This window comes from Prenolepis imparis, unplaced genomic scaffold (genome assembly GCF_030444845.1).
Source record: "Prenolepis imparis isolate NDT839.2.m4 unplaced genomic scaffold, iyPreImpa1.0 SCAF_66, whole genome shotgun sequence".
Classification (NCBI taxonomy): Eukaryota; Metazoa; Arthropoda; class Insecta; order Hymenoptera; family Formicidae; genus Prenolepis; species Prenolepis imparis.
The window spans coordinates 104066-176154 of NW_028141224.1; the positions used below are offsets into that span (position 1 = coordinate 104066).

Consider the following 72089-nt stretch of genomic DNA (forward strand, 5'->3'; position numbering starts at 1 on the left):
ACTCTCTAAGATAGCGATACTTTTTAAGATAGCGGCGTAATTTTACCAATTGGCGTATAGCGATAGCGGCATAATTTCACTGATCGGCGTTCACTTAGATCCGATGACAGAAGCCGCACCGCAAGCCGGTTAGCCGGCGGAAACGGCGGTGAAGCTTTTGAAAATAAGCATATATAAGCATGTGGCATGTACACGCCATGAGTCGCAGAAGATTCGCCCGCACGATATATTATAGATTCTAGCACTCGTTAAATTCAGAATCGAACTACAGCATCACATAAAATCGGCGTTGTGTTTCGTAAGGCCAAACGTCAGCAGACTACGGAGCTTTACTGAATTTTTAAAATGTTTACAAAAAGAAAAAGGAGCGTAGAAAATGAACCAAATATCAGTGATAATGACAGTGACATAGACGTAAACGAAGTGACAAATAATTGTAGTGAAAAACAAGAAATTAACGAAATCAATAAAAAAAATACAACCTTAAAAGTTAAAAGTTATTTTAACATCAAGATTATAAAAGATGCAAAAGTTGGAGTCTGCAAGTTGTGTAAAACTCAAAAGAAGACAATAAAAATGACGAACTCTAATACAACTGGTCTTAAGAGTCATCTGCAAAGGAATCATGCAAAGATTTATGAAACCATATTCGGAAATTCAAACTCTCCAAGAGTATCTTCGAAACAATTATCTATTCATGATACGTTTAAGCAGGTATGTTTTTGTAGTGTTACATTACAAAAGATAGAGAATAATTAATTGAGTATATACAGAGTCGTAATTTAGAGGTGAAAAAAATTATGATACAATGAAAACCTGACGAATTTACGCATTAATTTTGGATAATAATGTTCTCACAAATATATATAAAATACATATTTATCCAATCAACAATACACACACACACACATATACAATATAATCTTTTTTAAATAATTAATTTTATCTTTCATTTAAATTTAAAAAAACTGAATAATGAATATATGCTTTATATAAATATGAAATACGATTATTAATTATTTTATTTTTACTAACTGATGACCGATAATTTAATTCATTTTTTATTTTTTTTATTACAGTCCATGCCAATTATAACAAATCAGATCTATTTAGATCGCAAGATTGTGAAATGGATAGCAATGAAGTATCTGCCTTTTAACTTTTTCGATGATCAAGAAACGCAAGAATTTTTTACACTTCTCAATCCTAAAATTAATATGCCAAAGCGTACCACGATGCGTGCAAAAGTTGTACAAGTCTTTACAGATATACAAAAATCTGTAATTGACACCTTGATGCAAAACAAATCTAAAATATCATTCACATTAGATGGTTAGACATCTGTTGCAGGAAAATCATATTATGGGATAACTGCACATTTTATCAATGATGATTGGAAATTGGTTTCCGTTGCTTTAGATTTCGTCGCTTCGAATGGTCGCCACACAGGAAAAGATATCGTAGAAATATTTTTTGCATGTTTAGAAGATAAAGGCATTTTAGAAAAAATTCAGGGCATAACGTTAGATAATGCTGCGTCAAATTCTACATTCATTGAACAATTCGGAAAACTTATGATAAACAATTCACTAGTTTTTGATGTTGAAAACCAACATTTTCGCTGCTTTGCGCACATTTTAAATTTAGCTGTGCAGGATTCTTTAAAGAAATTAGTCAGTGAAGAGACGCGCGAAAATGAAATAGATAATGACGACGATTATGAATCTGTTAAAACACCAGTTCTTAAATTAAGAAGCATTTTTATAAAATTAAAAAGATCGGAACAACTTCGCAATAAATTAAAAAGTAGTTGTTACATAACAGACACGAAGTACTTATTGCCGATAATTGACGTAGCAACGCGTTGGAATTCAACATACGACATGATCGAATGTGGATTATCAATGTGTTCAGCTCTGAATGCACTTTGTAGCACTAGTAATGATATGAACATTGAACGTTTTCTGTTAACAGACGATGAATGGTACTTATTAAAACAGATTAGCGTATTTTTAAAAAATTTTAAATTAGTTTCCACTCTTCTTGGAGGAGACAAGTATGCTACTTTGCCGCTAGTCATAGTAGCATTTAATATGCTACTAGATAAAATAGACAATATGATGCAATTATTAAATCATAAAGAAGACAGATGTGGAACCGATGAAAATTTGCTTTTGGCATTTCAAGCAGCAAGGGATAAATTAATTAAATATTATAATAAGACAAATTGGATTTATTGCATTGTATTACTCTTAGATCCTAGACATAAATTAGAAACATTTAATTTAACTAATTGGGGAAAAGAGTTGCTAAGTCAATCGTTGGAAAAATTCAAAAAAATATATAAAGAAAATTACTTTAAAATATCTTCCGAACAAAGTTATTCTCCAGATTTAACCAATGCAACATTTAATTCTGATCCAGATACAATTGATATACATTCACTGTATGAGAACAATTCAGCTTCAAATGACAATGATTGGAATAAAGAAATTAATGAATATTTGAATTGTAAAAGAGCAGATAAAAATGAAGATATTTTAGAATGGTGGTCAAAGCACACCCATGTGTATCCATGTCTATCTGAAATGGCAAAAGACTTTTTGAGTATTTGCGCAACATCCGTTCCATCAGAGAGATTATTCTCTGTAACAGGGCTAATTATAACTAAACAAAGAAATAGATTATGCGAGGAATCGGCGAGATATCTACTTTGTTTAAATTCATGGGCTACATGTTTAATTTCTAAAATCTTATTTGGCGAATAGCGAATACTTCTTCGTGCGTTAAACCAAAGCTGTTTTACTGATCTATTTTATCTTTTTGCTGCGTTTTAAATACTTATAATTAGTGCAATAAAGTGATTTATTAATATGAAAGAGTGACTTATTTATTATTCTAAGAAAAAAATTGTTTATATATTTATTAAGATATGACCAAAAATCTTCAGAAATGACATACCACAAGCAAACGAGAAAAAAAAGTTAAATTTTGTCGGGGACAGTGTTATATATTAAATTGATATATATATATAATAGGAATAAATATCGATTTGAATCAACATTTTCTATAAGCTGGGAAATATTTTACGAAAATATAGACAAATTTCAATAATTTTCAAGACTCGAGATTTTCGAGAATCTCGAATGTAAACTCTTGTCTTGTCTTGAAATCTCAACAGAAAAATCTCGTCTCGATCTTGTCTCGAATTCGAGACGAGACAAGAGGAGATTCTCGAAATCTCGAATTTTGACGGCATCCCTATTGAGCTCCCTATGGGCGAGGCTCCATGCCCTCCCTAGGACGCCGTCAGGGCCCGGCGCTTTGCCGGGCTTAATCTTTCTGACGACGTCCCTCAGCTCTCCTCTCGAGACATGCATCTCCTCCTCGTCCCACTCCACTTCCCGCTCTGGAATTGGGTCGTTAAGACCGTCTTCCATTACGGGGAATAGAATGTTTATAATCTGTTGGACGAGGAGGGGATCCGCTGACTCCGTCACTGGGGACGCCCCCTGCTTGAGTTTCCCAAGCACCATCTTGTAGGGGCGTCCCCACGGATCTTTGTCCAAAGAGAAAAGTAACTCCCCCCAGGACCTCGCCCTTGCCGCCCGTATCTCACGGCGGAGCTCATCACTGAGGGACCTGTACTCCCTCCATGCGTCTTCGCTTCCTTCTCGTCTGCGGAGTCGGCCGACACGCCTTTTACTGCGTATCAGCTTCCTCCGCAGATCCGCTAGATCTTCCGACCACCAATAGGCCTTTTTTAGTGGCCGGGGGTTGGACCTGGGCATGGAGGCGTCACATGCCGCCTCCATAGTGCCGAGGATCCAGCCTAGGTTGCCTTCCAGACTTCGATCCCCTGTGTCCTCTCTCTAGTCATGAGGGCACAGTGGATCGAAGTCATAAACGTCTCCCCATCAAGTTTCTTCAGGACCCACCGCTTCTCCTTCCTTTTCCTTTCTTGGCGGCGAGCCACGGTCCGCCCCGCGGTGGTAGCGACGGAGAACTCTATCTGTTGGTGGTCAGATAGAGTCTCTCTCTCCGCCGTCACCCTCCAACGGCTGATTAGCCGTTGAGCGGGGGGGTTTGCCCACGTCAAGTCGACGATGGAGCCCCCCCGCATTCTGACGCACGTGTTTTGTGCACCAGAATTTATGATGTTCAGACCGTGGTCCGCCGCCCAATCCAACACAAGGTCCCCTCTCCGGTCCCGCCGCGGGGACCACCAAACGCCTTACTTAGCGTTGAAGTCACCCGCGATTATTGTGGGGCGTGGAGAGAGGCCCCTTACTTGTCTACCTACCTCCTCCAGCCTGTTGGCATAACTTTGCCTGTTCAGGCTCGGAGGCAGGTAGACACTTACAATCGCGGTGGGCTCCCAGAGGACCGCCACGAATCCCCTCCCTTTGGCGTACGGCTCTATGGGAGGGGAGTTCGCGGCGCCCCTCCAGACGATGGACGCCGTGCCGTCTTGGCTGACCGCCCATCTGGGGCCCTCTCGGACGTTATATGGTTCCGAGAGGATCCCCAGACCGCAGTCCTCCTCGGCCATCGTCTGATCGACGAGGAGATTCTGCGCCGCCCCGGAGTGGTTCAGGTTTGCCTGTATGACTCTACAGGTCATCCCGGCCACTCTCGGGGCCCTTTTTCCTCTCCACCTCCATGTCGGAGGCGGAGTCTTTATCACCGATATCCTCTCGCAGCCTCCTGCGCTTATTACCGCCCGCTGCGGGAGGATAATCTTTTTTCTCCGCCTTTCTCCTTTCTTGCGTGGGGAGAGGAGTGGGGGCTCTGCCCGCCGCGGATGAGGACCTTCCAGCCTCTTCCCTTTCCGCCGCGGGAGGGGCGGGCTGGCTCTTGCTCATTCGGTTTAGAGCCAGCCCCCTCGTGCCCTTCTGTACGGTAGGGCACGCCTTTCCTCCCGAGCGGTGATTTGCAGGGAGGTTTCTTGCTTTGCACACTGCGCAGTGTGCAACCTCCCTGCAGCTCTTAGCTTCATGGCCCTCCTTTCCGCACCTGTAGCAGAGCCCGCTCCTATCGACGCTGTTGGGGCACCGTTGCCTCACATGGCCCCCCTCCAAACACTTGTAGCATTGGAGGGGACTGTTTTCCAGCAGCTGCGCCCCAACCAGCGCCCATCCTATTTGCATCCTGCCTGCGGCCACTATTTTGTTGGGCGCTAATAGGGGGCATCTCACCCACGCCGTACTCATTCCATTGGGGAACATATGGATGTCCCCTACCTTTATCTCTTCGGCCTCACACCCCCCGTTCTCCGCTATCGCAGCGGTTATTTCTCGGGGGGTGGTTGAGACCTCCAGGCCTCGGTGGCGAAGGGAGGAGGAGCCAAGGGGGGCTACGGGGATGGCGTAGCCTCCCCCAGGCTTTTCCAAAGCACAATGGGAGAGGAGAGAGGAGGGGCCGAGGGTGGCTCCGGGGATGGCGTTGCCTCCCCCGGGCTCGCCCAAGGCCAGACAAAGGAGGCGCCCAAACCTCAACGTAAGCGTAGGGTAAGGGGCGCCTCCAATAAGGCGAAGAAGGAGGGAGCGGACACGCCCGTAGCTCAAAGTAGTGAGCTCGTGGAAGTAGTCATGGAGGAGGCTTAAGCATCGCCAGTTATGGCGAAAAAAATAGGCCTCCTTCAGGCGAACCTGAACCACTGCGCCAGGGCACAAGACTTATTCTTGCACACTCTGGGGCAGTGGAGATGCGGAGTTGGGATCGCGGCTGAGCCGTATCGTGTCCCAGCGGATAATCCGTGCTGGACCACGAACGACAACGGCTCGGTCGCGATCACTTGTAGAATGGAGACAGGCTCTCCCCCATGCACGAAGATTGGAGGTGGGCGCGGGTATACAGCCGTAGAGTGGGGCCCACTGTGGGTAATCGGGTGTTACATCCCCCCCAGTGTGGACTCTGCCACGTTCGGGGATATCCTCGACGAGATCTCACTCGTCGTCCAAAGGAGACTCCCCGAACCTATTGTGGTCGCCGGGGACTTTAATGCCAAATCGGCGCATTGGGGCTCCCGGCGAACAGACCGCAAAGGCAGGGTCCTGGAAGATTGGGCAGCGGTACTCGGCCTCTGTATCATTAATCAGGGGACGAGCAGCACCCTAGTCAGGCCGCAGGGGGAGTCCATCGTGGATTTAACATGGGCATCTCCCCATGCGGCGGACAGGATTGAGGACTGGCGGGTGATGGAAGAGGAGAGGGTGCTGAACCGCGCCCAAAGGGGGGACCCGCCCAAAAGGTGGGCCCTAGCTAAGTTGGACCCTGACAGGTTGATGGCAGCCATACTCTCAGCCACCTGGCCCGGTGCAGAAGGACCGCAAGGGATAGAGGACCAGGTGGCATGGCTCGGGGAAACCATGAGGGATGCTTGTGACATCTCCATGCCCCGAGTCAAGCCGAGGTCGCAAAGAGCGGCGTACTGGTGGACGGAGGAGATTGCGGACTTGAGACGCACCTCCGTCCAGGCCAGACGCCGCTTTAAGAGAAGGAGAAGGAGAGGTGTCGGCGACGATGACGAGGGCGTGGCAGAGGCGCTCGAGCGTTACAGATCAGCTCGTAACACCCTGAGCGCCGCCATCAGAGCGTCAAAGGCGAGGTCCTGGGACGAACAGCTCCAGGGCCTCAATGCGGACCCTTGGGGCGTCCATACATGGCAGTTATGAAAAAACTGCGAAGATGGACGCCCCCCGTGACGGAGGCACTGGACACTGAAGTATTAGAAAACATTCTATCGACCCTCTTCCCACAATGCGACAGGGTTCCCGAACTACATATAAGGGAACCCGTCGCGTGGGAGGAGGAATACGAAGTGTCCAGTGCCGAACTGGCCGGGATTGCCAAGAGACTCAGAGCCCGGGGCAACAAAGCCCCGGGGCCTGATGGCATTCTCGGAAGGGTCTGGCTATATGCCATGACGCACCTGTCAGGGCCAATAAAGAGGCTGTATACCGACTGCCTCAAGGCAGGAGAGTTCCCCCCAGTCTGGGGTAAGGCTAAGTTAGTCCTTATCCCTAAAGGGGGCAGAACAGATGGAGCACCTTCCGCGTATAGGCCCATCTGCCTGCTCGATGAGGTCGGCAAGATCTTCGAGCGAGTAATAGCCGACCGACTCGTCAGGCAGATGAGGGAAGTGGGGCCGGACCTCCACGAGGACCAGTTCGGATTCCGCGAAAATAAATCCACGACGGACGCGATTCTACGCGTCCGCTCGTTCGCGGAATCCGAAGCTGAAGAGGGCAGGGTGGTGGTTGGTGTATCGTTGGATATAACCAACGCATTTAACACCCTGCCCTGGGGAAAGGTGAGGGGCGCCCTTGAGGATCATGGCGCGCCCCTCCATACCTCGTGGAGGTCGTAAAGGCCTACTTCAGAGAACGAAGCCTAGAGTACCGGGACAAAACCGGTGCTCAACGCGGAAGGAAGGTGTCATGTGGTATCCCACAGGGGTCAGTTTTGGGCCCATTGCTGTGGGACATCACGTATGACAAAGTGCTCCGTTCTGCCCTCCTCCCGGCTGCCGTGTCGTCTGCTATGCAGACGACACAATAGTCCTGGCCGGGGGGAACGACGGGGGGGACGCGAGGAGGAAGGCGAATTTAGCGGTGGCCTGCGTGGTGCGCTCAATAAAGGGACTGGGCTTGAAGGTGGCTCCCCATAAAACGGAGGCCATCTATTTCCATGATGGCTCCCGGGGGAAGCCACCAGGGGCCCACGTTATCGTGGACGGCATCCCCGTTCGGCTGGGGCCAAATATTAAATATTTGGGCCTATGGCTGGACGGAACTTGGCGCTTTGACGAACATTTCGGTCGTCTGCCCGAAAAAGCCAACGGAATAGCGGCGGCACTCAGCCGCCTACTGCCCAATCTTGGCGGGCCAGACGACCGGGTAAGAAGGCTGTATGCGGCCGTGGTGAACTCGGTGACCCTGTATGGGTCACCGGTGTGGGCGGACGAAGCGGTGGCCACGCGACGTATTAGGGACGTCCTCCGTCAAATATAACGGAGAGTGGCCATCCGCGGTTATCGCACGGTGTCGCATGTAGCGGCCTCGGCCCTGGCGGGACTGCCTCCCATGGAGCTCCAAGCGTACGCCTATAAAAGGGCGTACGAAAGAATCAAGGAGCTCCGTGGGACGGGCTTCAGAATAACTGAGAGGGTCCGGGGCATCATCAGAGCGCAAGCCCGACGAATGATTGAGGAATGGGGGGATTGTCTGGAAAACACCCCCCATCCAATTCGGGAAGGAGAGTCGTCGGGGCCGTGAGGCCTGTGTTAGAAGAGTGGGTGGACAGGTCTCACGGCTGGATGTCGTTTCACTTTACGCAGGTGTTCGCCGGACATGGATGTTTCGGCGAATACCTGTGTAAGATAGGTAAGGAGCGCACCACGCAGTGCCATCACTGCGACGAGGACAGGGACACGGCGCAGCACACGCTGGAATTTTGTGCTAAGCGTGGGCAGATGAGCGCCGTGTCCTTGTTCAAACAATAGGGGAGGATTTGTCACTCCCGGCCATCGTTACAAAGATGGTCGGGAGCGAAGACGCGTGGAGAGCGGTCTCCTCCTTCTGTTTCAATGTTATGGGGCAGAAGGAGGAGGCTGAAAGAGAGCGGGAGAGGGAGGAGGCTCCCCCTCACCCTTGAATCCCGGGAGGAGAGGGATGACCCCTCCTGGCTGCCTGGGCGAGGAAACCGCCGTGGTGGGGGCCGGGGGGGAGAGAGCCCGCGTGGATGAGGAGGGAGATGGCGTCGGGGGGCAGAGAGGGAGAGTGAGAAGACCCCGTCGCCAACAACGACAGATCAGGTGACATTGAAGGGGAACTCAGGTTCCCCAGAAATGTCACCGGGAAAGGGCCGCCTCTTAGAGAGGCGGCCAAACATACCGGGATGCAGGGCGAGGGGGGCACCTCCGCAGAGCGGAGGAGAAGGAGGCCAGTAGGGCGGAGTGGTTGGGCGGAGGGCACGGTGCTCCCCTCGCTCGGCGATAGGGTGGAGGGCCTGCAAGGGCGTTGTTGTCTTAGGAGGAGGGCGGGGGCGGGGGTCGCCCGGCTGGCGGCCGCACGGCGTAGCCCTGCGGCCGGGCGGCACCCGCCCCCGCCCTTGCCGAGTTCCTCCCCCAGGGGAGGGTCTCGGCGGTGCCCCCGGGCCGATGGTCGAATCCCGCAAAGGGAGGGAACTACGGCCCGGGGGCACAGTGGGATCAAAGGGGCTCAGACACACCGAGCCCCATTGCACGTGATCCCCCTGGGAAGGGACGCGGTAGGGGCGGCCCTCTCACAGGTGCCTTAGAGCGCCGGTGGGAGGGCACCACTGCCTGCGGCGAGGGGTCCCCCCCTTCTGGGGGGATCTCTCGGGAGAAGAGCTCCCGGAGCGTCGGCCGAATCTCCCGTCCCTTTAGGGAGGGAGAGGGAGCCCCGTTCCGGGAGCAGGGGGTGGCGGCTCGAGCGGGATCTCTCGAGCCGTGACCCCGCCCCCCAAACTCTTTGGGAGGGCGTGACGTGGAGGCGGTGCCCCTCTGCGTCACAACCGGGAAGGACCGCAAGATTGCGGGGGAGAGTATCCTCCTCTCGGGGACCACCTGCTGTGGTTTTAGTGCGGTAGGTCTTGGACCCCACCGTCGATCCATACGTGGATCGGCAATGGGGGACAAGGAGTCCCACATAACCCTCAACCCCTACTCGGGGGGGGGGGTGAGTGGTACCATGAGGTTTCCACAGCGCCAAAAAAAAAGGCCTCGGAGGCGGAGCTCGGCCATTTTAGTTGCCCGGTCGACCCTTGCAACCGCAGGTCCGGGTGGAGAGGATGGTGACAGCCGGAGCCAGCAAAGAGCCAGCCAAGCAGCCGCCAAGCCCGTCTAAAGAAGAGAAGACGGCTGAAGGGGTCCCGAAAGGCCAGATCCGGGACCAGGAAAAGAGGTCAGCCGCTGCCGACTTCTTCTGAGGTAACTAAGTGACAGGAGATAATAAGTTACCGACAGCCGACGGTCGGTAACTAACCGACCCGAGGGAAAAGACTTTACACGTCGAGCCTGACAACTTACCGACGGACGATAAGACCGACTGTAAAGTGAACACTAAAAAACTTACCGACTTACCGACCGAGCACAGTCGGTAAGTTTACCGACACGGACTTACCATCAATGGTACTTACCATTGCGAAGTTAACCATATTATATTTAGTTCTTATTTAATCATTAATTATTATTAATTGCGGTACAATTAAGCGTTTATTGAACTGTTAGCGGTTAGATATAATAAGCGCAAACGATATGTACTTAGAGTTAAGACGCCTATGCGTGATTGTAGGAGGCGCAGGCGCAAGGAGCTCGCCATCATGCGGAGTGGGGGCTCACGGCTATAAAGGGAGAGCCGAGAGAGGGATCGAGGCTCTTTCTTCTGAAACCACCGACGCGTTCACGTCGCGGAGACAAGCGTGCAATTAACACGCAAAGCTTTTTCTTTTGTTTTGTGCGTAGAGAGTCAATTTATTTTTGTTTTGGAAGGGAGCGAGTATATATTTTATATTTTATTAAAATAAATATTTTATATTTATAATATAAAATCGAGTGCTCGTTTATTTATCCATAAACCGAAATCCTGTGCGTGGTGACGTCTTCGGTGAATCCTGGACAGGTCCTGACGCATAGACTGGAAGCTGCCACATCCTGGTGGTTTCTGAAACAATAATTAATACGATTAATTATTAACAACGTGTGTGACGCGAGTGTTGCGTCATTGCATACGACGAACAAAGGTGACAGTTGGATGACGTCATCTTGTGCCTTTGTCTCTGACAAAGGAAGCTACGCAGTAGCAGCGAGCAGTGAAGCAGTAAAGGTGCTCATCTGCAGAAGGGGTTCTCATCCTGGGGATCCAAAGGTCTTGTCTGGAGACAAGGTAAACTAAGTAGCAGTGGTGATCATCTGGAGCAGGGGTTCTCATCCTGGGGATCCAGAGGTCTTGTCTGTGAACCAGGTAGACTACGCAGCAGCGGTACTCATCTGGTGAAGGGGTTCTCATTCCGGGGATCCAGAGATCTTGTCCGTAGTGTAGAGAAACGGACTGGCGACCGTGTTAAAGGTAGGAAAACTACCTAAACAACATAACTCCCGAACTCTCAAGACCCATCGTCCGGTCACAGTATTATTGTGCTCGTCTGCACGGGGAATTTGATACCGTAACCGCGAATCCTGTTTTGGAAACGAAGTCCGGCGTCCCGTGTCTGTGGGAATATCGCGCGATAAAGTAACATAACCCAGTAGAAAAATATAACTGCGACAGCGTTGTAATTCTTTCTAATCGAGCAACGTGCATGAAGTATTTATTTTCGAATTGCCGACCGTGACAGGACATTGCTACCCAAGTGTCGTGAGTGCTTTACGAATACGTGTTCACGCGGTGAAGTCGAGTAGCGAGCGTGACGAAATAACCGTGTTCGATCGTGCGTAGCGATACGGCAATAGTTAACGGTAGAGCCTGATACGTGGACATAGCATAATGACCGACAAAGACGAGAGAGAGTGTGAGGAGAGAGCGAGCGAGATCGCTACGAAAATCCCGGGACCGGTGAAGCATTCGCCGATTCGTGGGGAAAATATCGCGAAACTCGTAACCGGAAGTCAAAACGAGAGTGCGACGGACGCGAGCGAGGACGCGAATGTTGAGATTACGTCGCGATATACGGAAGTACGCGAAAAAGTAACGACGCGTTCGAAGTCAACGTTGAGCGCGGAAGAGATGTTGGGTGTAAAGTGCGCGGAAGTAGATATGCTGCGTGCACAGTTAGACAAAGTGACAGGTAGGTTAGGAAGGATGATGACAGAGTCGTCCAAGACAATTCCAAAGTCACGAGTCGATAAGGAAGGAAGGGACTTGACCGGCGGGCACGCCGGTAAAGTAGATAACTACCAAACCGATCCAACAGTCGGTAAGGTAGGAACTGACCGTATCATGCGAGTCAGGCAGGGCATGGTCGGTAACGAATCGACGGATGATAAGTTATCGACAGTGTTGAGGTCAATTAGTAACCGACTAGACGCGATTGAAGCTCGAGGTAAAGGAAACGCGACCGAAGCGAGACGCGCCGAGACTAACAGGGTCCGTGACACAACGTCGAGCGATGAAGAAGTTTCCAGGGGTCCGTTCGTAACTATAGGTGAAAATACGATCGTACGAGCTAAGTTACCGAGGGGGGGGTTGGTTAAAGAACCCATTCGAGAAACTGAAGTTCACCGGGAGAAATGACGCGCAGAATCCTATTAAATTCCTACGGAAATTCGAGAATATCGTAAAGTACGAGGGGGTAGACGAGCGTGACCAGCTCTACTACTTTGGTAGGTGCATGTGTGGCGCGGCAGCCAGCTGGCATGAGATACGCGATCCCGACGATATAGATGACGCGAAAGAAGCGTTCAAAGACTATTTTTGGGGCGAGGAGCAACAGGCGCGATTCCGCGAAGAGGTATACAACGGGAAGTATAAATACGATTCCGCGATCTCGATGTCGGAATACGCGTTAAATGTATCCAAGCAAGCCAAATATTTGTCACCGCCAATGGCGGATCACGAAGTCATTAGATGCGTAAAAAGGCATTTTGGCGAAACCGTGGCTAGGGAAATTAGACCGACTACGGTAAAAACAGTCGAAGAGTTTATAAAACTACTAGACGAACTAGATTACGAGCGTAAAAGGATACAAGCGCAGAAACCGCGTACCGAAACGCCGAAAACTAAATCCGAATATCCGAATAGGGATAGGGTAAATAACAAACGATTCGCAAACACGAGTGAGCGAAATCAAACAAGCGCGAACCTAATACGGGTTATCAAACTAACAACGCGAAACGCGAAAATACGGAACATACGCCAGATACCGCGAAAACCTCAGAACCAATAGAAAGTGTCGGTAAAATGGGCAATAAAGGGGTCAACAAATACGACAAGAGTGCCGATAAGAAAGCATTCAAACAAGTGTCGGTAAAAAACGATCTTGCTCAGCGAAAACAAGTAGCGACTATCGATACGAGGGAAGAGACGAGCGAAGCGGAGGACGACGTAGAACCCGATAAGAAAATCGCGATTATGAGGACGAAGGAAATAATTCGCGAAGTAGACGATCTATCTAAGGAAGATCAGGAGAAATCCGACGCGAGGGCAATGCCGTACGCGACGGTGAGGTTAGGAGACATGTCGGTAAAGACGTTGATCGACACAGGGGCACAAATCTCAGCCATAACAAAGACCCTGTACGACACGTTGACGGCAAAGAAGATCCCGATGAGGATCATACCAATAAGAAAATTTTCTCTGGTAGGAGCGTTCTCAGACCGGGGACAGCCGATAGCCAATCGGGTACAACTAACTTTCAAGCTGATGGATAGGGATTTTACATACGAAGTATACGTAGTAAGAAACTTATCGTACGACATGATCTTAGGTCATGATTTTTTAACGGAAAACACCGCTACATTGCACTGCGATATAAAGCGGTTCACCGTAGAGTTTCCCTCGGAAAAGGAAGATATTGTCCAGTTGAACGCGATCGACGTAGATACCGCGGAGAGGCAATTAAAAATAATAATCAACAACAACGGCGAGCTGTTCGAAAACGTGATAGGGTGCGTGACGCATTACCGACACGAGATAAAGATGAACACCGATAAACCGTACAAAGCTAAGATATATCCTGTACCAGAGGTACATAGAGATCGGGTGCGCGAACATTTAGCGGAACTCGAAGACCAGGGTATAATAGAAAAGGCCACGACTCAATACGTCAATCCAGTAGTGATAGTGGTAAAGAAATCTGGTGATATTAGGCTCTGCGTAGATGCGCGCGAACTAAATAAAAGAATGACGAATGACCACGAGCAACCTCCGACGATCGACGAAGTTTTCCGCCGTATAGGCAATAAAAGCTACTTTTCGACGTTGGACGTGGCCAAAGCGTTCTGGCAGATTCCTTTAACGAACGAAAGCAAGCGTTACACCGGATTCATGTTCGATAACAAATCTTACGTATTTAAACGTCTACCGTTCGGCCTAAAAACGGCGGGTGCCGCGTTTACACGGGCAATGCGAGCGGCGATAGGAGACGAATGCGACGCGTTCACAATCGCGTATCTAGACGACATTCTGATCGCGTCGAACACGATAGAGGAACATCTGTTCCACGTCAACTACGTACTCGAGAAGTTACGTAAAGTAGGATTTCGGTTGAACCGGGAGAAATGCGAATTTCTCAAGACCGAAATAACATTTTTAGGTCACACGTTCGATAACGTAACAGCCGAGATGAATGAAAGCACCAAAACCGCGATTAGGAATTTCGAGAAACCGAAGAACAAGAAAGCCATCCAAGCTTTTCTAGGTCTTGTAAATTGGGATCGCCGTTTTGTAAAAAATCTATCTAGATTGACTAAGCCTCTAGAGAATATGCTGAAAAAAGCAATAAAATTCCAATGGACGGACGAGGCGCAGCAAGCGTTCGAGTCGATAAAACAGGCGTTCGAAGACGCGAATAGATTATTCGTAATCCGTCCGGGATTAAAATTCGGTATGTACATTGACGCATCCAAATACGGGTTAGGCGCGATGTTGTACCAATACAGCGACAATGAACCGGAAAATAAATTCACAATAGCCTATGCGAGCCGTAGCCTCAAAGGGGCTGAATTAAACTACACGGTGACGGAGATAGAATGTCTCGCATTGGTGTGGGCCTTGAGAAAAAGGCACACTACGTTGCTAGGCCGACATGTTAGAGTTCATTCCGACCATCGCGCGCTTAAATTTATAAACGCATGCGTGGACGATAGTTCGCGAATCGCGAGATGGATCACGTTCCTAAACGAATTCAATCTCGAAATAATACACGTACCGGGAAAAGAAAACAAAATCGCGGACACACTATCGCGTAATAATATCAAAAACGGTTACGTAAAGAAAGAGGAGAAAACTAAGCGTATCGCAGCGATAAGCAAACCGAACGACGACACCGAAACGTCAAATTGGTGCGAAATCATTGCGGAAGCGCAACGGGCGGACGAGGAACTGTTAGAACAAACTCGCGAACGTCCATACAATTTTCTAGAACGCGAAGGTTTAATTCGATTAAATAAAACAGGCGGAGATCGAGTAATTGTACCAGAATCCATTAAGTGGAAGATAGTAGATAGGGTACACAATTACCTACTGCATTTTGGTACCGACAAAGTTACCGACTTCGTGGAACGATACATGTCGATATTAAATTTAGAGCGCGTGGTACGAGACGTAGTAGCGTCCTGTGAAGCGTGTCAAGCCACGAAGTACCATACCTGACCGACGAGGGGTACCGAGTACTATACATTACCTGAAAAACCTGGCCAAGTAATTTCTTTGGATTTATTTGGACCACTGCCGCAAACTCCACGCGGAAACAAATACATACTGGTCTTAATGGATCAGTTTTCTAAATTAACGCGACTCTTTCCGTTAAAGAATCAAAAGTTAGACTCCATAATGGATTGCTTGCAATTAGAGTACTTTCCAACAGTCGGTATACCGGACGAAATACTTACCGACAACGCGGGTCAATTTATAACGAATAGATGGCGAGAGTTCGGGACGGAAATAGGGTTTTCCATCCGAAAAACGTCGCCATATAACTCTCAATCGAACCCTGTCGAGAGAGTTATGCGAGAATTAGGCCGAATTATTAGGCTATATTCGCACGAGAGACAAACAGGATGGGACAAGATCGTCAAACGCGCGGAAATCACAATCAACGCAACGACACACCGAAGTACGGGTTACCGACCGGTGGATCTACATCCTAACTACGAAGATGCACTGCATATCGATCCTAGATTCGAATCACAGCGCAACGTCGATGACGAAGAGGAGGACATCGACCAAGCCGAGGAGGAAGAAGATCTAGAAGGAAAAATTAACAAGGCAGCCGATACACTCAAAAAAAGGGCTGACCAAAGAAAAACGCAGACCGACAAGCACGGAGAGGCTAAGCCATTTAATCCGGGCGATAAGGTTTGGCTTAAACTACATCGAAGGAGCGATGCCAGTCGACTGTTGACAAAGAAGATACATCTAGTCTTCGAAGGACCATACACCGTACGACAGGAAGTACGTCCAAATGCTTACGTGTTGGAGGACGAGGAGGGGAACAGTCTAGGAACGTTCAACTCCAGACAACTGAAACCGCACCGCGAGGCAAAACTAAAGCCCGAGATGCAGACAAATATGTTGACAACTGATAAACCAATCGGTAAAATTCAACACAAACAAATCGACAGATTTATCAACGATCTCAAGGATCAAGACGAAGCGACAAGGGAGGGGGAACTTACCTGGAGCGAGCCGGATGGAAACTCAACGCCAATAGATGTGGAAATCACAGACGACGAAGCAGGAACGTCAACGGTCAGCCAGGAAGTCAGCCAGAAATCCCTGAAAAGAAAAAGAAGAGAAAAGATTAGCAAAAAGGGGATGCGCCATATATCAAGAATAACCAAGTTGATATACGGAAACAAACAAATTCCGTTCACGATGGGCCTAGTAGAAGGTCAAATAATGAAGATCTTGATGGACACACGTGGAGAATTTAATGTAATCACTAAAAAAGCAGTCCAAAGGATTGAAAGTGATGGACACATCTTGGAGAGGATAAAAACTCCAAAAAACATCCCAGCTTATCTGAAAAGAGAGAAGAAAATTAAAATCCGAGCAGTTCCAATAAAAATGGAAGCCTACGGAAGAGAATTAAACATAGAAGCAATGATCCTCGAAGGAGACGAACCATGTCTTATGATCGGGAGGATTACGCGAAGAGAACTAGCCAAAAATCTCAACAAAAGCAAATGTGCATCAATAGAGACACAATACGCTTTAACGAGATGGAACGAACACATATCTTTGGAGTCCAGGGGAGCAGACAACCACGGTGACCAGGAGGATGACCAGGAATCCGGAAGCAGCCAAGCTGACCAGAAGGATGATCATAAACCCGGAGGAAGCCAATGTCAACCCCAAAACGAAGGACGACCCAAAATGAAGCAAAGTGTGCGCGAAAGTAGTTTTCGTGTGCGCGAAAGCAGAGAAATTCCGAATCCATCGGAAATCCGAATTCCCGACAGTGCAAAAAGTGCATGCGTTGCGGAAAATTCCCAGATTAGGGGAAAACCGAATCAAATAAAAGATTTCGGCAAAGACTTAAAAGACACTCATAGAGACTTTAAATCTAGTCGTAAGAAACCGAAACAACCCGAAATTAATCGGAATTTAGCCTTAAGTCACGTAGATTTAAGATACAATATTAAAAAGTCACTAGATTCTAGTGATAATATATTAATAAAACAAAAGTCGACTAATGAAGTCGAAATAGTCGATGAATTAATAGATTCATCGTCAGAATCAATAATTTTAACACCTATTGATAACGAGATAGAAAGCGGTGCAATGGCGATGCTAAGTATCCAAAAGTTGAATAAATTAGTTGAGAATAAAGATAGAAGCAAAATTTTCAATAATTTAGCTGAAATTAAAGAAGTTACTAGAGAAAAATAACTAGAATCTAGTGAAAATTCACAAATAAATAATTATATAACACAAATATACGATTCCGAAAGGAAATATACTAACAATCCGCTAACAATTAAGAAAATAGCGGATAACAGTGTTAATAATAATAATTTAGCGTTTAAGAATATAAACAATAGTTCAAACTTTAATAATAAGTTAGAATTAAGTAAGAAATCGCGAGAAACAGCGAAAAATACGATTTTCCAAAAAGTCACTAGCCTAGAGGAAAATATAAATCGTATTAGCAATGAAGGTAAGACTTCAGAACACACCCAGGATAGATGGCAGAAGGACAGCGACCGCAGCCACATGGAATCATGCCCTGAGGTCAAGATCCAATATGGCCGTTTACGTGTGACAGCCGACAACACGTGCGACAAGGTATTAAAAGAATCCAGTAAAATCGCGATAAATCAAGGAACAATGCAACAATCCGACGCCGTAAAAACCTTCTACGAAGAAGAGGACGTGGCGTACCAGAAGGCATTACAGATTATTCGGCTCAAAGGAGTAAAAAGGCGAAGGGAAACCCGCACGAAGATGTTGCAAAAATTCGCCGAGGCAGAGGAGGAGCTCAACTCTTTTTCGACCGAAGAAATCGACGAGTTGATAAAGGTCGAAGATGAAAAAACAAAGAGGATTAACGCGATGATAATTTCGGCCATCAAAGCGCAAGGTCTGTCGCAAACATATTTTGACAGATCAATTCTAAAAGACAGTGATGGGTCTGATTTGTTTGAAATTCAAACAATAATGGAAGTGAAATATCTAAAAGACCAAGCCGAAAAAGCGAAGCCGTTTTCGGCAGATTTTTTGATCGAAAATGGCGTAATGCGAAAAAATATCAAGATCGTGACGGAAGAGGACAACGACATCATAGAAGTCACTCAACCCGAACAGAAAGCGATTGAGAGTGACGCTAAAAAACAAAAACCAAGGTCCAAGCCAAGAATAGTAAGCGATATCACGCTGAAGGAGGCTTCCAAAAGAAGAATGCCATTGGAGGAAATCAAAGAAAATATCGCCGGGAAGAAACTCAAGGTACCGACACCCGACAAACCATCATCAAGCAAAGAGCCTAGTCGTGATTTGCAAATTGAAAAGTCACGACGAAGCCCTTTGAGGGGGGCTATGCAACCGCAGGTCCGGGTGGAGAGGATGGTGACAGCCGGAGCCAGCAAGGAGCCAGCCAAGCAGCCGCCAAGCCCGTCTAAAGAAGAGAAGACGGCTGAAGGGGTCCCGAAAGGCCAGATCCGGGACCAGGAAAAGAGGTCAGCCGCTGCCGACTTCTTCTGAGGTAACTAAGTGACAGGAGATAATCAGTTACCAACAGCCGACGGTCGGTAACTAACCGACCCGAGGGAAAAGACTTTACACGTCGAGCCTGACAACTTACCGACGGACGATAAGTGACCGACTGTAAAGTGACCACTAAAAAACTTACCGACTTACCGACCGAGCACAGTCGGTAAGTTTACCGACACGGACTTACCATCAATGGTACTTACCATTGCGAAGTTAACCATATTATATTTAGTTCTTATTTAATCATTAATTATTATTAATTGCGGTACAATTAAGCGTTTATTGAACTGTTAGCGGTTAGATATAATAAGCGCAAACGATATGTACTTAGAGTTAAGACGCCTATGCGTGATTGTAGGAGGCGCAGGCGCAAGGAGCTCGCCATCATGCGGAGTGGGGGCTCACGGCTATAAAGGGAGAGCCGAGAGAGGGATCGAGGCTCTTTCTCCTGAAACCACCGACGCGTTCACGTCGCGGAGACAAGCGTGCAATTAACACGCAAAGCTTTTTCTTTTGTTTTAAGCGTAGAGAGTCAATTTATTTTTGTTTTGGAAGGGAGCGAGTATATATTTTATATTTTATTAAAATAAATATTTTATATTTATAATATAAAATCGAGTGCTCGTTTATTTATCCATAAACCGAAATCCTGTGCGTGGTGACGTCTTCGGTGAATCCTGGACAGGTCCTGACGCATAGACTGGAAGCTGCCACATCCTGGTGGTTTCTGAAACAATAATTAATACGATTAATTATTAACAACGTGTGTGACGCGAGTGTTGCGTCATTGCATACGACGAACAAAGGTGACAGTTGGATGACGTCTTCTTGTGCCTTTGTCTCTGACAAAGGAAGCTACGCAGTAGCAGCGAGCAGTGAAGCAGTAAAGGTGCTCATCTGCAGAAGGGGTTCTCATCCTGGGGATCCAAAGGTCTTGTCTGGAGACAAGGTAAACTAAGTAGCAGTGGTGATCATCTGGAGCAGGGGTTCTCATCCTGGGGATCCAGAGGTCTTGTCTGTGAACCAGGTAGACTACGCAGCAGCGGTACTCATCTGGTGAAGGGGTTCTCATTCCGGGGATCCAGAGATCTTGTCCGTAGTGTAGAGAAACGGACTGGCGACCGTGTTAAAGGTAGGAAAACTACCTAAACAACATAACTCCCGAACTCTCAAGACCCATCGTCCGGTCACACCCTCACCTCCTTTTGGCCTGCAAACACCTTTCTTAGGTTGACGGCCAGAATGTCCGCCAACCTAGTACTTTCTTTACCGGGAACCTCAAAAATGAGGGCTCCGGTAACTGCCCTCTTGCACTTAACCCCCGTGATGCCCATGGCATTGAGGTTCAGCTTCAGCCTTGCCTCCCTCATTGCCTCTTCGTAGCGGCCAGGAGGGCATGTGACCGTGACTACGGCCGTTTTTGGCTCCTTCCTGGCCTTTTGCTCCGAAGTGGGTATCACAGGGATTTTTCTCTTTCCTCCCTTAGCCGCGGCTTTGGCTGAGGCGGCGGCCTTTTGGGCCGCCTTTTTCTCGGCCATCGCCGCCTTCCTGCTCACGACAGTGGCCCAGGATGACTCTTGTTGAGTCCCCGGGCTTGTGGTGGTCTTCTGATCCTTCTTCCGCTGTTGTTGCTGTGCGGTATTCGTTACCGCGGCCGTCTTCCTTGTCGGTTGTTTCTGCTGTTGTTGCTGTTTGTTAACAGCAGCAGCAGTAACCGGCTCCCTTTTCCTCGCCTCTTCCTTCTTTCTCTGGGCCTGTGTGGCCACCCCTGGCTTGCCAGGATTGGCTGGCGGGTTGAGGATGGTCACGCCTTGGCCCTTCTCCTTTCCTTTCCCTTTCCCCTTGGCTGGGGTTGAAGCTGAAGGGGTTGCCTTGGTGCTGGGTTGCGGCAACGCCCTGCTCCCCTTCAGCTTCTTCTCCTTCCACTCGCCGGGCTAGTCTGGGGGACCCCAAGTCGCTTGTCTATTGCGCGCTCGATCAGCCCCTCCAGCCTAGCTCACATCCTTTCTTCCCTTCCTCTCTCCTCCTTGTGGTCCCGCGCCTGGCTGATTATTCCCGGCAGTTGGGCGCTATTAGCAGCGGGGTGGGGTGCGGATGACTCCTCCATCTCGACATCCTCCGCCACTGTTTCCTCCCTCTCGAGGGGGGCTGGGGGTTCCTCCATTAAATATGGACTAAATAACGCAATAAATAATAATAATGGAATATAGTGAAAGGCCAACTAACGAGCAAATAAACAGATATAATATAATATAATATATTCAATTAATCATGCTCTTAAAATTAATAACATGTAAATTCTTACTTAACATGTAGACGTTTCGACTTAGTCTTCCTCAGTACAAATTTTAACTTAAACAAACGCTTAAATAATATAATAATTAAAGTATATCAAACGACCATGACGAGCGAAATATCCATCAATATTTTAACATCGGTGTATTTTCTAAGAGGCACAGCAAGAATAACATTTCCCATTTTATCATTATGGAACGCTTTTGTTAGTAATGAGATTTTAAACTCATTCTTCGTTTGAAAGCGAGAAAGGATTTGTCCAAATAAAGGATTTGTCCGGGTACGGACCCGGAATACTTCCGGGCGGCTTGGGGAGGCACGCGGCGGCGAATCCGGAAGCTTCCGGATATCCGGATATCTCCGGGCATATCTCCTCGCCGTCCCGATACCCCTGGGATAGGGCACCAGTGAGGGAGACCACGTCTTCCCCACCGCTCGCCTCGCCAGAAGGGATCATCCCCCAATTGTGGGACGCCGCTTTACGCCGATGCCAGGCCGCGGGTGCCGGGAGACTATCCGACACCCCAGGCCCAGACACCGTCATACCCGGCACCCACGTCCCACCCGCATCACCACCGAAGTGATAATGCTTGGCCAGGTGCTGGTGTATCAGCACCGTGCAGTGCACCTGGCCAATCGTCACTGACCCTGCCCCAGAAACGTCCGGGCGGCCCAGCGACGGTGGTGGTCCCCCCGGGACACTGGGACGAGAGCAAGTCCTCCAACCAGCACCCGAAAACACTCCCCTCCTCGCCCCTCCCGACTCGAGCCCGAAACGTCCGGGTGGCCCGGGAGTGGCCGTCCCCGGGACGCTGGGATGAGAGCAAGCCCTCCACTAGCACCCGGAGACTCTATCTCCCGCCCCCCTAGCCTCTGGAAGAACACCCAGAGTCCAGGGAGCTGTTGTACCCAAGTTAGACTTAGGTACGGGTCACTCTGGCACCCTTCTCTCTACGAGATGGGTGAGCCCCCCCACTACGACAAGGTGGTGACCTACGGGGGGGGTGCCGAGGGGCTCTTCGCTCCCACTTCATGTGCCGTCCCTGGGATCAGCTGTTGAATGGAATATATAAGCTATACGCTTTGTAACACTCGCGGCAAGCTACCATTCCACGTGACTGTATGTGATCGCGAGCGGCTTGCGAATGCGAGGGCGTGATATATTACAGCAATGAGCGGATGAAATGAATAAAACAAAAAATAAAGTTTTTTGTCAAGAGCATGCTTCTTTTGCAAATGGAAGAAGAGCCTATGAGTTATGCTGACGAGGATACATAAGAAGGTAGTACTTGTCAAAGTCTAACCTCTATTCACTCGCCGTAGTTTCTCATTTCGCAGATTTTTGAACCGAATGCAGTTTACACTTTAGAGTGCTGATTGCGGACGCGATGAAGCGAGCGATGCTTAAAGGTGGAAGTTATTTGGCTTATATCAGCAAACATAAGCGGAACCTCAGGTGAGCTCGTTTCTAGGTTAGCTGCTAATGCGAGGTTTTTTTTTGTTGATGCGGTGCACCGAGTTGTTAGAGTTGTCCCGCCGGAGCGTCGGAGTCGTTTACTGGTAACAGCACGATTTTAACGATCGGGCGCTTCAACGTAGTGGCAGCGGTGCGCACCAGGACTACGCGGACGAGACCGTCGTCTCCCGGGTAAATCTGTGTGATTCGAGCTAGCGGCTAGCGGGCGGGTGGTGTATTTTCGTTTCGCACGAGACATAGACGACCAACTCACACTTCGTCGGTCGCGGTCCTACACTTTGACCGGGGGAGGAGGGAGTTGATGACTTCACTGGACCACCGCTCCCAGAAGTGGTCGCGCATACGTTGGAGAACCTGCCAACGTGTCAAGCGGCTTGGTGCTGAATCTAGTAGGCTCGGCTCTGGGAGGGCATTTAGCGCTGACCCGACGAGGAAGTGACCAGGCGTGAGCGCGGCTAGGTCGTCCGGATCATCTGATAGTGCCACGATGGGTCTCGAGTTGAGACACGCTTCGATTTGCGAGAGAAGAGTGCTCATCTCTTCATACGTGAGTGTGGCCTTGCCTATTACTCTACGGAGATGGTGCTTTACAGATTTCACGGTGGATTCCCACAGGCCACCGAAATGAGGAGCTGACGGGGGGTTAAAGTGCCACTGTATTTGGTCGTTGGTCAGTTGACTGGCGATCTGGAGCTGGGTGGATCCGCTAGCGGCGAAGAGAGCTCTGAGCTGATTGTCGGCTCCGACGAAATTAGTGCCGCAGTCGCTGTAGAGGTGGCGGCAAAGTCCTCGACGAGCTGTAAAACGTCTAAAGGCCGCCAGAAACGCATCGGCTGAATAATCCGATACTACCTCGAGGTGCGCAGCCTTCGTGCTGAGGCACACGAAGACAGCGATGAAGCCCTTGTATGAACGATGACCTCTACCCTTGGTCGTTCTCAGCAGTATTGGCCCAGCGTAGTCCACCCCGGTATGTAGAAAGGGCCTCGATGGGAGCACTCGTGGCGCAGGTGACGCAGCGATGTATCGCGGTCTTCACTAAAGACCGACCACGAGGGATTCAATACAACTGACGGAGAGAGCCAAGAGTGAGTTGAACGCCGCCGTGTAAGGTTCGCTGATGGGCCGCCTCGATGATTAGCCGGGTGAGATGTGACGCGCTGGGCAGTATCGCCGGATGCTTCTCATCAAAGTATAGCAGAAAATGTTTGAATCGCCCCCCGACTCTGAGAATGCCATGCGAATCTAGAAAGGGGTGCAGCCGGGTTATTGCAGGCCGAAAATCTCGTCAATTCGAGGGGTTCATTCACTTCTTGACGCTGAGCGACTGCGACGGAGCGCAACTGATGTCGCTCTTCCGGTAATTCGCCGTCGGTAGGTCGTTCAGGGGAGACCGGCCACGCGATATCGCTCTCCTGCAACCAGGGCGGCCCCTGACACCAGAGGGCATGCGTGACTAGGTCGCCTGGCGATATGCCTCGCGAGGCACAATCAGCCGGATTCGATGATCCTGGGAGATGATGCCACTGAGCTTCAGGTATCGTTGTCTGTATTTCAGAAACTCGATTCGCGACGTAGGTTTTCCAGTGCGTAGGATGGCCTCGGATCCAATCTAGGGCGATCGTTGAGTCCGACCACAGGTGTACAGGGGCGTGGTCGATTTCGAGGATCTTCCGAACGTGGGCTGCCAAACGTACGAGTAGAGTCGACGCGCACAGTTCTAGCCGAGGTAAGGTAACCTGTTTTAACGGCGCGACCTTGGTTTTTGACATGATTAGTCTAACTATTTGTTGGTTGCAGATGGTCGTCCGCACGTAGACAACGGCGGCGTACGCTCGCTCGGACGCATCTGCGAAGCCGTGGAGTTCGACGGAGGCATCCGCAGGTCCCAAAGGCACGTAGCGCGGAACGCAGATTTCCTCCAGGTGCGTAAGATTCTCCTGGAAGCATGGCCATAATTGGGCACTGTTGTCATCTAGCGGGGCGTCCCAGTCGATACCCTGCAGCCATGTCGATTGAAACATAATCTTCGCCCGAACAATCGCCGGAGCCAACCAGCCGAGCGGGTCGAACAGGCGAGATTTCAACGATAGAACTGATCTTTTGGTGATGATAGACATGTTTAGAGCCTTGGTAGCAAATGAGAACCCGTCGAAGTTCGGATGCCAGCGGAGACCCAGCATGGTGTGGGTATCCTGAGGTTTCCAGGAAGGCAATTCCCTCTGCAACCGGTGGTCCGGCGTAAAATCAGAAAGGAGGCTAGGGTCGTTAGACGACCACTTTCTGAGTGGAAACCCGCCCGCCATGCACAGACTCGACAGCTGATCGCGAATGTCCCTTGCTTCGGACAGGGAAGCGGCTCCCGTGAGGACGTCATCCATATAGACATCTCTTCGTAGTATTGCGGAGGCTTCTGGAAAGCGAGCGACTTCGTCATCGGCTAGCTGACGTAGAGTGCGCATGGCAAGGTACGGGGCGCAAGTTAATCCATAAGTTACCGTGTTTAGAACATACTCTTGCATCTCAGCTTGGCCCTCGTTTCTCCACAGGATCTGTTGCAGAGGCCGGCCAGCAGGATCGACGAGGATCTGCCGGAACATCTTTTCGATGTCGGCAGTTAGCACGTACCGATGAATTCGCCAGCGCAGCACCACGTCCGCCAATGATGGGAGAAGGTTCGGGCCAGCTCGAAGGTGACGATTAAGACTCTCACCGGACGTAACCGTTGACGATTCGTTGAAGACAACGCGAAGTCTGGTTGTGGAACTAATCGCGCGCATCACACCGTGGTGAGGAAGAAAGCATGATGGTTCGGTTCCCCGACGTGGCGAAGTAGCAGGGGACATGTGTCCCAATGATGCGTATTCGCTCATAAAGGCCACATACAGCTCACGCAACGGGTCATCACGAGCGAATCGCCGCTCCATCTGACCGAGCAATCGAGCCGCAGAGCGCCTTGTTTCCATCAGATCCGGTAGCGGCGGTATAACCGGAAGCCTCACCACGTATCGCCCATTTTCTTGGCGGTAATGGGTGCGGACGAAGTGCTCTTCAGTTTCCTGCTCCTCCTTGGAGTGGGGAATTTCCGGAACGATCCCTTCCTCCTGAAGCCAGAACCGCTGGACCATACCTGGCAAATCGTCATCCTTGCTACAGTGGTAAGTCCGAAGATGCTGACATGGGTTGGAGCTCCCGACGGCTCCCGACGGCTCCCGACAGGATCCATCCTAACGTTGTCCTTTGTGCCACAGGTTCCTGAAGAGCACCTCGACGGAGTCCTTGCTGGAGGATTTCGGCATACACTTCTGCTCCAAGCAGAAGTTCAATTGGATCTGACGCCAGGAATTCATGGTCTGCCAACACTAGGTCGTGAGTATGCCGTCAAGCCTGAGTGTCTGTTTGATTGCCGCCGTTGTATAATGTGAGGCGAGGAAGAATTACGCCCGCCATCTTATCGAGGTTCCGCCCTTGCGTGGAGCGATTTCGAGATTGACTTGGCCTCGAGCGACGTCGGTTAATTTCCCACCGACTCCGTAAACGGAGACCGATGCAGGTAAGCGAGAGAGTTTTAGCCGTTGCGCGAGAGACTCGGCTACAATGGATATTTCTGAGCCCTGATCGATCAGTGCGCGAGCGAACTGCCAGGAAGTATCGATCGATTACGCGAACTCGCGCGGTAGCGAGGAGCACAGGAGGCGTGGGTCGGGACACTCGGAAAGCGGAGTGCGACGTCTTCACTACATCATTCGCGGAGCACGCGTCGTGGAGTGTAGTGTGGTGTCGAGCGCCACACGAGAAGCAAGTCCTTTTGGAGGAACACTCATTTAATTTATGTCGACCGAGACAGTTCAAGCAGAGGTTATTGGAGTCGACGTGTCACTTTCTCTCGACGGCAGACTTCCCCTTGTAATCAGGACAAAACATGATATAATGATCTTGATGGCACAAGGAACAGCGGCTTCGTTTACTGTCAGATTTACGATCGTGTTGCATATGTCCTTGATGACTCGTGTTCGTACTCGCCTTCGCGGTACCGGACTCGACCTTCGACGGTTGTAACGTCTCGAGTGTTTGTAATCTTTGATCTAAGAATTGTCGCAGCGCGACGTACTTGGCCGGCTCGCTCGTTTTGCTAATCGCCGTCTCCCACTCGCGACGCGATCGCGAATCAAGAAGTTCGATAATAAGATGGACGAATAGATCTTCTCCTTGTGTCACCTGTCGCTCTATGCTCTCGAGGGAGCCGACGGTGCTCATAACGGTATGCAAAAGTTTGCGAAGATCGCTAGCTGACTCACCCTTTAGTTTTTGTAAGGACTTAAACCTGGACAGATATGAGCGCACTAGCAGTCGTTTGTTCTCATAATGTTCCGTCAGGATCTGCCAAGCTCGGTCGAAGTTTTCACTCGTGGTTGGAAGGCTTCGAATTAGCAGGTCCGCTTCTCCCTTCAGGCACGTCTTCAAATAATGAAGTTTTTCCACAGGTTTAGCGGAAGGGTCCCGGCCGATGAGAGATTGGAAGAGATCCCTGAAGGCAGGCCAATCCTCATATTTACCCGTAAAGTGGGGTAGCTGGATACGCGGGAGCGTGGTGCGCGGTGTTGCTGCGGCTTGGTGCTGTGGAGGTACTGCAGTAGCTGCACGCTCCTTGGCTTGAAGGTCGTGCTGCAGATCCAACAACATGCCTTTATTCAGCAGGAAAGTCTCCTCGGCGAGGGCCGGTATGTCTTGCTTCATATAGACGTCATTCTTGACCTGATCCAGATGCTCCAGGAGATCGTCGTGGGCGTCAAATTTGGTCCAGTTCTTCTTAAGGGACTGAAGCCGCGCTTCAACAGCTCCAAAAGTAATCTTCGCGGAGCCTAGTTTCATCAAGTTGTCGTGCGCGCGTGAGATTTTCCCATACAGGGCGGTGGCAGAGGCCACGATCGTTTTCAAGTCAGTATCCATTTGTCTTCTCAATTTTAGGAGGATGCTCTCAGAAGCACTGGGGAAGCTCCCCTACGTAGAGGACCGGTTTGGTTCACAAGAAAAAAACGAATCCGGCTCGAAGGACCAACTTTATGTTTGCGAGAGAAGACTGTAAGGATAAGGATTGGACGAAACCCGGCACAGAATGAAGATTTCCTTTTGCGACAACACAATTCTTTAATGAACATAAAAGATATACACTTTTGAAAGTTAGTTTAAACTTGAATCCCGCTAGCAACGGATTTCAATCTTTATATATCGACGAGGCATTCTTTTGATTCTCCTTCTGAAAGGATCGAGAGAGACTGTTTTTAACAACTCGGATTATCTATATCTTAAACTCTCCGGGTCTCCGTTTATTACAAAAAAAGGTTGATCCTTACAAAGGGCATCGATTATTTTTAAAGGATTATCGCAAAATCATCGTGTAACGGCAGCCTGTTATTGGGCGCCATGTAGAGAGGGACGCGTTGCGTGCTTTGCGTGCTTTGCGCGAATCGGTCTATCGCGCATGGTGCCTCTCCGCGAGCCAATTATGAGAGCGAGCGGGAATCTCTTTAGATATATTTTTCGATGTTCGCGAACATTCAATTATATTTAATCATATCAATTCTTTCTTAATTGTACTCTATTATTATATTTTTCGCCAATAGATTTAGATTTAGATATGCCTTTATTGATTCCCCAAAGGGGTTACAATTCATTGCCTCTCTTAGCGTACATTTATCTCTTATCCTACCTTATTCTACTTACTTATTCTATTTACACTCTACTTATATTACTTATCCTACTCTTTTCTTAGCCTGCCTATACACACACGCTATAACCCTTCTCTATCTTAGCCTAGTTTGGACCTCCGCTTCCGGTTTTCCTCGTGCCATTCCGTTTCTCTCCTTTTCTCAGCTCTTCCCCTCCTCTCACTCTCTCTCTCTCTCTCTCTCTCTCCCTCTCCTCTATCCCTCCCCCCTTCCTTTCAACACTTCTTTCATCCATTCTTCCCCTTTCCCTTCCTCTCCTAATATTCTTTCTACTGCCTCTTGCCAACTTTCTTCCTTCCCTTCATCTCCTCTCCCACATCCTTTCCATACATGTTCCCATGTCTCTCTCTCTCTACCGCATATTCTGCATTCCTTTTTCTCCTCACTTTCCCAATACCTGCTTTCTCTTATTTCATTGCCTAACCTGAATCTTGTCACCCTTCCCCATCTCATCTCCGACCATCCCTTTTTCAGGTACTCTGGTTCCCTCACTCCTTATTCTCTTATACCATTTATTAAATTTCGATTCTTCTAATTTTTCCCTCCTTTCCTCCCTCTGGCCCTCCTTCTCTTTCCTTTCTACTATTTCATACCCTATCATTCCTTCCCCTCCTTCCCTTTTCCACGCTAATTCTTCTAAACCTTTTCTTTTGAAAAATTCCTCCCTTTCCTTTTCCCAGTCTGATATCCTTCTACCCTTCTCTATCCTTTTCTTAATTTCTTCCAAACACTCCTTCGCCAACTTACCTCCTTTTCCTTCCTCTAATTTCTTCTCGAAGTTCCATGCCCTTCTCGCTGCTCTACCTCTAAGTTTATTCCTCTTTAGTTCTTCCCTTACCATATATCCGGGTGTACTCCTATCTACTCCTAGTATCCATTTTAAAAATCTTTCTTCTACTCTTTCTATTTTTTCCCTTTCCTTCCATCCCCAAATCTCGGCTCCGTAACTTAACACCGTCCAGACCAGCGCATCAAACAACCATATCCTTTTTCTTACGTCTTTCCCAAATTTCCTTTTCCCTATGCTCCACACTTGTCCCATAATTCTCATTGCCTTTCTTACTCTGTCTTTTATGTGTCCCTCTTGTCTGCCATTCGATTGAAAAACATATCCTAAGTATTTTATCTCTTTAACCTCTTCTATCTCCTTCCCTTTCCACATCCACCATATTCTTTTTCTTCTACCCCCTCCCTTTCTAAATACCATTATCTTTGTTTTCATCACATTCACCTCCAGCCTCTTTTTATCAATGTATCTTTCCATTCTTGCTAACATTGCCTTCATCCCATCTTTCTCTTCCGCCAATAGTACCATATCGTCCGCATATGCCATCGAATATATCTTCCCTTCTTCCAGTTTAACCCCTCCCCATCTCCCCCTAGCCATATCCTCTTCCAAGTCTGCAATCACAATATTAAATAACAACGGACTTAACGGACATCCCTGTCTTACTCCTCTCCCCGTCCAAAATTCTCCACCTACCTCTTCTCCTATCCTTATTCTACTCTTTGTCTCCCTTAATATCTCCTCTATTCTCTCTATCAACCCCTCTCTAAACCCTCTCTCCCTTAGAGTTCTTATTAGCACCTCCCTGTCTACCGAATCAAAGGCTGCTTTTAAGTCTATAAACACGCTTATCATCTTCTTTTTCCCCTGTAAATCTGCCTTTGCGCTAAATAATTCAATACATATGCATTGTCCATTATCCCCTTTCCCTTTCTAAAACCTGTCTGATTTTCCGGTATTATCCCCTTTTCTTCTACTTCTTCCCTTAACCTTTCCGTCAGAATCGATGTGTATATCTTATACAGCGTCGACATGAGTGTAACTCCCTGTAGTCCGTAACCTTATCTCCTTCCCCTTTTTTCACTATCGGCGCTATTATCCCTTCCTTCCATCCCTCTGGCCACCCCTCTCCCCTCCATACTCTATTACAAATCTCCCAGGCCCATTTTCTTATTTCTTCTCCTCCATATCTCCAGACCTCATTTGGTATTCCGTCTAAGCCTACTGCCTTATTTAACTTTAATTTATTTATAACTTTGTTAACTTCCTCCCATTTTATGTCTCTTTCCTGTCCTCTTCTATTTCCTCTCTCTTTTCCTTTCAGAACTCTCTCCTCTACCCCTCCTAACAGTTCCATAAAATGTTCCTTCCATTCCCTCATCTGTATCCCTTCTTCTATTCCTCTCGTTTTCCTCCTCTCCCTGTTTACTATCTCCCATACCTTGCTTTCTGTTCTCGCTTCTCCTGCCTCCCTTATTAATCTTTCTCCCTCCTCCTTCTTTTTCCTTTCACACATCTCCCTATACTTTCTCTATTCTTCTCTATAACTTCCCCACCCTTCTACCCCTTTCCTCTCTCTTCTCAACTTCTGTCTCACTTTTTTCTTCTCCTCCTCACATTCCTTATCCCACCATCCCTCTCTCTTTCTCTTTCTTCTATCATCTCCTTTCCCACACTCTTCTAAAGCTTTCTTTATTCTTTCATTCATTTTCTCTATTTCTTCTCCCACCCCCCTTTCGTTCTCTCCTATGTCTATCCCTCCTATTTCCCTCCTTAATTTCTCTCTCCCTTTCTCATCCCATATCCCCCTTTTGCCCCCTTGCCTTTTACTCTTTCCCTTTTCCCATTTACCTTCTTCCCTTATCCAACAAATTACTGGGTGATGATCCGAGTCAATATCCTCTCCTATTTCTAGTCTTTCTATTCTTTCCCGTAGTCCTTCATTACCTAATATATAATCTATCACCGTATTTCCTCTACTTCCCGTATACGTTATAACCGATAAATTTAATTATAATTATCGTTATTTTCGCGGAGATTCCTTCGACACGATCTCTCGGAGCATTCGGGCCATCGAGCGTGCGGGTTTAATAATCAAAACTCTATCTAACTGGAATGGGCGCCAGGTACGGGAAACCGTACCGCTACTCACCGGAACTCCGCGGCGCGGTCGCCGCGTCCGTCTCGAATCCGGCACGCTCGATCCAATACCCGCCAAGAGATCGCGACGATCAAGGGCGCGGCAGCTCGGCCGACGGCAAGGGTTCGCTTTGCGACAGCGAAAGAAGGGGAATAACAGGGCAAAGTTGCTGGGTTTTCATGAGTATATTTACGCAAGTAAAAGAAAGTAAATAATAAGAAAGAGTATTAAAAACATGAGTACTAATAAAAACCAGAACAATACAAATTCAATATATGATATAATGACAAACAGACATTCGGTCGACATAGGAGACCGTTGAATATAATTTGACATAAGTACTATTATTCGAGTCACCTCGGGATATTCACATACGGATATCGTCGTAGTAGAAACACGCGTAAGCCGCTTGCACCGCCCGAAATTCGATACTATAAAACTTAAGGTCGCACGCCGGGATATCAACGTCCACGCGCCGCGCACGTGATCCGCTCAGTCGTTGCTACCCGCGTGAGTATCGAATCCGGGACTTCTCGCTCGCGCTAATTACAACCGAACGGAGGGTCAGGTCCATTTCGCATACCGCCCTTCGTTCATTATACGCTAAACAAGTTCCAAAGTACCCGCGCAAAATACGAATTTACGAGCTCACCGATCTTACGAATTATATACGACAGCTAACGGGAAACATGTAATCGCGATACACAATATGAACCGTACAAATTTTCCAACCTCAGAGCTCGGACTGTGGGCTAGCCGAAAAGAGAGAGATTTTCGCGGAACAAGGGGGTTCGAACGAGTCGTCACTCCGGTGGCCGTCACAAAAGGTACCCCGAGATTCTATGACGTGGCGTCAGCCGCCATTTCGGCAACCATTTCGGCAACTACTTCGAATAGGCTCTATTTCCTCGGTGCGACTCGCTCGAACAATCTACCTTCTGTATGGGTCGGGGATGGCGACGACGTCTCACCAGCTTTTGTCCCTTGCGACGTCACTCTCGCTTTTATCTCGTTTGGACGTTTCCTTCGTTTCGACAGGACCTCTGCTCACTCACGAGTCTCGCCCGACAGTGACGAGCGGAAGTCTCGCCGGAGACACGCTGGCGCCGTATCGCCGAACTAGGCCGCTCGGGGCGCTCCCGTAATCAGGGCCGTGAGGCGGCCCGGAGGATCCCCGCGGTCGTTGCGGCGGCCCTTCGCTTCCGCGCTCTTTTCTTTTCCGGGGTCGTTCCTCCATTCCCGTAGGATACGGGCGGGAAAATCTTGCGGCAGCTTACGGGGGGCCCGATTCCGGTCGCCTTGGACACCGGATGTCGTCCGCCGCGAGTCCTTAATCGATCGTGGATCGCATCCGGGTCCGGGCGCCGGGCATGCCATCGGGTTCCTTGCCGTAACTCCGTGACGGGGCTCCTGCGCACTTCTCGCGCGGAGTGGCCTTCCCCTTTTCCTCAGCTCTCGATCCCTAGGGAAGAGGAGATGGATATCAATTTTACGTGGCAACTACTGTCCCGAAAAGTATTTAAGGTCATGATAGTTTAATAGCGATCTCACCTAGCGTGTTCCGTAAGGCGTGGCCTCCCCTCGTCCTGTTTCTTCCCCTTATGCCGCTTTTCCTCCGGATGAGATGTCGTCGCTTCTCCCTCGACCTTCGCTAATTTCGCTAATAGCTGCTGCAGCAATCGCCAGAAATCTTAACAGCTACGGCAGCACGCAATCGAAACGCACAGCGGCGGAATCGCGTCCGATTCCGCGCTCGAATCGCTCTCTCTCTTTCTTATTTTAGAGAGAGCAGAGGTCCCAAAATCACCCCCGGGCGGGTCTGGCGACCCTTGTGACGGACAAGTTACCCGAACGAAACTGTCACGTCACAACGTGTATTCTCCATCTTCATCTCCCTTTACATTCCCGTTTAAAATGCTCCATCCCGTTTCTTCTAGCACCTCCACTAACCTCCTCCCTTCCCTATTGCTTTTCTTGTCTTTAGAATTCCTAGTCTTCATCGTTCCTTCTTCCTCCCCCATATTTACCTTTCCCCCCAATTCTCCAGTCCTCGCATTAAAATCTCCTATTATTATTCTCTTACCTTCCTCCTCTCTTTTTTCCAACCATTTCTTTAATCCCTCTATCTTTTTCTCTAAATCTTCATTAACATATACCCCCACTATTCTCCATTCCTCCTTTCCCACTTTCCACTTTGCCGTCATCATCTCCTCTTCTCTTATTTCGATTTCTCCCACTTCTATTTCCCCCTTCCTTTTTATCCCCATTATCATCCCCCCATTGCTCTCCCTTTTTTGTTCTTCCTACTCGCGTATTGTATTCCCCACTTAAAACCCTTCGGTAACCAACTTTTAACTTTCTTCCATCCTTTCTCCTCCACCCATGTTTCCATAAGGACTATAATATCCCATTCTCTTTTCCTTTCTTTCCCCCTCCCTCACCTCTCCTTCTTCTCCTCTGTTTCTCCCTCCCTCCTTTCCTCTCCCTATTGTTATCTCCTTCTCCACTTCCTTCTCCTTTAATCCCCCTGTTTATCCCTTCTCATCCCTAAATTCTTCACTTCTCCTTCCTCATTCTTCAAAACTTCCTCTCCCTCGCTCCATTTCCACCATTTACCGTCTATTTGTAGTCCCCCCAAGCCTATCCGTACTCTCCTGCCCTCCCCTTCCTCTCTCCTAGCCATCTCTCTTAACTTCCATCTAATCTTTCTTTCCTCCCATGTTAAATCCTCTTCTATCCTTTCCTCTCTCCCTCTCAGCTTTTTCTTATTCTCCATCACTTGTCTTTTCTGCTCAATGCTCCTCAATGTCACTACCGCCATTCCCCTCTCTCCCTCCCTTGTTATCCCTACCTTCCTAATATTCTCTATTTTTATGTCTACTCCTAATTTTTCTATTACCTTTTCTACCCCCCTTCTTACCCCCCCCTTTCCATTTCCACTCTCCTAATTACTATATTTTTCTTTCTATCCTCTCTTTCCTTCCATTCTATCTTCCTCTCTATTATCCTTATTCTTGATTCTGCCCCACCTTCTCTCCCCTTTCCCATTTCGTTCTTCCCCCCCTTCTATTTCCCTCTCTTCACCCTCCTTCATCAACTTTTCTAATTTTCTTTCCAAGTTTTTGATTGTTTCTCTCATCTCCCTTCTCTCTTCCTCCCATTTTTTCTCCCTCTCTCTAAACTCTTCCCTTATCTTTTTCATTTCCCCTAACATTCCTTCCCCCTGTCTTGTTATATTATCTTTTATTCCTTTTATATCCTCCCTTATCTCTTCTCCTAAAATTTTTATCCCTGTCGCTATGTCTTTTCTCACTTCCTCTCTCAATTTCCTCTCCCATTCCTCCCCCTTTCCCTCCTCCCTCTGCGGCGATCACCATACTATTTTGCTAGATCTGAAAACACTCTCCTCCCCGTTCCCACTCTCAGCTCTATCCCTCTTTTTCTTCAGATATTCTGTTATATCTCCTGCACTACCTTTCCTTTCCTTTGGCTGCTTTATCCCTCCTATATCCATCCTACCTATCTCTCTACTACTTATTTCCCTTCTCTGACTTTTTATTCTATGACTTTATTTTCCCTTCTATCTATTTTCTTTGCTCCGTGCCTGTCACTGTTGGCGCTGCTGTCGCTCCGCCTCGCGCTACCATTCTATGCTCCGTGCTCTCTCTCTCTCAGCTGTCCCAACCTCTTATTATCTTTTTCACCCCTTCACCTACCCTCTCCCACTCCACCATCACTCTCTCATACACTCTCTCACCTCCACTCTCACCCACACACACCTCTCTTCTTCCACTCCTCTAGATCGCTCCTCTTTCACCTTTAATCGCCTCTTCCACATACACACGTGTCACGCTTAACAAACCGGAAACGGAAGTCCTATTTTTCGCCAATATTTAATTCTATTTTTTTTGTTTGTAATAAACTTCATCATTTAGTTTTGCTTAACTAAATCGCGTACTGCTTTTCTTTAGTACTGTCAAATTAAACGTCTGTGTCGTCATTTCTGTGTCCCTCATAATTTCGCTAGAGTAATTTCGGCAACCACACCCTGCCCCTTTGCCATTAGGCGAGCTAGTCAGCCCGTAGCGGGATTCCCGGCCAAAATTTTGCGTTTGTTTCGCGATTTGTGGTTTGACGCGTGAAAGACCGCGTCTGACGCCCAAAACTAGTCTCTCGCGAATATCACGGCTGGCGTTCTGCTGCGGTACGCGCGGAACGACCACGATCTTAGTTCCCGCCGCGTGAAACATTAAAAACCCCTGTGTTTTGATGACGGCCAAGATCCGTTCTTCCGACTCTTAGTCGAGTCGGAAGAAAAAGTCGTCGCAATATATATGTATATATATATATTTAGATATATTATTTATTATTTATTCATTCATACTTACGTTGCAATGTAGTAGTAACATCATCTTTTGATACTGTGTGTTGAAGCTATGGATTATCCACAGCCACTATTGCAGGCTGTGATTTCACTGTAAAAAAAGTATATATATATATATGTATATATTTATATATTTAGATATATTATTTATTATTTATTCATTCATACTTACGTTGCAATGTAGTAGTAACATCATCTTTTGGTACTGTGTGTTGATGCTGTAGATTGTCCACAGCCACTATTACAGGCTGTGATTGCTGTTGCTTATTATTATTAACCTTGTCAGCCATCACTGCAGGCTGTGATGGTTGTCTGGCCAAAGCAGCAGCCAGTTGCCGCTGCAAGTCCTGCATTTCCGCCTTTAACATCACATTTTCCAATGCAACATTAAGTTGCTCATCACTACTATCAGTCTAAAAAAAAAACATTAGTATCCCGATCTCTCTCTCTCTCTCTCTCTCTCTCTCTCTCTCTCTCTCTTTCTCTCTCTTAGGGCCACTTCGACCAACTCCGATTAACTTTAATCGACGATTAAATTACCCTATAAAAACTTACCTTAAAAAAAAAGGTAAAAAAAGGCGCCTAGTATGGGCACGCCAGTAATGAAAAATTACCCATTGCAAACCCATGTGTAGAATCGTATGAAAAATCAGTCATTGCAAACCCATGTAGAATTGTAATATAAAAAATTACCTATTGCAAACCCATGTAGAATCATATGAAAAATTATCCATTGCAAACCCATGTAGATCGTACTACAAAAGTAATAATATAAAAAAAAATTGCGCGCCAAGTGAAAGTAGAAACTTTTGTACTAGTGGAAAATTTAAGTTGCAAACCTATAGAGTCGTATAATGAACCAGTGAAAAATTTAAGTTGCAAACCCATGTAGAAAAGTATAAAAATTAAAAAATTATTAAAATTAATACAAATAAAAAAAAATTAAAAAAGTTTAATTTAAAAAACTAGGCATTGCTAAATTTCAAAATTAATTTTAGCATATTGTTTAATTTAGCAGTGCCTAGTTTTTTTAATTAAAATTTTTTAATTTTTTTTTATTTGTATTAATTTTAATAATTTTTTAATTTTTATACTATTCTACATGGGTTTGCAACTTAAATTTTTCACTGGTTCATTATACGACTCTATAGGTTTGCAACTTAAATTTTCCACTAGTACAAAAGTTTCTACTTTCACTTGGCGCGCAATTTTTTTTATATTATTACTTTTGTAGTACGATCTACATGAGTTTGCAATGGATAATTTTTCATATGACTCTACATGGGTTTGCAATAGGTAATTTTTTATATTACAATTCTACATGGGTTTGCAATGACTGATTTTTCATACGATTCTACACATGGGTTTGCAATGGGTAATTTTTCACTACTGGCGTGCCCATACTAGGCGCCTTTTTTTACCTTTTTTTAAAGGTAAGTTTTTATAGGGATATCATTCATTTTTGTATATGATTTAGATTTACTAGGGTTGCTAAAAAAATGCCATTTTTTTCAGAAACTATTTATTAAACAGGTTTGAAATGTTTTTAAACATACATGGATATTTCTTCTTTTTAAATATATATTATTTTTTAATATAATCTCAATCAACTTCTATAACCTTATACCAGCACGATACAAGTATATGTATGCCTTTACTGTATCAACTCTTGTTTTTTCTACGTAATCATGTCATCACAGCTTTAATCATCCCCTCATCATCTTCCCAATCTTGTTTCGCAGAGATCTTTAAATTATATGTTTAGCGATTGCTTCCAATATTTAACTTTTTAAACCACTTAATTAAATGCACTTCGCGAAATACGGTTTGGAAGATGAAGAGGGCGTGATTCAAATGTGAAAACATGGTTACGTGGAAAGGACAAAAGTTGGTACAGTAAAGGCAAGTAAATACATATAATGTATTGTACTGGCATAAAGCAATAGAAGTTGATTGAGATTACCATGTATATTGTGTATAAATTGTTGAATAAATATTCTGAAAAAATAATGTAGGGCATTACTTTTTGAGCAACTCTAGTACTATTTCAAAAAATTACAGTAGGGATACTGCCGGTTCTAACCCATGGGGCTCCGAGGGGGGCGGGGGGGGGGTTCTCCGGGGCGAGGGGGTATGACGTACCCGCGGGGCGGGGGGGATCTTGTAGGCGAGGGGGATGACGTCACGCGGGGCGGGGGCGCTTATCGCTGTGCGGGAGACGCTTATCGCGTATTGTTTTTCATAAACAAAACAGCGTATTGTATTACTTTGAATTATCTAACATGTTTTATTATAAACAAAACACCGCAAAGTGAGCGCCGACATTCGGCCACCCTCGCGATACCTCCCCCGCCCCTCCCCCATAAGGCGACGCGCTTTGGCGGTACTTCCGCCCTCCCCCTCCCCTGCCCATATATGACGTTTCTTCCTCATTGTTTAGGAAGAATTCTTTTGCGATAATTTTGCCGACATTCGCCCGCCCTCGCGGTACCTCCCCCTCCCCTTCCCCTCCTCCATCTGAAGGGATCTTGGGAGGTCGCGCTTATCGCAATGAACACGTCGGGACGTGTTTTTTTTTCGCGGTAAAAGACCGTGTTGCATTACGCGCCGATATTCGGCAGCCTTTGCGGAACCTTTCCCCTCCCCCTAAGCGGAATTCTTTCTCATTGTTTAGGGAGCGCCGATGTCCGGCCGCTTAAATTTTTATAAACAAAAATGAGCGCCGATGTCCGGCCGCTCTGTGTCAAAAGCGATAACGTGATGAAGGGAGATCACCTTTCTGATATGTAATTAAACAATCCGTTAATCATGAAGAGGGGAAGAAATGATTAGACGAAATATAATAAGGACTGCTGCCACTTCAAACCATAGTACGTAATTTGCAAGCGCACAGATACGTCGGTCGAAAAAAGAATAGCGGGTGCAAGTGCTCTATAGAACGTGATTTTAAAAAGTGTGGAAAAATGGAAAACATCGAGCAGACTGAACGCGACCTGTTGGAGCGTCCCATCAAATCGCCACCTTGGGCGAGTATTTTGAATGGGCGCTGCGCTGCGAGGAATTTATCAAACTGCTCGAAGAAAACAGTCGTGTCAAGCGTCCGCGACTCTCCATTGGATATAGACAATCTTTGGTTGCTAGAATCGCGCGACTCGAGGGTGCAAAAACTCGATTGCAGAGACAGTTTATATCCAGTGGTGGTAATTACAGTGGCGACAATAACGCAGGAAGACTCGTTTGGCGAGAGATCGATACCGCGTTTGAAAATCGTATACTGACCGGTGCGGTAATTAACGCAGACTATATCGAACCGCGACAATTTTTGGAAGATGCTAGTAGTGTAGTACTCGAGCAAGTGCAAGACGTTATAAAAATACACAACTGTGTAAAAGTAAATACTGTGTTCAACGGTGAGTTTGTGACAGGTGATAAGCGCGCTAACAAAAGTATTAACACGAGAAATTATGAACTTTTTCGCACGTCCGATTTACGCGAGTGGTATGAACGGCACGTCATCGAAACCACATTGACGTCTCACGAAGAGTTTCAGGAACGTGATAGCGGATGGGCATTGTCACGAATCCTCAATCTTACGGTCAACGTCAACAAGTGCAATCCTATGCGCGTGGGATGCCATATTAAATTACCGCGAGAAATTATGACGAAGAGAGCGGTAATTAATGTGCTATCAATGGACAATGCGTGTTTCGCGTGGTCAGTGGTGGCCGCTCTGTACCCCGCTGAAAAATATACTGAGAGAACATCTTCATATCCGCACTATACGACGGTGTTAAATTTACAAAACATTGAGTTTCCGATAACGTTGAATCAAATAAAAAAGTTTGAACATATAAACAATATCTCAATCAACGTGTACGGTATCGAGAGGAAAAAGGAATTATCAATTCTTCCGATACGACTCGCCGATCAGAAAAAAGAAAAACATGTGAATTTGCTGTACGTGGAGAAGGAGGACGACAACGTTGGACATTTCGTGTATATCAAAAATCTGTCTCGCCTCGTAAGCTCGCAACTGAGCAAACATGACCACAAGAAATATATCTGCAATCGGTATGTATATTTATTGCAAATTATATAATTGTAAATAAAATTGTAAATAAAATTGTAAATAAAATTGTAAATAAAATTGTAATTTTTTTCACAGATGCTTGCACTCCTTTAATTTGAGCGAAAAGTTGGAGGCTCACATTGTGGACTGTGGAGAAATGAATGACTGCGCTATCCGGTTACCAAGCGATAAAGATAAGTGGCTCGGCTTCGACAACTATAACAGAAAGGAGCGGCTTCCGTTTGTAGTGTACGCCGACTTGGAGTGTGTGCTGAGGAAGACATCGGAACACGTGTCATACTGTCAACATCACGAGGTATTTAGCGTTGGATACTATGTGCAATGCTCGTACAATGAAACATTATCCGCATACAGATCTTATCGCGGTGCCGATTGTGTCGCGTGGTTCGCCAACAAACTCGAGGAATTAGCGCATCGCATAAAGGGTATTTTGTCTGATAATGTCCCCATGATAAATTTAACATCAGACGAGTGTGAAAAATTTCATAGCGCCACGCAATGTCACATTTGTGAAAAACCGTTTGCGCCGGACGATAATCGAGTACGCGATCATTGTCATTTAACCGGGCGATACAGGGGTCCCGCACACTCAAACTGTAATCTAAATTACAAAGACTCTTATGTCATTCCTGTAGTTTTCCACAATCTATCCGGTTATGACGCACATTTTATCATAAAAAAAATAGCTACCGCATACGAAGGACGTGTAGATGTGCTTCCAATAACAAAAGAAAAATACATTTCATTTACAAAGACTGTCAATAGTACCGACGACGACGACAAAGATCGGAAAGCTTGCATAAAATTACGATTCATCGATTCATACAAATTTCTCAGTGCTAGTCTTGACAAATTAGCATCTTTTCACAATAAGAATAAGTTAAAAATTTTACGTTTTAATTTTTCCGCATTATCCGCTCACAATTTCGAATTATTGACGCGAAAAGGTGTCTTTCCGTACGAGTACATTGACTGCGTGGACAAGCTGCAGGACACGCGTTTACCGCCGCGCGAATCGTTTTACAGTTCTTTAACCGGTGACACTGTATCCGAGAGCGATTACGCGCACGCTGAGAACGTCTGGAATCGATTCTCCCTTCGAACTCTAGGCGAATATAGCGATTTGTACTTAAAAACTGATGTCTTGTTATTAGCAGATATTTTTGAAAATTTCCGCGACACTTGCATCGCGAGTTACGGACTCGATCCTGCGTATTATTATACTCTTCCCGGGTATACATGGGACGCGATGCTAAAACATACAAATATTACGTTTGAATTGCTTACCGATATCGACATGGTTATGTTTATTGAACGGGGTATACACGGTGGTCTAAGTCAATGCTCCAACAGATATGCGCATGCTAATAACAAGTACATGCAGTCATATGATTCATCGAAACCATCGTCGTACCTTATGTACTTCGATGTAAATAATTTGTATGGATGGGCAATGTGTCAACCATTGCCTTATGCCGATTTTCGATGGGTCGAAGACATTTCAAACTTTGACGTTAACGCGATCGCTCCGGATTCGCTCACAGGTTATATTCTCGAGGTTGATCTAGAGTACCCACAAAATAAACACAACACACACATTGACCTACCGTTCTGTCCGACGCGCGACAAGCCGCCCGGCAAGCGGGAAGATAAGCTCCTCGCGACGCTATATGACAAGAAGCGTTACGTCATACATTATCGCAACCTGCAGCAGTGTACACGTCACGGTCTTCGTATCATAAAGATACATCGCGTATTACAATTTACTCAATCCGCATGGCTCCGCGATTACATCGAACTCAATACAAAATTTAGAACACAAGCGAAAAATGATTTTGAAAAAAATTTGTACAAATTGATGAACAACGCGGTATTCGGCAAAACTATAGAAAACGTTCGAAATCATGTAGATGTAAAATTATTGACAAAGTGGGACGGACGATACGGTGCGGAAGCGATGATCGCGAAACCAAATTTCCATAGCAGGAGCGTCTTTTCGGAAAATTTAATCGCCGTTGAATTACGTAAACTAGAAGTAAAATTTAACAAACCAATCTATGTTGGTATGTGTATACTCGATATATCGAAAGTGTGTCTGTACGAATTTCACTATGAGTACATGTCACCGCTCTATCGTGAAAGATGTCGGATAATGTACACCGACACCGACAGTTTAATATATCACATCGAGTGCGACGATGTGTACGAGAACATGAAACGCGATATCGCTAGATTCGATACGAGCGATTATCCAATTGACAACGCGTACGGTATAGCGCATGCAAACAAAAAGGTGCCAGGCTTGATGAAAGATGAGAATAACGGCGCGATAATGTCCGAATTCGTCGGGCTTAGAGCAAAAATGTACGCGGTGAGGGTGGACGGCAAAAAAGACACTAAAAAAGCAAAAGGTGTCAAAAGTAATGTCGTAGCGCGTAGTATAACGATTATACGCGATGCCTGAATGAAGAGATTGAAATGACACGTCAGCAGTCATGTATTAGATCGAAATTGCATGAAGTGTATACCATCCGCGAGACAAAAATTGCTCTAAGTCCGTACGACGATAAGCGGTATATTATACCTGATTCGACCGACACATTACCATGGGGACATTACCAGATACCCTTATAAAATATAATGTAGTATAATGTGTGTGTGTGTGTATGATATATTGTTATGTAACATATGTGTAATATATTGTACCGATTAAAGGAAAGGATGTATTAATAAAGATTTTGTATTTCATATATTTCATGAATATTTTATATATTTTATACGTTGTACACATTATATTTTTCTTAAAATAAATAGTCTATATGAATTAAATCACATTGTCCTTATGTATCCAAGAATTGTGTGAATTGTCAAATCCCAGCCATTTCACGTAAACCTCGTCACCTCTCCTGCGCAGTACTTTCTCCACAAGATACATGTCCGGATAATTCGCGCGATGCAACTCATACTCGTAAAACGCTCCAGCGACAGATGTTTTGCGATAGTCCTCGAGTAGATAGCTTACGGGATTAGTACGCTGCACTTTAACAATCTTAAAAACCTCCGTCGTCCAATTTGGCGTGTAACCCTTCTCGAAAAGTTTCTTGTACTTGCTAACGCGTACCGAGTCACCTACTTTGAATTTCGCCGGAGCGGCAATCTTTATGTTACTATATACCGTTTTTAAAAGTTTATCAGCGATCGCGGAGGTGACGTCGGCGGGTCGCATGCCGATTGTTCGGTGCTTGCGCGCGTTATAATCCGATACGAGTCGCGGCAACGCGTCGATCCACTTGTAAGTTCCATTCAGCGTAAACATCTTCCACATGTCGTTCTTCAGCGTACGATTGAATCGCTCGACGACCGATGCCTTCATTACCGAATATGTAGAATAATGATTGATGTTATGTTTTCGTATAAGCCGTTGCACGTCAGCGTTGTAAAATTCCTTCCCCATATCAGTTTGCATGTTTTTCGGGCATCTCTTGCTATCTCGAATTATTTCGGCGATAGCGTGAGCCGTCTCGCTTCCACCTTTACTCTTGAGTGGTACGGCCCACGCGTACTTGCTCAACACATCGATGATGGTGAGTATGTAGTGATAACCTTTGTTGAAACGAGAGTACGGACGCATCTCGACGATGTCGGCTTGCCACAGATCATTATATCCTCCCACTATGACATGTCTTCGGGGAAAATTTTTTCTCGCCGGCGCGTGCAGTTCGTTCACCAACTGTCGTCTCTCCAAACTATGTTGTTTCATCGCTTCGTCGGTTTTTCCCGATCGTCGTTTACTGCTGCTTGTTTTATCGCTCATTTCCGTTACTGACCCGTTCCTGAGCCGTTCGTAGCCGTTCTTGAGCCGTTCGTAGCCGTTCTTGACCCGTTCTTGAGCCGTTCGTAGTCGTTCTTGACCCGTTCTTGAGCCGTTCGTAGCCGTTCTTGACCCGTTCTTGAGCCGTTCGTAGCCGTTCTTGACCCGTTCTTGAGCCGTTCGTAGCCGTTCTTGACCCGTTCTTGAGCCGTTCATAGCCGTTCTTGCGTTGTTTACTTCCGTTCTTGACCCATTCGAAAATCGTTCGCAGCCTTGTTCACAGTCGTTTCTAACCCGTTCGTAGCCGTTCCTGACCCGTTCGCAACCGTTCCTGACCCGTTCGCAGCCGTTCCTGAGTTGATAGTAGCCTTGTATGTAGCCTTTAATGACTTGTTCGTAGCCTCGTTCGCAGCCCTGCTTGAGTTGTTCGTACCCTCGTTCGCAGCTGTTGCTAGGCCGTTCACTACCACTACCACTCATTGTAGTTAGATAGCAGTTCGATAATCCTTCGTAGCCGTTCGATAATTGTTCGTAGCCGTTCGATAACCCTTCGTAGATGTTTGATTACCGTTCGATAGCCGCTCCTAACCCGTTCACTGCTGCTCATTCAGGTCGTTTTTTAGTTAGCATTAGCTGTACGTTGAAGTTCGTTTATCGCAGTCTGTACTGCTCGCACGTCCTTCTCGAACGAAGTCAGCTTCTCATCTGATTCTTTCTGTTGATTCATCAATCTTTTAACGCAGGATTCCACATACAGTTTGTTGACAGCATCAGTGTCAGCTTCAGGTTGCGCTACACGACGAATCTTGCGCGATCTTGCATCATAGTCTGTAGCGACACGACACAGAGCGTTTCCGCGCACATAACTTCTCACCAATCTATCCCAATGATCGCTTGTGCCAGTTGCATCATTTCTCCGTTCGAATAATCCAAATTTGTTGATAGACATTTTTCGATGCGAATGACGCCGATCGACTGATTAGTTTTGCCGAGACCCCGTTTAATTTATAATAATGCCTGCTTCGCGAAGTTCCTCGATGATCGACAGGATCTCATTGTCGTGAGCGTTGTGGCCAGCTCGGCGCGAAGCATCGAGCAATCGTACCCGATCCACTAGCTCGTTGGGGTCGTCCCAGTGCACGTAATCAATTTTATTGTCGGTTAGCGTCATCGCTTGAGGCATGAATACACCCTTTGCAGATTTTTTCTTTTCAATTGACATCAACGGTGCGATTATTTGTTTGTATTTGTTTCCCCTATTGCTCCGTAATTGACCTTTCACTTTAAGTGTCCCAGCATAATCTCCCAAAGTTTATTGTGTGCAAATAGGGCACATATCGCATGGAATTATTATATACAATGGATTTTTACAATTGCAGCACCATCGACTCTCCACTGCGTCGTGTAATTGAATCACATGCTTCCGAACAGCATACATGTGCCCGAAGTCTTGAATAGAGATCATACATGTAGTACATAGAGCTAGATCAGTACCCGTCGAATAATAAAAGTATATGGTGCAAACTTTTGTACGTCCGTTTAGCGCAAGGATTTGTGAATTGTCTACTACCTTGTCGTGAATATCCGTAAGGTCCTCACTGCGATCACTAATATAATTACTGTCATCCGACAGCGCGTGATCTTCGTCAGACGACTCGTCTAATATCGCTTCGAAATTATTATTTTCCATTTTTTACACATTACTGCACAATTTTTCCACACTTTTTAAAATCACGTTCTATAGAGCACTTGCACCCGCTATTCTTTTTTCGACCGACGTATCTGTGCGCTTGCAAATTACGTACTATGGTTTGAAGTGGCAGCAGTCCTTATTATATTTCGTCTAATCATTTCTTCCCCTCTTCATGATTAACGGATTGTTTAATTACATATCAGAAAGGTGATCTCCCTTCATCACGTTATCGCTTTTGACACAGAGCGGCCGGACATCGGCGCTCATTTTTGTTTATAAAAATTCAAGCGGCCGGACATCGGCGCTCCCTAAACAATGAGAAAGAATTCCGCTTAGGGGGAGGGGAAAGGTTCCGCAAAGGCTGCCGAATATCGGCGCGTAATGCAACACGGTCTTTTACCGCGAAAAAAAAACACGTCCCGACGTGTTCATTGCGATAAGCGCGACCTCCCAAGATCCCTTCAGATGGAGGAGGGGAAGGGGAGGGGGAGGTACCGCGAGGGCGGGCGAATGTCGGCAAAATTATCGCAAAAGAATTCTTCCTAAACAATGAGGAAGAAACGTCATATATGGGCAGGGGAGGGGGAGGGCGGAAGTACCGCCAAAGCGCGTCGCCTTATGGGGGTGGGGCGGGGGAGGTATCGCGAGGGTGGCCGAATGTCGGCGCTCACTTTGCGGTGTTTTGTTTATAATAAAACATGTTAGATAATTCAAAGTAATACAATACGCTGTTTTGTTTATGAAAAACAATACGCGATAAGCGTCTCCCGCACAGCGATAAGCGCCCCCGCCCCGCGTGACGTCATACCCCCTCGCCCCGGAGAACCCCCCCGCCCCGCGCCCCCCTCGGAGCCCCATGGGTTAGAACCGGCATAGTATCCCTACTGATTACAATGTCCTCATTCTGTATCTGTAATGTAAAACATATTTAAATCATTAGAATACGGACATATATGCAAAATATACTGTTTCTTTATTTTATATTAACAATTATATACTTATGAAAGAAATAGTAGCATAGGATGGCAGCGTAACAAGAAAGTAGTTATTATTGTGAATGAAATATAGAACATCACATATAAGTAGTATTGCATATCACATGTATGTAGTATACATTGCAAAATGTAGATCCTTCTATTTTTTTCTTGAATACATATTTATATAATGATATTTGCAACTACTTTCTTGTTACGTTACCATTTTACTATTTCTTTCATAATAATAACTACTTTCATGCTACGCTACCATCCTACTATTTCTTTCATAAGTATATAATTATTGATATAAAATAAGGAAGCGAATAATAAAAGCTAATAATAATAAATTACGTAAAGATGTATTTTTGATAGCTCATAGCATTCATAATAGTGCTATGATTATCTTTACATTATTTATTATTATTAGCTTTTATTCGCTTCCTTATTTTACATCAATAATTATGTACTTATAAAAGAAATAGTAGGATGGTAGCGTAGCATGAAAGTAGTTATTATTATGAAAGAAATAGTAAAATAAAATGGTAACGATACATGTGATATGCAATATACTACATACATGTGATATGCAATACTACTTATATGTGATATACTATATTTTTTTCATAATAATATAATAATAACTATTTTCTTGTTACGTAACCATCCTATTATTTTTTCATAAGAATATAATTGTTAATATTGTTATAAGAAATATAAAATAAAATAATTACTTGATTCTTATAAATCTCATCTTCTTCTATCGATTATGACCCTCTGGCTAGATTCTCTTATAATAAATAAAAACGAGCTAACCGCACACTTAACCTATGTCACATGTCACATATCACATACACGTTATATATATTATATATATATATATATATTTATATCTATACATAACCCCGCACGCTGCTAATATCGCGGAGCGCCACTAACGCCGCCTGTGTCAAACGTGAGAACTGTACAAGATTACCACTACATGCATCTATTGCATGTGTTGTTTACGTGTGATATACGTGTATGCATGTGTTGTATACGTGTGTTACACGTATAGATACTATATACTATGTATGCGTGAACGACGATGACGACGTGGACGTTTCTTACAAGAAATTTTTCATATTTAGACTTTGCATTATGATATTTCCGCTTACAAAGCATGTAGAGCAAAAATAAAGACACTTTCATTATATAATTCGACCTCAATCTATCGATTAAACGTAGTAAGAACTCGATAGCTTCAGCCGTTATATGAGTAATATCCGACTATGATATCTCAAACTGTCCGATTCGCGTAAAGATACACGGTGCCTCGCTTCTGAGGGGTCGGCTTCGCTCAAACTAGGCGCGAGACACTACCGTGTCTCTTGATATCTTTGTCTCTTTTTAGATACGTTCTTAAAAAGAGACAAAGATTAATCGTCGATTAAAGTTAATCGGAGTTAGTCGAAGTGGCCCTTAACCTCATTCTCTCTCTTTCTATCTGCTACTCTTCTCTCTCTCTCTCTCTCTCTCTCTCTCTCTCTCTCTCTCTCTCTCTCTCTAAAATTAATTAAAATTTACTTACATTTTGCTGTTTTGAGTTGCACGCATTTTCGCTCCTTTATTTTTCCTTAGACATTTTTGTATATTATGTCACCACGTGAGATGCAGAACAGAAAGCTCCAGTAACAATTGAAGAGATGTACGCACTGTTGCCAGTTTCGGGACGCGCAACACGCCGAGTCGTAAGGCTTCTGCACATAGGACGCGGAAACGCTTGCCGCGCGGCAAAAATTACTAAAAGTGTTCAAACACTTAATATTTTAAGATTCCATCCGCAATTATATTTACGAAGCCTTATTTCAGTCATTAAATGATTTCGATAACAAACCCAAGATCATTAAGATTTATTCAGTAAATTATTAAATGAAGAGACTTATAAATAAGGCCCATGTAGGTATAATTAAAGAGAATATTTTATTATAGAATTAAGTCAAACGAGAACAAGAGATTCTCGATATTACGTTATGGAATCATAATTCTATAATTTAGAAATAACTTTATCTTATCCTATTGTATTAAATTAAAGTTTTATTAAGAATTCTAATTAAATAAAATAAATTAATTATATAAGAAATGATTCCATAAACGTACAAATGAATATTTGGCGAACTGTAAGAAACTTTAACATGTATCTATGCGCAGACCCCTCTAAAATTAGCTCACAAATCAGCAAATAATTAAGTGCCGATCGTAGGTGACAAGCCGCTTCCGTCCGTTATCTCCCTCGTGTTATCGGATGCTAGCGTTCAAACCGCAAAAGAATAATAAATCAGACGCTTCTTGGAATCGTCGCTCCTCATCTCAAGCGCACCACCGAACTTCGATATCCGGTCCAGATTATCTAAAACTCGTAAATTGATAGTTGACACCTAGAGCGCTCGCTCTTGCGGGTCATCGCATCGTGACCTTTTAGTACAATTTATTGTGACATATTCCAAGAAAACGTCTTTCTTAGAAATCCCCACCAAAAGGGAACTGCACACGACACTCAGATTTTTCTCGATTTGATGGGTATATAAACCTTTAATTCTTAACTTCATTACGGCATATCATCATCGGCATCTTACCGTAACTATACGGCATCTCATTATCGAGAACCCACCGTAGCTCTACAGCACATCATTTCTGTAGCCTTACGATACTCTGTATAAAGTCACGCGTTTGCCGTCAACTGTGTTGACATACCCGATTTGTTAGTCGCGCATAGAATTATAAAGTAAAAATTAAATAGAACTCTTGTGCATCAAAACTCGAATACGTTGATTTTGCCAAACATCCCGCGACCGAGGTCCTAGAGAAGGGAAGAAGGCGAACGAGCGTATAACGATCCACTGTCTGAAGTTCACAGTCTATCACAAGGTAAGTACTTATAATTACCCAGACTATTTAACACGCCGCTTCACGCCAATTCTAATTCTAAGTTGTAGACTGACAATTCTCTTTCAATCATTACCTTCTCTTAAAACAAATAAACGAAATCCACTGTTAAGCATTGCATGCAGCTAACAGTTTCCCGTTGTCAGTCAATATTTATCAAATCAGAATCCAACTATCTTTCCATAATTATTCAAGGTATCAATATCAGAATTTAGCAACATTAACGTAGAAACAATACTCCTGGTATCACTCGGACGTCATCCAACCCGCATTTTACCTCTAGCCGTTGGACGTACCTTTCGTAGGTCCACACGACTCTCTACCATTTCCCCAACTTCCCGTCGTTGTCGAGGCATCCATCGTACTTGCCCGATGACAAAGCTCCCATCAACACCCTGCGTATCTCCATCGTCGACGAGGCATCCATCGTACTTGCCCGAAGACATTCTCCGTACCCCCATACCTTCCTTTTGAATTCATATTTAAAACCAAATGAATAGACGTATCGGATATTGATATCTCACTCTTTCTAGTTCCCCTTCATGTTATCTCACGATAATTCTTATCTAACTCATTATAAACCCTTCATTCTGACCATATGACCCCTTGTAGATGAGCAACCCGAGAAACAGAAAAGCACGTCGGATAAAAAGAAATCATCGAGCCGGCTTGAAAACTCGCGAAACACGCGCTGCATCGACCTTACGCTGGTTTAAGCGTAAGGCACATAAAAATAAGCCGCATGTCAAATCGTGTGAAATAGTACCATTTTCTCCCGATACATTGCGTCGCTTAAAGACCTCATCTTCTCAAACTAATACCCCAAGAAGCTTAACTAACGAACACGAAATAACGCCTGTAATAAACTTACCGTCAGGCTTAGATTCATACTCTCTAGAATTAATATTATTCTCTGAATGGTGTCAGAACATACGCTATTTAAAAGAAGATTACACTGCAGATAACCATCAAGAAGAATCTCAACCTAACGATTTAATCTCTCAACTAAAAGCTCAACTCCCCGAGAATTCTTTAGAAATATATAGATGAGTATGACAATTATCTAAATTATTGATATATGTACACTTAATCATATGTGCATTAAATATATTATTCTCATCATTGCCTCTACCAATTAATTCAAATGCTACCCAGATCTACTGAATTAGACGTCCAAGGATTAACAAACGATGATGCAAATTCAATTATAAATATAATTATCGGGTTACTAACTGACGTTTTAGAAGGAACTATTGATATCGATCATAGTCTGCTTAGATAATCTTCATATCCTTGGTGCTCAAATAAGCGTCGAATTCACAGACGATTAAATAAATATCAAATTCATTTTATTAATTAGCCCCTGAATTATTATTATCCAGATGAATAAACAACTTCAAGGCTTAATTTGCAATACGATTTACCAATTAATAGTCAATTTGATCTATGAATATTTGAATGGTAAAATAACTTTCGATCAAGTTATAACTATTTTAAACGACATCGAAGATATCGCTAAGAGATTCGATACTCCCAACTAGTAACTAATACCCCCACTCCTGTGACCTACAACATTCCCTAGATCCGTAACTTCGGTCCTAGCTCTCGGCGTCCCAGAGGTATAGCCGGTGTAAGCAGGTTGCCTCACAAAAATAGAGAGCGCCCGTTTTCTCACTAGCCTAGGCATAGAGAGAGAAGGAAGATCACCCAGACGTGACAACTCAAAACTTTGGTGGCAGCGGTGGGATTGCCTAAAGGACTGATAAAGATCCTCCTGTGTAAAGGTCTCAGGAATTAATCCTCTTTCGCGTTAAAATTCTAAAATTTTAGATTGAAAGTGAATAACGAGTGTAACTTGAAATTTGATCAAATTGTCGCTGACAAGTGTGGCAACAATTATCGCTGTCGCTGACGAAGAGGGTGGCAACAGACGATTACGATTGAATTTTCAATTATATTCAATTCCTTTCCTAAATGATTATCTTGATTTGAGATTTGACTTAGTTGTCGCCGACGAAGTGTGGCAACAACACCAACTGTCGCTGACGAGGAGTGTGGCAACAGTTGAGAAATAAGTTAAAATTTCAAATACATTTTATTTTTCTTCATGCCCAGGAAAGGCGGGCGTCGAGTTCGAATTAAAAGGATTAATTTCCAGATCAAAGAAACAATCTCCTCTTTCCAAAATCCCCTTCCTCTTTATTTACAAAAATATACAATTTAACTAATAATACAAATGACCCCGAACCACTATCTAACGAAAATAAGAATATCAATTATAAACCAACGCCAATAGAATTTGAATACAAATATCCTGATTACAAAACAATTGAACGTACAGATCCCCGTCGCAAAATCTATAAAATTCGACATCTATTCGGTCCCGATTAAGCGACCGAACACTGTAATTAATCTTATTAATATATTTTCTTTCAGTCTCTTATTTCTCTCTAAGGTAAGTGCGCCATGCCGAATACACGATCGCAAAGTTCTAATCCTCCTTCCGAGGCTGAGGAAAGTGTATCACGATCCGAACTTGAAATTTTTAGTCGAAACGTTAACGAAAAAAGAAACGTTAACGGAAAAAGAAAAATCACTCAAAGAGCAACATAAATTACTGCAGGAAAAGACAGACGAATTTAAAGCATTATTACGAGAAATTGAAACCAAAAAATCAGACGACCAGCATGACTCAATATTAACTACTTTAGTTGAACAAATCTCTCACCTTAGTGCTTTACCCAGACAAGTAGAGATTTTAAACCAACGTATTAATAATAGTCTGACTTCCGATGCATCCTACACAGAAAATAATATCTATTAGATATCTAATGGATATCCACAATGGGCATTATGGATATCCACGAATATATAGGAAACAGCTATTAGATGTACTTTAGATATCCAAATGTCCGCCATTCGAGATCTCATAGATATCCATAAGATATCTACATAAATATCCATTAGATATCCATACAATATTCAGTGAATATTTCTGTAGATATTTATTGTATGTATACTGGATATTCATTAGATTTTTGTGTGGATATTCATTCCATGTCCCGTAAATATTCACAGAATATGTAAATCAATATCCATTGGACATCTATATCAATCTCTATTATATGTATATTAGATATTCATTAGAGTTCGCATAAATATGTATAAGATATCTATATAAATATCTAGTAGATATTTATATAATATCCAGTAAATATTTCTGTAGATATCCATTGGATGTATAGTGGATATTTATTAGATTTGTATGTGAATATCCATTAAATGTTTCATAAATATTCACAGAATATGTCGGTCCATTGGACATCTACATTAATATTCAATTAATATTTATATAGATATCTACTGTATGTATAATGGATATTTATTAGATTTCTGTATGGATATCCATACAATGTTCTATGTATATTCCTTAAAGGATAGGCATTGGTAATAAGGTTTATTAAAATTAAATTTTAAATATCTTTTGAAAAACAATAGTTTTTATTTCTTTCAATGTAATGCATACGTTTTCACTTTCCTGCTTCATTAATAAGCAGAATTAATACAAAAAGAAATAGAAATTAATTGAACAAAAAGAATTTAGAATTATTATAAAAAGAACTTATTAGAAGTTAAAGTTAAACGCAGAGGGATTAAGATTAATCTGTTTAGTTATTTGGAACACAATACGCGCACACTAATATCGTAAAATTGCAGAATTTATAAACTTTTACAAACGTTTAAAAACATATGTTAAAAACATATAATAATAATTATAAGCAGAATATTATACAGGGCCAAAAATCTGGATACAATTGAATATCTCTTAAAGAATATCTCTTAAACAGAGAAAAAATTTCAAATAAAAATTGTAGGGTTTAAGAATATCTATTTGCAGATCTTATCACTTTAACCTTGAGTAGAGTTGTCAAAATCAAGACGTACAAAATCATGAATTGAATTTTTTAAATAAAATCACCATATTTAAATAAACCATTTTTTAAAAAAGATGATTTCATTTAAAAAATTCAAGATAATCTTATCCTGATGACCTTGGCAATGTTACCCAAAGTCAAAGTGATAAGATCTGTAAATACATATTTTTAAACTTTACAATTTTTGAAACATTTTTTTGTAACGCGGTCACCTTTCCTGAGCGCACGGATCGGCTCGTCGGTGTCAGGGTTCGAGAGAAGGGGAGACTCAAACTTATTAACCTGTTTTTGCGTAACAACTAACTTTTATTGATTTAGAAAAATACATGCAAAGCCTAGGTGTGTAATGTGTTATTCACAGCGTGTATGCGTGTCTGTGTGGATGTGCGTGTGTGTGAGAGAACGGTCGCGACACGCGTATTTACAATGGTGGCTCGTGGAGCCCAGCGCAGACGAGGCGGGGAACGCGTCTACCTCGGTCGTGGGCCGGATCGTCCGGAGGGCTGAGGAACTCCTCTGCCCTAACGGTATCGTCAGGAAGCCGATGACTCGGCGGGACCAAGAAACACCTTGGTCCTACAGGAGGTCAGGAAGCCGATGACTCGGCGGGGTTGAGTCACCTCAACTCGGTCTTATGCTGGAGCGTGCGATAGGCAGGACTGCAGGATAGGATCTAGTGTCTATCTGCTGGTCGGTCGCCCTTATATACCCGGCTGCCCCACTCTCGTGGTCGGGTGCGTGGGGGAACGGCCGTGCGTGCGAGCGAGACGGCATGCGTGCGAGCGAGACGGCATGCGTACGAGCGAGATAGCATGTGTGCGAGCGAGACGGCATGCGTGCGAGCGAGACGGCATGCGTACGAGTGAGATAGCATGTGTGCGAGCGAGACGGCATGCGTGCGAGCGAGACGGCATGCGTACGAGCGAGATAGCATGTGTGCTAGCGAGACGGCATGCATGTACGAGCGAGATAGCATGTTGAGAGCGATAGAGAGAGATAGAAAAAGCAAACAAGCGGTCTATTATTAATCTATATATTTTAGCCGGTTAGTAACTTCGTTACAAGAATATCTATTTGCAGATCTTATCACTTTAACCTTGAGTAGAGTTGTCAAAATCAAGACGTACAAAATCATGAATTGAATTTTTAAATAAAATCACCATATTTAAATAAACCATTTTTTAAAAAAGATGATTTCATTTAAAAAATTCAAGATAATCTTATCCCGATGACCTTGGCAATGTTACCCAAAGTCAAAGCGATAAGATCTGTAATTACATATTTTTAAACTTTACAATTTTTGAAACATTTTTTTCTTAAATGTATTGTTTACGAGACATTCGACTGTATCCAGACTTTTGTATTTCTGTACTCCACTTTGTATATATAATATACTTCATATCTATCTATCTTAGGTTCAGTTTCTTAGGTATTTAGACATACAATTCTTAAATTTAAAAAATATGGCTTATATGATTTCCTTTCTCTCTTTCTCTCTCTCTCCTTTTCTTATTAATTCCGCAGTTACGCATTCACGCAAAAAGTTACACACACACACACACACATATATATTGCCCCAAAAATGCAGTGTACATTTACATACATTTCAACGTTATCAACTTAACAATTACGCTTCAACTTAACAATCATATTTTTAAGCAAGTAAATAACGCATTAAAAAACTGGAAAAATCTATACTTCGAAAACATTAATAAAACATCATCATTTGTAACATAAATCAATAAAAGAATACCAAATCTTAGAAAATAAAAACGTACCTCAAGTATAGAAATTATAAAATTTGAATTAAACTTAATAAGCAAATAATTAATATACATGCACTTCTGGGGCAATGTCTACTCTACAATCTGTATATATAATAATATAATATAATATTGTGAAATATACAACATAAAATAATTTGTTTGTTTTTAAAACGGAAAAATTCAGAAATATTTCAATACTTATAAAACTTTAAGTGTGTAGTTATCTTACTATAAAACTATACATCATATAATTATCTCACTATATATCATAGTTTTATAGTAGACAGTGAAGTGAAAATTGTCGAAACAAAGAAAATAAGCAATAACCATAATATTGGTAAACCACTTCCACTACAAATTAAATTTAGTTTGATTTACTTAGGTTAAGTATTATATAGTTTAAATATTATATTTAATGTAACATATTGTGTCTTATTATTTAGCATAAATCATTATTAGTGAAAGCTTATTCAAAACTGTCCCGGAGAGGACTCCCAGCACCCACCGGATTAATAAAAATATTTTTGTCAATCTGGTGCGGACTATCCCGGAGAGGACTCCCAGCACCCACCGGATTAATCAAAATATTTTTGTCAAGCTGGTGCGGACTGTCCCGAAGAGGACTCCCAGCACCCACCGGATTAATAAAAATATTTTTGTCAATCTGGTGCGGACTATCCCGGAGAGGACTCCCAGCACCCACCGGATTAATAAAAATATTTTTGTCAATCTGATTCGGACTATCCCGAAGAGGACTCCCAGCACCCACCGGATTAATAAAAATATTTTTGTCAATCTGGTGCGGACTATCCCAAAGAGGACTTTCAGCACCCACCAGATTAATAAAAATATTTTTGTCAATCTGGTGCGGACTGTTCCGGAGAGGACTCCCAGCACCCACTGGATTAATAAAAATAGTTTTGTCAATCTGGTGCGGACTATCCCGGAGAGGACTCCCAGCACCCACCGGATTAATAAAAATATTTTTGTCAATCTGGTGCGGACTGTCCCAGAAAGGACTCCCAGCACCCACCGGATTTTATATATATATATATATATATATATATATATATATATGTATCTTTATATGAAAACTTCATCATTTTATAATATTTTATTTGACTCAAACAATATCTTTATAATTATTAAACACTTGCATATTATTAAAACATTTCAATGAATTGACATATAAATGTATGAATAATTAAAATTTTGTATCAAAATATTATTAAGAAAATAGAATTTTTACAAACTCACTCTTGTGATCCTCACAGAAATAATACTTATGCAGGATATGATACTCGTACGATATTTTTCGTGTCTTCTAACAAACAAAATTTTTCCTCCTATAGACAAACATATTTAATAACATTAATTACACAGAATATAAAACATTTTCAAATATATTTTGTTTTATTAAAGTTAGAATATCTGCTTTTTTATGAAATTAAATGTGTATTTCTTGCATGTTTCTTTTTATATTTTAACAAAAAAATTTTAATAAAAGTGATATTTATAAAAGTTTTAGTATTTATAAAATGTTATGCCTATATAAAAGCATTTATTACTAAAACTACTTACTATTATTTATTACTAAAACTTTGAACTTTGACTTTTCACATAAAATTGAAAATAGGTTACAATACTTTAAAACATAAAATTTTAAGATACAGAAAAAAATATATAATATAATGTTTAATTATATATAATGTTTAAGAGATGAGAAGAAATTAAATTCACTATAATAACTTCACGTGAAAAATTTCACGTGAAAAGTTCATAAGAAAAGAAAATATGTATAGTATTTTGTATGATTAATATAATATAACTTATTAACTCGTAAGCAATCCAGTATTAAAATACGCATTAAGTACCGTAAGTTTAATTATTGTTATCATAAGTTTTTTTTTCTATGAATTTGTTGTAATTTTCACGTGAACTTTCACTTTGTAATATATTCTTGTTAGATTCGTTGAAGTATGTTCTTTTTACGAGCAAATGTAAACTTTCTCACGTAATTTTTAACCATCAAACGACTTGGTTAAAATGTGAAAAATAATGTAACGTTAAGCATGCGCATTGTGTAGTAAAAAAATTCGAGTAATAATATTCATCTAGTTATATTTGTTTCGTTTCGTTAAGATAGTTGGAAATAAAACTTTAATAGGCGAGAGATATGGATAAACCTTTACTTTGTCAATGAACAACGCAATCAACTACAAAAAAAGAAGGAAAAAGTTTTACAGATGCAATAAATAAAGTTTTACAGGTGCAATAAATAAAGTAAGTATGTATAAATAAAGTAAGATTGCTATAATTTTTTGTACAAATAATTTGTTTTATGTAATAATAATTTCTTTAATAAATAAATAGTCCCTTTTTATATGATTATTATAAAGTTACATATTTGAGGTTAATTTATATTTCTAACGATATATGATTATCAATACAATATATCTATTTTTTTTAGAATGAATACAACACATAATCAAAAAAATTATTACTTGAGTGGATAAAGTTGCATCCTGATGTGGCAAGAGGAAGATTGCGACGGAAAGGTGAAAGTAAACAAGAAATGGTAAATATTATTTAATCTAATAATCTTTTTTAATCATGCAAAATGTATTAAATATTAAATAGATATACAATTTCAGAAAGAATTATTAGAGGATATGGCAAATGTTATAAACACAGCCAATAAAGGTCCCATTAAATCCAGTTCGGAATGGTTAAAGGTATTATAATTAATGTTTATAATTGTAATAATGTTTATATGTTTAGCGTAGATAAGCGATCAATGAAAAATATTTTTTTCAAAAAGCCATAGAAAGCCATAGAAATATAGATAATTATATATCGATTTATCTTTGTATATACATGACTAACTTAAACAAAATGTGCTTGTAAATATTATTATATTATGACATTTACAAGCACATGTGAATTTTAATAAAATGTTGATATTACAAAATAACAATTTAATATTTTTATATTTGTAGACGTGGAAGGACTGGAAAATGTATGTGCTTAAAAAGGAAACTAAAGGAAGAGCTCATCATCAAGGAACAGGTGGAGGACCTCCCATAAAAATATCTTTTTCGACATTAGAAGAAGAATTATTGGATTTTTTAACCCCGGAAGCAGCAGGGTTAGAAAATATTCCGCAAGGAGGAATAAATTTAGATAAAGAAAATTCAAATTCTCAAGAAATATATTCTGAAAATAATTCAGAAGAAGTGCAAAATTTAGAAACTGAAAATGAACCATTACATAAAAAATTACGTACAAGCAATATGCCTTTAAATAATATGAATGGTATACGATTTGTGACACTATAATAATATGATTAAATTGATTTAATTTTTAACATACTTCTAAGATTATTTGACATTTAATATTTTTCAGATTCAAATACGAATTCAAAATCGATATCTGTTAAAATGGTAAATATTCAAGAAGAAAAACTAGCGTTGAAAAAAGAAGAACTAGATATTCAACGACAACTTTTGTAGGTACAACGATCTACATTAATTGAAATAAAAAAAATAAGAACTGTCATAGATACGTTTGGATCTTTGCAATAAAATTATTCATAAAGGAGGTAAGCAATTTGATTACAAAGGACCCCGCACTAAACCACGTGAAAATGGGCCCTGCGAAAATGGCTGAATTTGAAATATGTTGTACCTTTTGGGTCACTGAACAAATGTTTCCTCAGGCAAAATGTCAAAAAATGGACAGTTTCGTCGTTTCAACCCTTCAAAAGCCTGAGGTCAGACCAGCAAAGATATCACTTTCGGATCAATGCGGTTACCATTATAAGGAAACAATATGAATTTTTAGTGAACAAAATAGTTAAAGAATAATTTGTTTATGACAGTATTGTTTATTGCTTATTTTAAAACAAATAATGCGTTAAAAAAACGCTATCCGTTATGATTTTTCCCACTTTAAATCAGCAATCAGTTCTTGCAAACAATGACATTTTCAAAGTGTTTAAACAATACTGTCATAAACAAATTATTCTTTAACTATTTTGTTCACTAAAAATTCATATTGTTTCTTTATAATGGTAACCGCATTGATCCGAAAATGATATCTTTGCTGGTCTGACCTCAGGCTTTTGAAGGGTTGAAACGACGAAACTGTCCATATTTTGACATTTTGCCTGAGGAAACATTTGTTCAGTGACCCAAAAGGTACAACATATTTCAAATTCAGCCATTTTCGCCGGGGCCCATTTTCACGTGATTTAGTGCGGGGTCCTTTAAATGTTTTTATTTATATAGCAGAATATATCATCTTTTTTATTATAAATAATAATTAAATGATATATTATGTACATTATAATCCAATAAATTCAAAAATTTTTTTTTGTTACGCACATGTTGCAATAAGTATCCAAAGTTGTGCACGCTCTTTATTTGTTTGTTTTTTATTTGATTATCTATACTTTGTCACTTTATTTTGTGTTTCATATATTGAGATATAAGATTTTTTTTATAAAGTATATTTAAAATACTGAACTAAAATACTATAAGACTGAAAACTAAAAACTGGTCATAAATAGATAAGTGACATTGTGATATATAAAATTGTTTATGTTTATTTAAAATAGATAATAAGTGACAATTGTGATACATAACTTTATGTAATAAAACTATTATTTTGTTTATTTAAAATAGATAAGTATTGTGATACATAAAAATACTCTTTTATTTAACTAAAAAAGAAACGCTAAAAATATTATATTATTTATTTCTATATTATATATTTAATATATATTATAAATTCTGCATTATTCAATTTATTTTGTATCTTGCTAGTATAGTTTAATCAATAAAATATTATGTAATGATATTATCACATGTATTAATTATTAATAACTTCCAAACATTTTATTAATAACATATATAATTTGTGATCACAGTTATTACATTATTAAATATATAATCTTTCATTATTTTCAATTAAAATATCGCTGTATAATTCGTTCTCGAATTTCGTTGCCATTTAAATTTTCTTCTACGTTGTATATTTCAAGATTTCTTTCCCTTTCGTCTAATTCATCATAATATATTTCCGGTTGCGGGACATTATAATGTTTTGCAATATTTTGAACCACACAACACGCATTTACAATAAGAGCTGAAATAAATTTTAAAAATTAATATTCTCAAATATTTAAAAAAAATATAGTTGCTATATGAAAATTACACTACCAGAGAATTCTGGCGAGTAATGCAAAGCTCTTTCCTTCCTCAGGCATCTCCATCTTCCCTTCAGCATTCCAATGGCTCGTTCTACACATGACCGAGCTTTTACGTGAGCATTAGTATAACGAGCTGAAGGTGATCCTTCTGGTTGCCTTAATTTTGGTGTCATCAAATAGGGTAACAGGGGATATCCGAAATCTCCTAATATCAAAATTGTAACACTTTATTTGTACATATTAATAACATATTCAACATTTAATTTTTCAAAATTAAAAACTAAAAAAATTTTACACACCCATACGTGTGTATAACTACATTTGTAATTTATAATAAACTTAGGGGCCTATTCTGTTACTTTTAACAATGTTGTTATATGCATCACTGTGCATATTTTTTGTATCATGTAAAAGCTGCGCAATGATACATAACGACATCATTAAAGGTTACAGAATAGGCCTCTTAAAATAAGTTTAAATACTATTATGTTTTAAATTAATAATAAATTAATAATAATGTTTAAAGTTTTACCTAATAACCAATATTTATTCGTCCATTTTGAAATTGCTGTTCTAAGTGTACCGAAATACGGGAAGCATTCCAAACGCGTGCATCATGGGTCCTTCCTCCATGACCACTGTTAACAGCAAGTATTTTTCCATTTAAATCACTGACCTTAAAAAATGTTTTTAATAATATAATATTTATTTTTTATGATTATACTTTTACTATTAAAACATTAAATAGTTTTTGATTATTATAATACTATTAAAACGTTTAATGAATGATAAAGTTTTCGATTAATATATAAATGTTCCCGTTCTTTATTTGGAGGCCAAATTGCAACATGGGTACCGTCGACAGCCCCTATTACACCTGGAAATAATGAACCCAAAATCTGAAATAAAAATAATAAAAATTGTAAATCAAAATTGTTTGTTGTAATGAAAACTATATAAAATATTAAACTAACTGTCTTTTAACAGATTCGATATCACGATGTTCTGTTGGAAATTTAATCCAATTTCTCATGATCTGATTGAGTGCTTCTACGACACTATGAATTGATCCCGATATTGATGCTTGGCACATACTAGATAAAAAATCCTGGCCGATTCGCCGTTGGTATAAGCCAGAAGCAAAAAAATTCAAAGTTGCCAAAATCTAAATATAAGATAAAAATATTTGTTTAGCTAGTATATTCAAAATCTTACGAAAGATAAGAATATTGTTTAACAATATTTATTATATTCCTTTGATAAATAAAAGTACCTTTAACTCAGAGGAAATTGCTGTTGATTTATTTCCTTCTGGCATATATGGATGCAACTCCATACATAACTGCATTGCTGCCTCTCGAGATAATCTGAAAATTTGCATCATAAAGGTATATAAATTAAAAAGAATTGTATACATAATTTATACATATATAAATAAACTTAAAAATAAAAAAAAAACGTTTGACAGACATAATAAATATACAAAATAACCTATCCAATCAATAAAAAGAGTATAAAAATTATGTCTATTAAGCTAGCATGCCAACAAGAGCACAATGACATGAAACATATGGAGAATTTAGTGCTCTTTATGTGCTAATTTATTGCTCTAATCCTGATTTTATTGCTCTAGCCGTTTAATGAGAAATTATTTTTATGTTCACTTTTAAAAAAGTTAGAATACCCATTTAAAAAATAATAATACAAAAAAAAACACTTATACTAAAATTTAGTGCTAATTATGTGCTTCAAATATATACTAAATTAAATTTCGGTAGGCTACCCTTTACACCGAAAACAATCCTAAGTGTACTCATACAAGAGTGAAGTACCAAAAATAATAATGATTTAAAAAAAACATTTATACTATAATTTAGTGCTAATTATGTGCTTCAAATATACACTAAATTAAATTTTGATCGGCTACCCTTTACACCGAAAACAACCCTAAGTGTACTCATACAAGAGCGAAGTACCAAAAATAATAATGATTTAAAAAATTTCTTGATTGTAATCTGTTTTAGGATTATTGCTCTTAAAATACATATTGACCGATTTTATAACTCCATCCATATTTGAGGAAAACAACCCCTATGTTATATGTCTCTTTTGCTACAAAATTAATGAGTAGAATTCCAAAAAACTTTTTGTGAAATATCGTGCACTGCCCTAGAAAATATACTCCATCCTGATGATTTTTGTGATGCATCCTTTATACGCGAAAATATCTCAAAGTGTACGTCATGCGAGAAGGAAGTATCGAAAATAATCATTCTTTATAAAGTATACTCGGTTTTCAACATTTATGATGTCATGTATCTTCAGATGTTGTCGTGGATTAAATTAGCGTGTATCATATATATGTAATATGTATAATAATGATATAAAAACAGGAATAATTTTTTTGTTATATTTATTGAACATATTTTGTATATAATACTACATGTGTTTGAACTTCTTATGTTTCCTGTATCAACGTGTAACATATATTTGTAATACGTGTATTAATAATATAAAAAAAGGAATAATTTTTTTGTTATATCTATCGAACATATTTTGTATATAACATTACATGTGGTTGAACTTCTTGTGTTTCCTGTATCAACGTGCTATGTGTTGTCAAATCGTCATATCGAATCCAGTGACCAAAATGAAATACTAATGCTGTGAAGTGACCAATATTTGCATTAGACAATTTTGTTTGGATACTAGATCCTGTATAATCAATCAATCCTATTAATTTATATTTTTCATTATCAGGGCTTATAAACTCATTAGGTATGTCCTTTAATTTTATTCGAGTATCATAGACATCAAATAATACAGTAATTCCTGAAAAAAATCAAGATTTAACATAATTAAATTTTTATAAACAACGTCAGTATTTAGAGTATTTTAATACTAATATTTATTTACTTGCCTATACATATAGATATATATATATAGGCAAGTGGATGAATATTAATATTAAAAACTTAGTTGATATAGTTTAATAAGACAAAGATTTCGAATCTGAATTACGATTCGGTTACTTTTGCCCGACGTTTTTTTTATTCAGAAATCTATTTTATTTTTATTTTATTACTTTGTTTTAAAAAACTTTCTTTTAATAAGTTATAAGGTACAATTTTTATAAAATATAATAATAAAATATTTAATTTATATGTAATGTTTGTGCATAATTAAACATTTATAAAAATAAAAACAAATTGTTTTAACGACATGATAAATATTATAAAATTATTAATTTTTATGTATATTTATTTGTTTCACAAATTAAATTAAAATCTACAATACAATATAACGTATAGGTACAACATATGCAATGTTTTAGTATATAGAAACTGTGAGCGAAGAGTACTTTTATACCTGGCAAAGATGTTTTTGATTCTTCTAAACCATTGCAGTTTTTCTTGCAACATTGTTTTCCTTCAGGTAGCATAACGTGCAGTTTTATTACATCTTTAAATAATTCAGTATTAAATAAAACATCGCTTCCTATCTGGATTACAATTAGTTTTTTCTGACGTGGTGAACAACCTTTATTGCAAGAAAATACTTCTTCAAAGCTAGGAGATTTTTCAAATAGCTTACTAGCTAAATAACCCACGCTTGTTTCGCAGTCAAGTATGTTACATTTTTTATACATTGCCTGTTTTACGGGAAATATTTTAGACAAAATTTGTGCGCGTAGTCGGTATGTATGCATCCTCATACCTTTGTCTATAGTATCTAATACTATATTAAACAATGGTACACTATTCCGTAATTCATGCATCTAAACATAAATAAAATAAAATTATTGCAAAACATAAATTTAGTAAAAATAAATTAGCATAAAATTATTTTGCGATAAGCCTATATACAGAATAACCATCTGTTTTATTTTATTTTATATTAAGGAACAATTCTTGCTAATTAATTATAAATAGTCAAATAGTAAAATTAAAATTAAAATATAATTAAAAATTTGATAATTGTAATGTGTAAATTAATTTATATATAAAGTGATTAATAATAATATATCAAATATAAACATTTCCATGAATGTCATGCATGTGATATTAACATAAAGATAATATACCTTTTCTCGTAATAAAGGATAATCAAGAGATGCAGCTAACATTATTTGAAAAATGCTATCAAAAGCACATGTGTTAATAATGGAAATAATTTGTTTGTCCAATTTAATAGGACGTAAGGACATATTGTTACCATTTTTTAAAATGGGTATATTATTATTTTTTGTGTATGACAAGGAATCCTGAATAGCGCGTACATTTTGCTCTAAATATTTTGCGATACGTTTCTTGCTTTTCTGTTTTGCCAATCCTCTCCAATTTTCAATTTCATTAGAAGCTAATAGATCTGGCGTACTTTTTTCAACAGAACATTTCATGCAAATTCTTCGTTCACCATATCCTTCTTCATCACCAAATGATAACGAACATTTGTTCATTAAATGTACTGCATTTTTGCATATAGCACATAGATGCGCACCAGTTGGTATATCGCCATTGCTACAAGCTGGACACGATAAATCTTGATTTAAAATTTTATCATTAATTTCTGCGGTTTTATCTTGAGAAATTGATGTTTGAAGTTTATTATTTGAAGAAGGAAAAACACTTGATTCTATCTGTGTAGGAATATCTTCCTCTATGTTAGATTCAATAGGTTCCATTACATCGTGTTGGGCTGCTCCAACAATTTTTATTTTGCCGTTAATATAATTTAGATGCATCTCAATGAATTCATCAATTCTTAATTGTTGTTTAGAATTTTTTAATAAATTATTTTTAATTTTATTAAACTCTCCTTCGACTGGCGCGCTGGAGGCAGGCATTCGACCATAGCCAAATTTGTTTCTACTGATGCAAGACCAAAGTGGAAGAAGCTGAATATCTTTAAGCAAACGTTTCGCTAGCTGAGGGCAATAATGAGCATTTTCATGATCACCACATTCAACAGATAAAGATAGAACTTCCGCATTAATTTCTGCTCCCCATGCTGCCCACGTATTACGGAAATGCATCGTATAGATATCATCAGTATTGGTATACTCCTTCACATTTTCATCAATGCTTTCAACTTCATATTGATGAACAATACCTGTTTTATATAAGTTAAAATAAAAGATAAAAACATTTATGGATAGATACATTTTGTCGATTAAAATTTTTTTTAAAACTACATTTTATGCTTTTATCAAATTATTTTATGCTTTTATCAAATTATTTTATCATCTACATACCTATTATCATTTCTTTTAGTCGCATTTTTGCCTTTTCACATTGTGTTATTTCTCCAGATGGTAAAGCACCTTCTGTTTCACTTTGTGCTACAGTTAAAATATCTTTTATAATTTCCCGGGCTTTTTCAATATCAGAACATTTTATTAATTGTCCTATTGTAGCAAGATAAAAAATTTTTATCCGTTTTGATAAATCTTTTAAAAATATTGTATATAATTTAATAAAATGTGCCACATCTATCCGAATATAGCAATGAGGTAGTGTCTGATTTCTACAAGCATCTGTATATTCTTCAACAGTTTTGCATGCTGTAAAGCATCGCACAACCGCTGTTAATAATGCTCTACTGAAATCAATAACAACTTCTTTTGGATATGGCGCCCCACTTCTTAACCATTCCATAAGTCAAAATTGGATCATATTAGTGTGATGGCTTTCAGAGAGCATTTGAGCAACGCTAAACTGTTCTCCATCGCAGTTGACTACAATTTGATATAGAAAAATATGTTTAGATAAATAATTTCCGTGTTTCTGTATTTTTTTAACAATACTGCCTGTTGCATCTATACAAACACAGCTTGGATATTTTGTAGAGTAATCGCGAAAAATGTGTATTTGGTGATTTGTTCAGTAATGAATAAAGCAGGGATCCAATCCAATATTATGAATGCTGTCTTTAAATATTTCCTGTTTCATTATGTATATTGCTATTATGGGATCTCGATGTAAATATTGAGCATTATTAAATTCAGTTTTAGCTGTATGTAAAACTGATGATGAATATAAATGAGGAGGCTCAGGATCTCCCTCCTTCATTAGTTCTTCCGCTTTTTCAGCACGATATACATCGATAGATTTAGTTTTTAAGTGTTTGGCAATAGTTTGCCTTATCGGTGCTCTGAGATAACGTTTTCCACATTTTGCTTTTCCATCTACTAATGTTTCTTTTACTATGCAATTAAAATATGCGGTTTTTAAATCTGTTTTAACTTGTATAGTACAATGCAAACGCCTACCACAATTACAGGCACCTATGTAAAGTGTAATTTAAAATAATTAGATACGTTATTATAGTATAACATTGAATATATAATAATGGACTTTAAAATAACAGAAAAGAATTGATTAAATTAATTGTATATACTGCAAAGAAAGAAGTAACTTTAACACTTATAATTATTAAAATATTAAATAAATTGTATTTTATTTGTATATCGTTCGCATTGGAATATTTTTACACTATTACTATATTATAACTATAATATTATTAATTTAAAAACAAAATTAGAATAATTTTATTAAATTATTTTCTTATATTTTACCTTCTTTAATTTGCACATAAATGCATGTACAAGATCGATAGAATAAAAATTTTCATTTTGTTTATTTTATAATTGACTGATTTAGATGAGAAATTGAAAAAAATACATGTATAATAAAAATTTATTGCATTACATACCTTTTATATAACCCGACATAGCATCTTTTGCAATATAATGATTCTTAAAGTTGAAACCACATTTCAAATTTGTGCTGTTCCATATTTTTTCTGTAATAGCTTGCCATATGCCTGGTCGAAGTATTTTCCGTTGTCTGTAGCTTGCAGTCTTACATTTTGCCTTCGCATTTCGAATATTATATGCGTATGTATGATTTATTATAATATCATTGAATTCCTCAGTGGACATTGAAAATATAAAGTTTATTGTTTGCAGACTGTTCTCAGCATGATTAATTAAATTGTCATATATTGTATCACTTATATTTGTTTCATATGACGTAATTGACACAGTTGAATCACTAGTGTTACTGTTATTGCATCGTTCCTCGGTATTCTTTTCCATTAACTCGGTACGAACATTGTAACGATTACATGTTACAAATGTGTATAACGAAGCAGGTGACATATTTCCTTTCAATTCACGTGATATAGTTAACCAAATTGAACTTAATTTAGATACTATTTTTTTATCGTATGTTACTATATCGTCTTTATATTTTTTCAATACTTCAATAACATCCACATGAGAAATAATCATAGGACGACCACGAGTTGGTTTCATGATAACACAAATAATATTACTGTTATTATATCAAATATATTATAAAAAATAAACGAAAATTTAATCCAATTATCCGTTTTCGAGGAACGCGGCTAAACAATGACTGTTACTTAAAGCAACTGTGCTAAGACTGAGCCTACCGCTGGCAAAGTTTAGAAAGAAGAAAGAGAATGAATAAAAACAAATGAGTATCTATCCGATGCTTTACTGTCGATTACAGCGCGACTGATATATAAAGCAGTCCGCGATCGCCGACGAGATATATGTCACAAATATCATACTCAAATTTCAGTTAATTTGACTGGACCTTTCCTTTGTGTTTGTGCGAGGTCCTTTCATATACACAATCAAGATTTTAATTATATCCTTACTTTTCTTATATCAATTGTTCATATGACTCAGATTGCCTATTTTTTACTTATGTTTTATTTACCTAGTCTTCTCACACTGTAACGTTAGTATCAAATAAAATGTGTTACATATTGCAAACTGCATAGTTCTTTTGAAAAGCATTTATGTATTTTCTTTACAATTAATTTATCTCATTATTTTGCGCATGAAAAAGTTAAGATAGAAGTTAAAAAGTGTAAATAATTCACGAGATACTTTATATATTGTCAAAATGTATCAGAATAAAGTATAAAATATTTCATAAAGTATTAATTTTTTGATAAATTTACCTTACTACTTTTATACGCAGAATAACTAAAAGAATTATATTATTTTAAATAATCATACAAGTTTATTTTAAAAAAGACGATGAATATGGGTGGAGTTATAAAATCGGTCAATATGTATTTTAAGAGCAATAAAATCCTAAAACAGATTACAATCAAGAAATTTTTTAAATCATTATTATTTTTGGTATTTCGCTCTTGTATGAGTACACTTAGGGTTGTTTTCGATGTAAAGGGTAGCCGATCAAAATTTAATTTAGTGTATATTTGAAGCACATAATTAGCACTAAATTATAGTATAAATGTTTTTTTTAAATCATTATTATTTTTGGTACTTCACTCTTGTATGAGTACACTTAGGATTGTTTTCGGTGTAAAGGGTAGCCTACCGAAATTTAATTTAGTATATATTTGAAGCACATAATTAGCACTAAATTTTAGTATAAGTGTTTTTTTTTGTATTATTATTTTTTAAATGGGTATTCTAACTTTTTTAAAAGTGAACATAAAAATAATTTCTCATTAAACGGCTAGAGCAATAAAATCAGGATTAGAGCAATAAATTAGCACATAAAGAGCACTAAATTCTCCATATGTTTCATGTCATTGTGCTCTTGTTGGCATGCTAGCTTAATAGACATATAAAAATTATAATAAATAATAATCATTATTACCTGTATATTTCTTGAAATCTTCTCTCCGGAATATCAAAGGGATTTTGAGTATCACGTAAAAATTTTCGTACTATACGAAAATTATTCCTTTCGTTTCTGTTTTCTTCGTTAAAAACAACATACCATGCAGCAGCCATTTCGAACGAGTCAACATTTCACATAAAATTTTCATTTTTCACGAGTTTAAGTAAAACTTTCTACTTTTTACGAATTTACTTGAAAGTTTTCACTTTTCTTCACTTTCATTAATTTACGCTAGGGGAAAAGATTCAAGCCGGGAGCACACACTTTTCCATAATGCATAACGCATAACGCATAAGGAAATGAGCCAATCAGAATCTTTTATTTTTACCTCCCCTTCTCGTTCCGAGGAGCTTGCATTGTGCATAAAGCATAAAGCATAAAGGGTCGAAAAATACGTAAGAACGAATTTTTATGGTTATGGATTGTGCGAAGAGAAGTGCCGCGTACTACACATACGACAAAGTTTCTAGAGTTTCTAACCTTTCTTTTTGGAATATATCTGTGAAGGTATGTTTAGATGTTCTTTATTATATCAATAGGTTTGGTAGATGTTAAATCAGAATCGCCAGTAATATAAAAACAAATTAATGGACACCTTATCTCTCGACCAAACTGGCAGTATATTTATTAAGAAAATCACAACGTTTCGACCTCTATATTTGGTCCTTATCAAGTGATCTGTACAGCAAGATTTTATATCATTAATGAGGGATTAACAAATGAAATAATTAATTTGCACTTACATAGTTTCTTAAAGTTATACACTTATGTCAAAATTGATACGCGTCATGCTAGACAGACAGTTTATTGCCGACTAAACGACCTTTATTATTTTGTCATAGATATTATTAAGATTCTCAATGTCCTTATGTGAATTTATTGTGTTGTCATTTTTCTTTATATAAAACATCTCAGCTATCTCTCTTTTTCTTATATGTTTTTCGTTATGTAAAATGTTTGGGGTAGACCAATCGAAATCATGGTTAAAATCAATCCTATGCTTACTAACCACTGAAAGATTACTGTTGTGAAGTTTTATATTATTTGAATGTTCTTTGATTCGCGTGCATAATTGCCTTTTTGTCTGTCCTATGTATGATGCGCTGCAATCCTTACAGTTTATTTTATAGACTATTCCTGTTTTTTCCTGTAAAGATAGGATATCCTTCCCAAGTTTTATTACATGGTTTAATTTCTTAGGAATGTAATGTACAATGTTAAGACCGATCGTTTTGAAATTCTGATAGATATTATTTAGGCCTTTTACGAAAGGGAGCGATATAGTATTAGTAATTTCGCTTTTCTCCTGATTGTTACTAACGTTATTTGTTACGCGATTTTCCAAGGTATGCAGTCTTTTGTGAACAAACCGATTTATGAATTGTTCGGGAAAGCAATTGTTTGTCAATATTCGTTTAACAATTTCAATATTATCATGGTGAAATTTTTTATCTGCTAGTAAAATTGCATGATCGACTAAATTAAAGATCGTATTCATTTTATACTTGAGAGGATGATTTGAGTAGAAATTTATGTATCTATCTGAGCTAGTAGGCTTTCGGTACCAATTAGTAACCAAACCTCCGTTCGATCTAATAACCGTTGTGTTAAGAAAATTCAGACAACCATTAGATTCCAATTCATATGTAAACCCTAACCGCACATGATAATCATTAAAGACCTTCAAGATTTCCTGGACATTATTTTTTGGAACGATCGTGAAAATGTCATCCACGTACCTAAAATAAGTTTGAATGTTAAAACTTAGTTTTGACAAGCAAAAGGTCTCGAGATCGTCCATTACTAAATCCGCCAGAATAGGCGAAAGGGGGGAACCCATTGGACTGCCAAAAGTCTGTTCGTAGAAACTTCCATTGAATGCGAAACTTGTTGAGTTTAAAATGAACTCGACAGCATAGGAAAATTGTGTAAGACTAAAATCTGTGTTAGGAGAAATTTTATTCCAACGTTTCTCAATGGCGTTTAGAGCCAATTCTTTAGGAATATTAGTATAGAGAGCCGTGACATCCAATGACAAAAGTATTTCGTCGTTTGTTATATTTTTATCTTTAATTTTAGTGGCAAAAGACCATCCGTCTTTAATATGTGAGGTAGCTTGTAAATTTGATTTATGTAAAATGTTATGAATATATTTCGCGACATTATAGATAGGACTTCCAATCGCTGAAACAATAATGCGTAATGGGAAACCCTCTTTATGGATTTTTGGCAGTCCATAACATCGCGGTAAATTGCCGTTAGTAGTATTTAATTGTCTATAAGTGCGTTCGTCGATTAATCCGTTATCGCGCCAGGATTTTAATAGAGAATTGAGTTTGTTAGTGAGCTGTTTTACGGGATTTCTGTTTAGTTTCCTGTACGTTGTCATATCATTTAGTAAACATTCCATTTTTTCTACGTAGTCTTTTTTGTTCAAGATCACCGTGCATTGTCCTTTGTCGGCTTTTGTTACTAGGATGTCGTTATTTTCCCGAAGAAACTTATTACAAGTTGAAATTCCTTCAATGACAAACCTATCGATATGACTAATATGCTTATTAACACATAAAAATTTTTCCAGAGATTCAGCGATTGATATTCTAGTTGTTTCAATTAATTCTTTAGGAAACTTAGTCAGATTGACCTCTACATTCTTTATAATATCAAGTGAGATTAGCATACGGTCATTTTTGTTGTTTGAATTTATGGGCAGCCCGAATTTGTCTCCTAGGCTCAAGATAGTAGTAACTTCCATGGGGATGGTTTTATTACTTAAGTTAATTATCCATTTTGAGTTGTCTATGTTAGATAAAGGATTCATATTGACATTATGTTTCGTAGTTAGCGAGATGAATTTTTTATTTAATCTATTTTTTGATAGTGTGAAATGTTTAGAAAGTTTATGTTTATTATGGTCATAAAAACTATAAACTAAGTCATGTGGTAGATTTGTTAAAAGTCTGTTTTCTATTTTTTGGTTATTAGATCGAAGGAAGGACAAGTTAAAGTTTACGTCTTTGATTTCAAGTTTCAGCAGTCTGTGTCGGTAATCGTTAGTTATTTTATGCATTTTCCTTTGAATATTTTTACTTTGAAATTTGACATTAATATTAAGTTTACTTATATGTGGTGGTAAAACATCATAGGTTCTACAGCGCAATAAGAATGTTAATTGTAAGTTCGCAGTTATGATTTTTTTACGGTTGTTGATCCATGTTTTCATCAATAATGTGTAGTCATTGCCGTAAATCCTCGAAATTGAGTGGAAGTAGCCTTCCTCTG

At 41.0% G+C, this 72089-nt stretch overlaps 3 protein-coding genes across 3 annotated transcripts; 2 read left to right on the plus strand and 1 right to left on the minus strand.

Moving 5' to 3' along the window:
* Window positions 1–5618: 5618 nt before the first annotated feature.
* LOC145947329 (uncharacterized) lies at window positions 5619–6677 on the plus strand. The gene has a single exon (XM_083057131.1). The coding sequence runs from the start codon at window positions 5619–5621 to the stop codon at window positions 6675–6677; it is 1059 nt and encodes a 352-aa protein (XP_082913257.1).
* A 12849-nt stretch (window positions 6678–19526) lies between these two features.
* On the minus strand, window positions 19527–26018 carry LOC145947330 (uncharacterized). The gene is made up of 5 exons (XM_083057133.1): window positions 25901–26018; window positions 23894–25798; window positions 23023–23666; window positions 20151–20830; window positions 19527–19623 (listed from the first exon to the last, which is right to left on the minus strand). The coding sequence occupies exons 1-5, from the start codon at window positions 26016–26018 to the stop codon at window positions 19527–19529; spliced, it is 3444 nt and encodes a 1147-aa protein (XP_082913259.1).
* An 11554-nt stretch (window positions 26019–37572) lies between these two features.
* On the plus strand, window positions 37573–58414 carry LOC145947331 (uncharacterized). The gene is made up of 4 exons (XM_083057135.1): window positions 37573–37599; window positions 38887–39779; window positions 40153–40223; window positions 58308–58414. Exons 1-4 carry the CDS (start codon window positions 37573–37575, stop codon window positions 58412–58414), a joined length of 1098 nt encoding a protein of 365 aa, XP_082913261.1.
* Window positions 58415–72089: the final 13675 nt, after the last annotated feature.

Coding starts and splice junctions, on each gene's coding strand:
- LOC145947330 (XM_083057133.1), bottom strand. CDS start 26,018: ATGAATTCCTGGCGTCAGATCCAATTGAACTTCTGCTTGGAGCAGAAG. Junction 20,831..23,022: donor GCCGCTTGACACGTTGGCAG/GTTCTCCAACGT, acceptor CCCCCAGACTAG/CCCGGCGAGTGGAAGGAGAA. Junction 19,624..20,150: donor CCCGGTAAAGAAAGTACTAG/GTTGGCGGACAT, acceptor TTATTGTTTCAG/AAACCACCAGGATGTGGCAG.
- LOC145947329 (XM_083057131.1), top strand. CDS start 5,619: ATGGCGAAAAAAATAGGCCTCCTTCAGGCGAACCTGAACCACTGCGCC.
- LOC145947331 (XM_083057135.1), top strand. CDS start 37,573: ATGGTTACGTGGAAAGGACAAAAGTTG. Junction 37,600..38,886: donor CGTGGAAAGGACAAAAGTTG/GTACAGTAAAGG, acceptor ACTCGATTGCAG/AGACAGTTTATATCCAGTGG. Junction 40,224..58,307: donor ATTAGCGCATCGCATAAAGG/GTATTTTGTCTG, acceptor AATATTTTTCAG/ATTCAAATACGAATTCAAAA.